The sequence below is a fragment of the Schistocerca gregaria genome, chromosome 3, assembly GCF_023897955.1.
Source record: "Schistocerca gregaria isolate iqSchGreg1 chromosome 3, iqSchGreg1.2, whole genome shotgun sequence".
NCBI lineage: Eukaryota > Metazoa > Arthropoda > Insecta > Orthoptera > Acrididae > Schistocerca > Schistocerca gregaria.
In genome coordinates, this window is record NC_064922.1 from 640,663,835 (window position 1) to 640,735,923 (window position 72,089).

The following is a 72,089-nucleotide window of genomic DNA, read 5'->3' on the forward strand; positions in this document are numbered from 1 at the left end:
AACATTTAAAATTATAAATATTTCACCTACCTAAATTACAAAAATTAATTTGAGAAGATTGAGTGAAATAAGGTAAACAAACACTAGTTGCAGCTTGACAATTGTTATACCATGAACCAGTTTACAATTACATACATATCTTCTTGCATTCTTCTTTCAACTATCTACAACTTTTATTATATTCCGCCCAGAACAAACAAATAATTATTTACAGTTACCCACACCTTTGACTAGTCGGTTCTCAAATCACTCATGTCACCTTCGTCTGGCCTCAACTCCAGGAGGGTACATACACTCCTGGAAATGAAAAAAAGAACACATTGACACCGGTGTGTCAGACCCACCATACTTGCTCCGGACACTGCGAGAGGGCTGTACAAGCAATGATCACACGCACGGCACAGCGGACACACCAGGAACCGCAGTGTTGGCCGTCGAATGGCGCTAGCTGCGCAGCATTTGTGCACCGCCGCCGTCAGTGTCAGCCAGTTTGCCGTGGCATACGGAGCTCCATCGCAGTCTTTAACACTGGTAGCATGCCGCGACAGCGTAGACGTGAACCGTATGTGCAGTTGACGGGCTTTGAGCGAGGGCGTATAGTGGGCATGCGGGAGGCCGGGTGGACGTACCCCCGAATTGCTCAACACGTGGGGCGTGAGGTCTCCACAGTACATTGATGTTGTCGCCAGTGGCCGGCGGAAGGTGCACGTGCCCGTCGACCTGGGACCGGACCGCAGCGACGCACGGATGCACGCCAAGACCGTAGGGGACCTCACCGCCACTTCCCAGCAAATTAGGGACACTGTTGCTCCTGGGGTATCGGCGAGGACCATTCGCAACCGTCTCCATGAAGCTGGGCTACGGTCCCGCACACCGTTAGGCCGTCTTCCGCTCACGCCCCAACATCGTGCAGCCCGCCTCCAGTGGTGTCGCGACAGGCGTGAATGGAGGGACGAATGGAGTCGTGTCGTCTTCAACGATGAGAGTCGCTTCTGCCTTGGTGCCAATGATGGTCGTATGCGTGTTTGGCGCCGTGCAGGTGAGCGCCACAATCAGGACTGCATACGACCGAGGCACACAGGGCCAACACCCGGCATCATGGTGTGGGGAGCGATCTCCTACACTGGCCGTACATATCTGGTGATCGTCGAGGGGACACTGAATAGTGCACGGTACATCCAAACCGTCATCGAACCCATCGTTCTACCATTCCTAGACCGGCAAGGGAACTTCCAACAGGACAATGCACGTCCGCATGTATTCCATGCCACCCAACGTGCTCTAGAAGGTGTAAGTCAACTACCCTGGCCAGCAAGATCTCCGGACGTGTCCCCCATTGAGCATGTTTGGGACTGGATGAAGCGTCGTCTCACGCGGTCTGCACGTCCAGCACGAACGCTGGTCCAACTGAGGCGCCAGGTGGAAATGGCATGGCAAGCCGTTCCACAGGACTGCATCCAGCATCTCTACGATCGTCTCCATGGGAGAATAGCAGCCTGCATTGCTGCGAAAGGTAGATATACACTGTACTAGTGCCGACATTGTGCATGCTCTGTTGCCTGTGTCTATGTGCCTGTGGTTCTGTCAGTGTGATCATGTGATGTATCTGACCCCAGGAATGTGTCAATAAAGTTTCCCCTTTCCTGGGACAATGAATTCACGGTGTTCTTATTTCAATTTCCAGGAGTGTATATCAATATCGCTCAAGTTATAATCGCAAAGTGTTATCGGGTTGAAAGTAATACAAATGATCACACTGGTTACTTGAAACACTTTTTTGCAAGAGCCTTTAGGTCCACGGCCTTTCTCGTTATCATGTCATGCTTCCAACAGAAACATGCTCATAGCTCTGTTCTACTGCGCTTTTCCAACATGACCACTTCCTTTGAATGAACCTAAACTCGGAACCATCTGCTCGTATGGTAACAACGATTCAAAAGTTTCAGAGGTCGACGTACCGTACACCAGCCAAATGTAGTTAGCAACCATTCCGGTTCTCTTCAACCACAATGGCGGCCCTCGATCAGTATGCCTTTCTTGTCACATCATGGACCTATGTCGGCACCTGCGCAGAGTCCAAACACTGTCTCGTTTTGTCCACCTCGCCTGTAGGCAACCCTCACTTAGCTTGTTACACGTGAAACTAACCAGACTGACCTCTCTCCTCATTCGAGCATCAATACAGCGATTATATTCCGCACTTCACAGTGAATGCCCTATGGAGAACGTGTTGTACGTGCATCAGAAATGATAAAAAATAATCGACCATGTAACATAGTTTAAAACGATGCAGTTTTTAAGATCTCTAGTATCACAGCTAGTAAAGTGCAGAATAAAGGAGGAAACTAAGAAAGACAAACTCATCGAGCGTAAAATCCGTTTCATTGATTATAAACCCAAAGAAGTTGTTGTTAAATGAAAAAATACAACTTACAATTAACAAACTGGTATAGAATGAAGAAACTGTACCAAAGTATGACAAACAGTGCTAACAAAAAGTTTCGGTTCGAATGCCACACTAATCCCTTGCCTACATGTCCATGCTTATATACCCACATCGGAGTTACCCTGGGTTGCCTACACGCTGGGATAATTCTCTGAAACTGAGACGTTTTGATCGCCCTTATACTATCCTGGAAACAGCTGGAAACGTAAGAGCAAAGAAGAGCTAACAAAACAAATTTTTAGTCAGCACAATGCAACTAATGAGAAGCAGAAAGGAAATAGGAGTAATTGATACCACAAGTCAGAAAGAAATAGCTAAACGCAACAAATCTATTCAGAACAGTTTATGAGAAGACGTCGGAAAGTTCAATGTGAAATTTTCAAGACGTCAGCTGAGGGCAACCAAAGTACCGTGTGGTTATAAAGTGCAGCTACTCAGTGTGTTCTGTAATTATCGTACGGCGACGAAACGTGGTAGATATACTAAAGTGTTAATGCGGAACCGATTTACGCTGGAAAATAATTAGTTTCAGTTTTGGCCACCAGGTGTATATCTGGCACTGTAAGCATCTAGTCGACATCTGTGGTGCTTATATTGAACAAATTATTAAGTGGTGGTTAATAATAAAATCAACATTATGCTTTTCTCATTTGTTTTACCTTTTATGACCGCGTCCCGTTCCTAATACATTACATGGGGGAACATATTTGCCTTTCCTGCATTTACAGCGCCAGGTTTACACCTGATGGCCAAAACTAGAACTAATATTTTTCCAGCGTAAATAAGTTCCACATTAACGGATTACAATATCTGCCAAATTTCACTGCCATTCGATACATGCAGCCCAAACTGGACCTCTCTGACGAGCTGCACTTTTATTATAACCATGAGGTATAAAGAAAACAAAGCAGGCAACTTGTACTGGGTAGGCATGTCAGAACATCACTTGGTGCTGTTGAAACGTCCCCTTTGAAAAATTATACATAACTGTGCTTAAACTGACACACAATATTTTTTATCGCAACGCAATCTGAATTTCGATAATCCCTGCAAGAGAATGGCCCTGACTAAATTAACCTATACGTTTCACAAATCACTTACCTCACAAAAATCTTCGTTACTCGAACTACTGCAATACAGAGAGCGCCACTACTGCCAGCTAAATAAAAGATTCAAACTACGAAAGTCACTAACTACTGATAGGCACAGTTAGCAAATGAAAGATTTTAATAGAGAACAAACAATCTATTTACCTTAATAGTCATTATATATATATATATATTCAGTTCATGACATCCATTCTTATAAATTTCAAAACTCCGCTATCTCTCTCCCCACGTCCACCACTGCTGGCGGCTCACCTCCAACTGCGCAACGCTACGCGCTGTTAACATCCAGCCACCCAACACTACAATGGCGAGTATTACAACAATGCCAACCAGCCACTGACTGCACACAGCACAGCCAGTGATTTTTCATACAGAGCGCTAAGTGGCGTTACCAATAAAAAAATCTAAACAGCCTACTTACATAGCCCCCATGCTCCCCACAAAAAAAATTACAAATTGTTTTGGGCACTGGCCAATAATGATTTGATAAAATTTTTCATAGTTACAATAACAAAGATATCAAATGCACACATTTATTGATACAATGTTGGTCAAAAATTAAAATTTTCTCACAGTCCATAAAGACAGTCCTGATCGTTCATCACAGTAAAATTTCAGTGTTTTTCTCAAAGTCTGAGCAATAAAAGAAATTGCAGTTGGAAGTAGTGGGTTTCTAAGCAGTCTTGTCCTTCCAATGGAAAGACTCTTGACATGCATACAGGTAATGAGCCACAGCAGAGTCAGTCGACGTTGAAGACTATCGGTAGGTAGGTCATCACGTGGGCCACCAAAGGTGCTGACCCACTTCAGTCCTTGTAGAAATAATGGTATTGGTGGGTTATCAAAGGTGCAGACTCACTGTAGTCCTTGTAGAGACGGCCAGCAGCCATCTGTTGCAACTGTGAAGGTGCACAATCACCATTGAAGAGTCTTGCAGAGAATACAGCAAGTCCATAAACCACCACTTGTCCACTCACAAAGAATTTGTTTGAAAAGCCCTTAGAACCAGCAATGCTGTTATCAGTCCCTTGATGAATTATTAACACACGTGCAAACGCTATCAGTTCTTCTTCTCACATATTGTCCATATACTATGACCAACAGAAACGTGTGCAGTGAAATGTAATTTACAAGTTACTTAATTTGTTGAACTGGTGTCAATTACAATTTTATAACATAAGAATACAATAACAAAGGTACAAAATACACTATTAAAACATAATAATACAGATAACATTTGTAGTAAAACAGAGTTGACAATAGAATAGAAATAAACATGCACATCAGTGTTACAAAAATTATGAATAAGTACATGCATAAAGATCAGAATTACTTTTGAAACATCAACTTCATATATGAGCAGCAAAACAGAACAGATAAATAATGTCTAAACATGTTTACAAAGTGAATAACATATTATCAGAAAAATTCTACAACGTAGCTCGTATCAGCTAAACACACAAAGACATGTAAAAAAAAAATCAAATTCACATAGCGTAATAACACAAAATACGGGGCAGGGTTTGTTTTCAATGGGACATTTGGTACTGCAGTCCAACCCAAAACTTCATTCTATAGATCTTTCGTCGTATCTCAACATTTGTTTCTACCAAAAATACCCTATCCAAGCATGCTTTCTGTATTTTGTTCACATCCTCTTTCAAAAATAGTTTTTCTCCACAGTACACTACTTTTTCTTTGGCCAGATCATTTTCTTATAACTTCTCAATGCATTTTTTCCAATTCCTCATAGTTAGATTCTTATATAGTCTACCCCCTCTTAAGCTAACTTAAACCTACTGAGCTCAGATGATTAACTAAGGGACGACGCAATGCAGCAGCACAAAACAATTAATACAAACAGCAATGAAAAAAATGGAAGTTGTCAAAGGAAGCAGCAATATTACAACTAATATGATCCAATGTGCAGCAACAAGAAAAATAAATCAGTAATAAAATTGGCTTAACCTAGTAATACAAAGTGACATTCAGTAGCACTATGCATGGCAACAGCAGCAGCAAATGCTATAACTTATACCTAAACATGACAAAGCTCAAGCAGAAAAAATATTACGCTAAAGACAACAGTGCAGATAAGGACAATGTCTATTCACATCTTAATGTCTTTGTAATTAAAGTGCTGCACCACAAAAACTTATTGTAAAAAAAATTATTACCATGTACTTGAAAAGAAAATTCTGTATGCAATTCCTGTGAAGGGAAATGTCTTTTTGAGCTCCTTCGTTTTTTTTTTAAAGTAGATCATAAAGTTATTATTTACTGGATCTGTAGGCATAAAATATTTATATTAGTACATCCATTAAATTTTATAGTAACCAATGCTGCAGTGCAGCTAGAAACTAGGTATTAAACAAAATAGGCAAAGCAAGGCGTGAAACGTCATTCACTAGCCATATGGCGTTTCATAATGCAGTAAACAATCTTTCAACTAGCAAGACAATAGACGTGAAATGTTTCTCATTATTTCATTTGAGTAAATATCATAAATTAAGAGCTCCACAGTGTAACCATATGTTTTCAAGTTTGGGCGTGTCGTATTTGCGATGCTTTCTACAAAGGAATGTCAATAGCAAGGTTAATGGCCTCCTTCTTTCTCCACCTGTGCCTCTGAAAGGCACACACTAATGACTTTTTCTCAAGGTGGCTGGCACATCTGGCCGCTCACAACGCATTACGTCACGGTCACTTACCTTTCTTACCGAAATATTTACGACAGTTTCCGCTACAGTGGCAGTCTCATATAAAAAAATTCACAGGTGAAGAATTTGCGTTACAAATCTGTAGAAACAAAATCCTTTAAATATAACAGCGTCCAAAAAATTTTCGTCGGCATTGTAATACATTCAAGCATTTACATACATTTCATAACTCTTAAAGTACGATTCTTGGTTTCCAACCACCTTTTTCACAAACCAGAGTCCCTAACCACTACTCATTATTCCTTACCTTATTCGTCGACACTTCTTCAATATTTCATCATAACAGATACGTAGCATAATCAAATAACTCAACTACGGTAGCATCATCTTATTGATCATAAATATACCGCAACAGCATAATACACATAGTTATCGTAATAATAACATCATAAAGCCTCAGACAAATCTCAAAATCGTCGTAGCTTCCTCCAATAATTTCAAAACCTCAAAAAAATTCTCTGCTCATGTCGAAAGTGTCATCTGCCTCAAACGTACTTCAAAAGTCATGATCCCATACCAAATACATCATTCAAAGCTCTCATAGTATCACAATGGTTCCGAAAAAATATGAACAGTTCACAAAATACAGACACAATTTCGTATGTGTGAAGTTATCCAACTGTGTAATTACGTAAACATCTGTAACTGATGTTGTAAAATAAATATTTGTCTCTCTCAGTTAAATGATCAGATAGCTGTGTAATTCTGTGTTAGAGAAATATGGTACCGATGTGTAAAGTTGTATAAGCAAATACCATATTAGCTAGGGCTCATTGTGCTTGCTACACATATGGTACGCAAATTGGTAAGCGTGTACCCCCCCTGAGGATTAATGTAATTATATCCTCAGGTGTTACAGATTACAGCAATGGAATGAAATGTATCACGGAAAACCTTTGTATCATTGTACTTCAAATATCTTTAAAAATAAATGTTTGAAGTACAAAATTAGTCACTCAAATACGCGTACAGTAGCGCTAAACTGTGCGTCGTATTGTAAGATAATCTCTGTGGAAGTATCGTAGTTATCGTCCTCCGAAAGCTAAGTTCTGCAGAAGTCAATGTACTTACCTCATGATAAACAAAAGTGAAATGCTTTGCGTATAGATATAGTAGTTACTACTCTTATTGCCGTGATGAAGTAAGTGCTGTACTGTAACGTATTGTTGTGCTACAGAAAAGGCTGTCTCGCTGTAAACTACACCACAAAAGTTACTACTAAAACATGTTTTCCTTTCCAGAAGAATTCAGAAAAACTTTGCAGATATAAAACAGATATACCGGAAAAGCACAAGCATTACTAATGTGTGACAACATTAGTAGCGTCGTGATATAATCGTGTAGCTATCAAAGAAACCAAATGCTAAATCATCTTTAATCTCACAGAAAGTACTTCAAATAAAAAATGTCTTTTCAACTAAACCAAAATGTTGCATTAAAATCTCATTAACAGTATATGTTCTAAGTATGTAAGCCTTATAGTCGTTATGTAATCGTGCAACTAACAAGCAAGAATGTACAAATAACAACAATGTGTCGTCTGTTCACTATAACAATGCATTCGTAATTTCTGTTTAAAAATGTTCCCTAGGTTCTAGATTGGATAGTTAACTTCAAAACATTGTTGCATGTTAACAGTTTCTCAATGTGACAAAGCATACTAGAGATGTGAAGTGAAATGTTTTATGGCAAAGACAAAGTTAAAAAGCAGATTATCTTTCAATAAACGGTTTTACATGTGAAATGTGGTGTAAACCTTTACTCTTCCTAGTACGCAGAGTTTCAACTTCAACGCAATTATCATGTGGTATACGTCGGATTCTGTAAGGTCCATTGTAAACTACTCGTAGAAAGAATTTATGACTCAAGTGTTTCTTCTTATGTGACAATGAATGAGCTTTAATGAGAACTTTCTGACCAATATATAATTTCTTTGCATTTGCTTTACCGTGTAATTTTCTCCTTTTGTCTGCAGCAGAATTTATATTTTTAATAGCCAAGTCAATTATGTCTTTGTGTCGAAGTTTACTCGTATTCGGAAAAGATACAAGCTCTCTGATTCTGTTCGGTGGTTCTTTATTCTTCAGTGCAAGAACAGGTGGTAAAGCAGTGGAGTCATGGGGCATTTCATTCAGCACGTTTTGAAATAAGTGTAAATATCTGTCCCAATGCTGATGCTTTCTGTGACAATAAAGTCGGCAAAGCTTATTGATTTCTTTCATAATCTGTTCAGACGGATTAGAATGTGGTGAGTACAATGAAATAAAAACAGATTTGATTTTATGGATACGAAGCATGCGTGACCAAACAGCAGATCTGAAATGCGGTCCGTAGCGTTGCGCAGTTGGAGGTGAGCCGCCAGCAGTGGTGGACGTGGGGAGAGAGATGGCGGAGTTTTGAAATTTGTAAGAATGGATTAAGGTAAATACATTGTTGGTTCTCTATTAAAATCTTTCGTTTGCTAACTGTGCCTGTCAGTAGTTAGTGACTTCCGTAGTTTGAATCTTTTATTTAGCTGGCAGTAGTGGCGCTCTCTGTATTGCAGTAGTTTGAGTAACGAAGATTTTTGTGAGGTAAGTGATTTGTGAAACGTATAGGTTAATTTAGTCAGGGCCATTCTCTTATTGAAAGTCAGATTGCGTTGCGCTAAAAAATATTGTGTGTCAGTTTAAGCACAGTCTTGTATAATTGTTCAAAGGGGACGTTTCATAATCTCCGAGGTGCCCTGTGTTATTATTTTGTGGCAATTCCGTATTTTTATGTCCCTCTTCCCGTATTGGAGTGCGAGTGTTACAACAATGCCAACCAGCCACTGACTGAACACAGCACAGCCAGTGATTTTTCAAACAGAGCGCAATGTGGCGTTACCAATAAAAAAAATCTAAACAGCCTACTTACACTGTTACGACGACTGTGTGATCATACTAAAGAACTTTCACGATTTCTTCAAAAACCTACACAGTGCAACTGAAAATACCAACACTCAAACAAGATATTGTGAGAATGAGTGAAGTACCAGAAAGAGTAGAAAAACAAACTGGGGAAAAGGAACAAAGCCATAATTGCCGTAATCCACAAGACGAAATGTTTATAGCATACAAAGAGCCACCTCTCTTGTAGCACGTGGCCTTCGATGTAGGATATGTGTTAAGCACCATGAAGTTTTTACTATATTTTGACAGCGTACTCTTTTCTAGAAACTAAGAAACGGTTACATGGAGGACAGATATGAAAAAGGTACGTGGGAAAGCGTACCCAAGGCCCAGTGCAGAGGCTAGGTCGTGCTGCGGGAGGCTCTTAATGTGCTGCGTGCTTGGGCGGCGGAGCGTCTTGCCTGCCGCGTGGAGGGGGAGGTACTTAATGCTGGGGGGCGGACGCGCCGACGACACCTTGGTCTCGCGGCGTCTGGAGACGGCAATCCTGCGGGTGAAGACAGAGCCACGTCAGATTCCCCATCTGATAACGGGCGGTGAGTAAACAACGAAAGTGATCAGTTTCCGCCGACTCACTCCGTTAACTGTCCACCGTAGGATCTACCGTCCCAGGATAATAGGGCAATTAAGAGGATACGTTCTGAGAACGTGCACACAATATACGGGTTATCGCTTTTTTAGATGAATAATTCATTTTCTCAAACGAACGCCTCACACAAGTGATGATTGTCAAAGCTAAAATTCTAACGACTGAACAAATAAGATCATTTTTTTTAATAAAACAATCTCGATTTCAAACTTGTATTTATTAATAAGAATTACCCGTTTTACCTTTTGTAAGACATCATCAGATTGTGTAAAAATGTGATAGTATTAGCTTCATCCGTCAACTGCCGCTGAAGGGCATTAAATAAGAGTAAGAAGCGACTGGATATAATACCCGATCCTCAATCACCATGTAAGATCCTTTACGGATTTGATGAGACATTTGACGGCCGGATGTTATATCCAGGGCTTCTGATACTTATTTAATGCTCTTCGGCAAAAGTTGACGGATGAAGCTTATCCTACTACATTTTTAAATAATCTTGATGGCTTACAAGGGCGAAACGCGTAACTCTTATTAATAAATAAAGTATTTGCGACTGAAACAGTTCTTTATTCCAAAAATATCCATAGCCGGTTGCTGTATTGGACGCCCGAACTAGATAAGAACCCTGATATGATCGTATATTTCACAAATTATATTAATAAATTAACGCGATTAAAAAAGTGTTTATTTGCTACTCTATGTGTAACGTCTTGTTGGTTATCTATTCGGCTCAGATAGACACAGCTCGAGCACATAGGTTATAGTAACTCGCACTAAGGCAAATCAGCCAGTGATTGTGAATAGCAAGACACAAATCTAAATTCTTTTTCAATATTTGCAACTAAACTCCTGTGTGCTATGGTGTGCTGTGAGATTGGATTGAAATTAATTTTATTTTTGTAGATAATGTTTTACGTAGGGCCTAATTATTCTGTAACTGCCACACTAGAGATTTTTTTGCTTCCACTAGCGTCTTATGCATCTATTTATGTAATGCCTCAACTCGTGCTCTAGTGGTTAGCAACCTTGCCTCTGGTTCGCATATTCCCGGTTTCGATTTCCAGCCGGGATTGAGAGTTTCTTCAATCGCGAACTGAATGTCTGTGTTGTCCTCATCACTCCATGTCTTCTTCATCGTCACCCATGTCGCCTAATTGGCATCAAACAGAAAGACTTGCAGCAGGCGCCACAATGGCAGAATATTCTCAGACAGGATGTCCCTACGAGGAATGCCATGCTCTTTAAAATGTTCTGAGGAATCATGTCGGGTAGTAATCCCTACTAATCAAGACCAAGCACAGAAATCTTGAAATAACTTGTAGTGCTTTCCAACTACAATAAAGACCATTTACATGTTGACAACAAGCTGTTGTTACATGTACTATAATTTTAAAAGGTTCCTATGCTACAACTTCTTTGCAGAATTCAACATGATATCACAAAGGGGTTGTACTGTCTTTAGTAGTCTTGTTCAGGAGGCTTTTATCCTTTTCTGATGAGTGTATGTGTGTGTGTTTTATGTATCGCAAGTAGGGCGCCCACTGCAAATTGATTTCGGCGACACATATGGTGTGTGTCAGCTTATGAATTTGCTGATTAAAAATTATCCAGACACCACTATGTAATGCTGAATTGACCACTAGATGTCAGGAGAGGTAGGATCGCCAGTATAGAAGAAAGCATTGTCAGCAGAGAAGCAACGACAGCAGACTGGGTCAGTCATAAGAGCTCATTGACTTCGAATGCGAATTAGTCATCGGATATCACCTGACTAACATATCTATCAGCGATTTTGCAACCCTCCTAAATCTACAAACTCAACTGCTGGTGCAATACTGTGGTGTGGAAACGCGAAGAAACAACCACAGGTAAATCAAGACCATGCATACCTCTTGTACTGTCGGACACGGAGCGTGGAATATTTCTTTTAGTCAACAAACTGTTAAGATTTTTTAAACAAGTGAAAATTGACAATCTCAAATGAAAGCAATTCTTTAGAAGCGCAAAGAAACAACAATTAATATTTAGTATTGCAGATTTAATCGATATTAATTTCAGATATGAAATCGTATTTTTACGTAGAGCTTCACCTAACTCAGATGGTTCCGTCTCAAAATAAATTCAATAAAACGCAGTATGATTGCTGGTTTTAGTAGAACAAGGAGAAAACATTCAGTTACAATGTTCCACTATAATACATCCAGCATCAATAACCTCTTAGTTAACATATTAACACTTGTAAGCACACCAGATCACAAAACCCAGTCAAAGCTAGGAGTGGTTGTTTCCTCAAAGAGCCCGAGACTCGGAACAAAATACCTGAACATGGAATTATGTAGATAAATATCTCAGCCAACTGAGAATGTCATCTTCGGTATTAAGAAACTCTTCAGTTGTATTCAGGCCTTTATTATTGTATCACTACCGATTTCGTGGCACTAAAAGTCATACCTTCAAACTACAAGGTTTTTAGAAACTGAGAACGTACCAACGTGTGCAGCTTGATTTTAAGTTGTGATAACTCAGGCGAGTTCCATTAATCAATGTATAAATAAAATTTAAACAACAACCCCTAAATGGCTTGAACTAAATAAGAGGTAATAAAACTGAACTTCCATTGATCCTGAGTACAAAATAAATAACATACAAGAAGCACAAATAGTATTAATGAATTACCAAGAGAGCTCAAATCCGATAAACAGGGACTAAACAACCCAATCCGAATAACTATGGCATAAACAATTTTAGCGTTTTATGTTAATCAAGTTGTAGCCGGTAAACGCTTTAAATAAAATCGGGGTAAACTCAAACTTAAAACAATTAACACCCATGGTACAAAGCACCCCACAGCACAGTAAGCAAATCTGAATAGCTGTCCATACAGTCCGCATACTAACATGCTCTCCAATTACATTGAACAAGTGCCGGTGGTTACAGCTAACTAACGCCACTTTGCACCTGAATTCTGTGGACACAAACAGCGGAAAAAGTTCCTGGACCGTTTTCACAAAATCCGCGCGACATTCTTCTTGGGCACGTAAACTGGTTGAACACAAAATCCTCGACAATACCTCGTAGCATCTACGTGTCATGTGACTGACAACACTTCTCCTTTGACAGCGATCCTGCTGTTATCGCTAGTAAATCACTCTGAGCAGCCTCATATCAACGCCATTAACATGCTGTGAAGTCGGTGGCGGAGAGCGTGCATGCCACCTGGCGGGATAAAAACGGGGAGGTTGCCTAGCTATGCAGGCAAAGAGATTATACCATGCTTTCGAGGTCTTATCGAAGCATCGCATGAGATAAATTGAATGGGAGGAAAAGGCCAACAAAAACAACATTTATTAGAACGAGCTATCTGCAGCCTTCAGCAGAATAATAATAGGGGTGGATGATCGAGTGGAACACAGACATACTTTCCGGTTGTGTTTAAACATGGTCCGACCTCACGTCCTCTACCTGTTGACAGGTACCTGCCCTTATCTAGTCTGCAGTCATTATTACTTTTTTTGGGTCATCAGTCACTCGTGACAACCTGTTCATGTCAGAGTAGCACTTGCAACCTACGTCCTCAATTATTTGCTGACTGTATTCCAATCTCTGTCTTTCTTTACAGTTTTTGCCCTCTACAGATCCCTCTAGTATCATGGAAGTCGTTCCTTCATGTCTTAACAGATGTCCTGTCCCTTCTCCTTATCAGTGTTTGCCACATTCTGCTTTTCACCTCCGATTCTGCGTAGAATCTCCTCATTCCTCACCTTATCAGTCTTATCAATTTTCAACATTCGTCTGTAGCACCACATCTCAAATGCTTCGATTCTCTTCTGTTCCGGTTTTCCCGCAATCCATGTTTCACTACCATACAATGCTATACTTCAGACGTACACTGTCAGGAATTTCTTCCTCAAATTAAGACCGACATTTGATGTTAGTAAATATCTCTTGGCCAGGAATGCCCTTTTTTGCCATAGCTAATCTGCTTTTTATGTTCTCCTTGCTCCGTCCGGCAGTGGTTATTTTACTGCCTAGGTAGCAGAATATCTTAACTTCATCTACTTCATGACCATCAATCCTGATGTTAAGTTTCTCGTTGTTCTCATTTCTACTACTTCTCATTACCTTTGTCTTTCTTCGATTTACTCTCAGTCCATACTGTGTACTGATTAGATTGTTCATTCCGTTCAGCACATCACGTAATTCTTCTTCACTTCCACTCAGGATAGCAAGGTCATCAGCGAATCGTGTCATTGATAGCCTTTCACCTTGAATTTTAATTCCACTCCTGAACCTTTCTTTTATTTCCATCATTTCCTGAGCAGAATCAGAGAGGAAACGAATATGTGCAAAAGACTGACAAGGAAAAGGGACAGGATGATAGGACATCTGTTAAGACATCATTGAACGACTTCCGTGGTATTAGGGGGAGCTGTAGAAGGCAAAAACTGTAAAGAAAGACAGAGATTGGAATACGGCCAGCAAATAATTGAGGATGTAGGTTGCAAGTACTATTCTGACATGAACGGGTTGTCACGGGAGAGGGATTCTTGGTGGGCTGCATCAAACCAGTCAGAAGACAGATGACTCAACAAAAAAAAAAGTTGTGCATTTGTGTACACTGATAATGTTAAGGAACTTAGTGGATATCTTTCTCTTGAGATACTGATTTCCAAGTGGCCCCAGACACGGCTGAGGATTTGTGACGTATGTCGGACAAGGCAAATAGTGTGACGTCATACGCTCGTTGTGTAGCCTGTATTTCCCATTGTCCTCAAGAGTAGGACTGTTGACATGAGACGCCCAGGGTAGCATGTGCGTTAGCTCGTTGTGGTTCTATAATTCAGAGCAAGAGGAATCAGCAAATGCAGAAGTGTTCTGTGGATCTCTTAGTGGAGGACAGTCTCAAACGTTGGAGCACATTCTGCGAGAGGAGCGTGGAGCGACAATTTGCCTGCCCAAGTATAGGAATTTGGGAGGTCACCATCCCGGCCGTAAATTGCTGCCCTCCAAGATGCCAGTGTAGATGAAGCGAGCCCGAGGTCGCTCATGAACTGGAAGGCACCAAATTCCTGGGGATGGACATAGTCTCTGTTTTCGGCTCGTCCGTGATGGAGCTCAAGTGTCGTGGTGGCAGCTTGCAACAACATGTCTCCCCGTCATGCAGCGTGGATCGTCATAGGTGCTGCCAGTCTGTGCATACTTTAGCTAGAAATGATGGGGATTTTAACTGTTTAAGTTCTCACTTTTTGGACCGATCTGCCGGCCTTCACCCATACGCCGAAGCAACGCGGTGGCCAGTAGGTGTGGCAACTATCTCGCCTTTGCTAGTTCGGGGATACTGCGAGAGATGGCCACTATCCGGTCGGTGGTATTGCTGCGTCTAATGCAACGGTGTTTTGTGTCGCCTGGCGTAGCGCCCGCAGTCCATTTTCAACAGCTGTAAGAGTACTTATTATTCATTAGCATCAAAAATAGCGGCATCGCTACATAAACCAACCATAAGTGTTAAATATCATTCGTTTTCCACTTTCTAAAATAACTACTCCAAGTTGTGCACCTATGAGACTGCAGATGTACTAATGGATTTTCAGAAGAATATTAACTGCACACTCCCGCAGATTTTAAGGGACGATGAAACCACCAAAGACGCAGTTCTCAGGGTGCATTTGTTACTGGAATGACGACTTGAGGAAAACCTCGCTGCTTTTATTATATTTCTTGGCGTAGAAAAAGTTTTATTTGAGGTAAAATGGTGCAAAATATTTGAAATCCTTAGTGTAACGTATAGCGAAAGACGGTTAGAATACAATCCACTGCGAATCTAAGAGGGAACAACAAGAATGGAAAAACAAAAGAGAGGTACTCGGATTGAGAGAGGAGTAAGAGTAAGGCAGTGGTACTTCAAAGAAGCATTGGAGAAAAACAAAAGAAAGGTTTAGAACTGGAAATCCAGGATAGAAAGGAATATGTGGGGTTCGAACCAAAAAGAAACATGCCAGAAGAAGCAAGGAGGACACAAGAAGCAAGCTAGAACAGGAAATGAGAGCATTCTAGGCAAAATATACGTACTACTGTTTCATACAGGGTTTAATTTGAGAAAAAAAGTTTCTGACACTGTATCTCTGGAGTACAGCGCTGAATGGAAGTTGATGGGGGACTCTAAGATAAACAGGAAAAGAAGAGAACCAAAATATCGGAGATGTGCTGAAAATTAAGTTTTCTGATAAAGTAAGAAATGAAGAGGTTCTCAGCAGAAATGGCAAAGAAACAACACTGACTTGAAGAAAACATCCTTGGGACAACAAGTCGTCCTTAACTTTTATCCAGAGGATATCAGTTGGACAACATGTGGATGATGTAAATAGTATACAGCTTGCTGAGACTAATGATAAAAGAAACATGCCTTCACGGCATGAAAGTTGAATTTCAACACCGAAGTTTCCTCTATGCGTGTGTGTAGTGAGCGAGAAGGTTAACTGCTTCTAAGCTTATGTAGGTAGAGAGCAATGCCTTACAAACAGAAAACTAGGCTTTGGTAAAATGTACTATATTTCGTTAAGTAAAGAAAACGAAACACCACTGTTTATTTCAAAAGACTTGTTTCGGCGCAACACTTATGCTATCTTCCACCACAAACGAGAAGAGTAGTATCATTACTTAGTCCATTTACTGTTGAACCCATATAGGGTCCTGAATTTCATACATCAGGAGTGTGTTCTCTATAACATCACTACTGACAGTGACTGAGCACAGAATGCGGCTGGCAACACGTTACAGTGTATAGCCTCCCAATGTAAACAATCCACAACAACCAATATTATATCAATTCTACCATATATGCGGCGAGTGATGAAAGTTTTGGTTTATAGTGGACCAGAATATAGTGTTATTGATGCGCCGAAACTAGTCGTCTGAAACAAATTTCTTTGATGATATGGTGTACTGGATCGTTTTCCTTATTTATGCTATCAACTGCGGTCTAGTGTTCATAAGAACGAAGCTTAGTTATATTGGTCCCAACTTCAGCCGTTGTTTTTTTTTAAGTCATCAGTATTCTGACTGGTTGAATGCAGCCCGGCAGAAATTCCTTTCCTGTGCTAAACTCTTCATCTCAGTGTAGCACTTGCAACCTACGTCCTCAATTATTTCCTTGACGTATTCCAATCTCTGTCTTCCTCTACAGTTTTTGCCCTCTAGTACCATGGAAGTCATTCCCTCATGTCTTAGCAGATGTCCTATCATCCTGTCCCTTCTCCTTATCAGTGTTTTCCACATATTCCTTTCCTCTCTGATTCTGCACAGAACCTCCTCATCCCTTACTTTATCAGTCCACCCAATTTTCATCATTTGTTGGTAGCATCACATGTCAAATGTTTCCATTCTCTTCTGTTCCAGTTTTCCAGCAGTCCATGTTGCACTAAGCTCCGAACGTACGTTCTCAGAAATTTCTTCCTTAAATTATGGCCTATCTTTGTTACTACTACACTTCTCCTGTCTAGGAATGCCCTTTTTGCAAGTGCTAATCTGCCTTCGATGTCCTCCTTAGCCCGTCCGTCACTGATAATTTTACTCCCTAGGTAGCAGGATGCCTTAACTTCATCTACTTCGTGACCATCAGTCCTGATGTTAAGTTTCTGGCTGCTCACATTTCTCCTATTTCTCATTACTTTCATATTTATTTGATTTACTATAAATCCATAATCTATACTCATTAGACTGTTCATTCCATTCAGCCTTCATTTTCAGTCAGGATAGGAATATCATCAGCGAATCATACAATTGATTTCCTTTCACTCTGAATTCTAATTCCCCCCCTGAATCTTTCTTTTATTTCCATCACTGCTTCTTCGACGTACAGTTTGAACAGGAGAGGCGAACGATTACATCTCTGTCTTACACCTTTCTTAATCTGAGCACTTCATTCTTGGTCGTCCATTTTTATTATTCCCTCTTGTCTCTTGCACATATTGTATATTAGCCGTCTTTCCCTATAGCTTACCTTGACTTTTCTCAGAATTTCGAACATCATGCACCATTGTACATTGTCTATCGCTTTTTCCAGATCGACAAAGCCTATCAATCTGTCTTGATTTTTCTTTAGTCCTGCATTCATTTTCAACCGCAACGTCAGAACTGCCTCTCTAGTGCCTTTACCTTTCCAAAACCCAAACTGATAGTTATCTAACACATCCACAATTTTCTTTTCCATTCTTAGGTATATTATTCTTGTCAAAAAATGGCTCTGAGCACTATGGGACTCAACTGCTGTGGTCATTAGTCCCCTAGAACTTAGAACTACTTAAACCTAACTAACCTAAGGACATCACACACATCCATGCCCGAAGCAGGATTCGAACCTGCGACCGTAGCAGTCTCACGTATTCTTGTCATCAACTTGAATAACTGAATGTGCGACAATTCTCACCTTTATCAACTCTTGCGTCTTCGTAATTGTGTGGATGATATTTTTCCGAATGTCAGATGGTATGCCGCTATACTCACAAAGTCTACATACCAGGCTGAATAGTAGTTTTGCTGCCACTCCCCCCGCCCCCAACGACTTCATAAATTCTGGTGGAATGTGATCTACCCCTTCTGCTTTATTTGAATTTGTGTCCTCCAGTGTTCTCTTATATTCTGATTCTAATAATGGATCCCCCATCTCTTGTAAATCGACTCCTGTTTTTCCTTCTATCACATCAATCTTCTCCTCAAAGACGCCGTCAATATGCTCTTTCCATCTGTCCGCTTTCTCCTCTACATTTAACAGTGCAATTCTCGTTGCACTCTTAATACTAGCACCATTTCTTTTAATTTCACCGAAGGTTGTTTTGGCTTTCCTTTTGACTTTTCCTTTCCGACAATCATTTCTTTACACTGAAGAGCGAAAGAAGCTGGTACACCTGCCTAGTATCGTGTAGGGCACCCACGGGCAGGGAAAGTGCCACATCACGACGTAGCATGCACTCAACTAATGTCTGAAGTAGTGCTGGAGGGAATTGACACCATAAATTCTGCAGGGCTGTCCATAAATCCGTAAGAGAACAAGGGGGTGGAAATCTCTTCTGAACAGAACGTTGCAGGGCATCCCAGATACGCTCAATAATGTTCATGTCTAGGGAGTTTTGTGGCCAGCGGAAGCGTTTAAGCTCAAAAGTGTGTTTCTGGAGACACTCTGTAGCAATTTTGGGCGTGTGGAGTGTCGCACTGTCCTGCTGGAATTATCCAAGTCCGTCGGAATGCACAATGGGCATGAATGGATGCAGGTGATCAAACAGGATGCTTACGTTCGTGTCACCTGTCACAGTCGTATCTAGACGTATCAGGAGTCCCATATCACTCCAACTGCACACGCCCCACACCATTACAGAGCCACCACCAGCTGAACAGTCCCCTGCTGACATGCAGGATCCATGTGTTCATGACGCTGTCTCCTTCCCTGTACACGTCCATCCTCTCGATACAATTTTAAACGACCACGCAACGTGTTTTCAGTCATCAACAGTCCGATATAGGTGTTGACGGGCCCAGACGAGGAGTAAAGCTTTGTGTCAGGTAGTCATCAAGCGCACATGAGTGTGCCTTTGGCTACGAAAACCCATATCGTCGATGTTTCGTTTAACGGTTCGCATGTGGCACTTGCTGATGTCCCAGCACTGAAATCTGTAGAAATTTGAGGAAGGGCGCACTTAAATCACGTTGGACGATTCTCTTCAGTCGTCATTGGTTTCGTTCTTGCTGGATCTTTTTCTGGTAACAGCCATGTCCGAGATTTGATGTATTACCGGATTCCTGATATTCACGGTACACTCGAGAAATGGTGGTACAGGAAAATACTCACTTCATCGCTACATCGGAGATGCTCTGTCCCATTGCTCATGCACCGACTATAACACCAGATTCAAACACACTTAAATCTTGATAACCTGCCATTGTAGCAGCAGTAGCCGATATAAGAACTGACAAGACACTTGTTGTCTTATACAGGCGTTGCCGACAGCAGCGCCGTTTTCTGCCTGTTTTCATATCTCTGTATTTGAATATGCATACCTATAGCAGTTTCTTTGGCGTTTCAGTGTATTTCGTTCTTCAGCGACTTGTTTTTCTGTATTCCTGCATTTCCTTGAACATGTTAAACTTCCTTCTTTCGTCGTTTAACTGAAGTAGTCCTTGTGATACCCATGGTTTCCTTGGAGTTACCTTTTCTGTACCTATACAGGGTGAAAAGTATTTATACCGACAAACTCGGGGACGTTGTAAGGGACATCAAAACAAATATTTTTACCTAATGTCATTTTTTCCTATGAGGATTATTTAAACCGGTGGAGGCCGTATCACGCTCTTCAGTTGTTACAGGCGGTATTATGATCTTCAGTTGTTAGAGGGCGTATTACGCTCTTCAGTTGTAGGCAACTGCTGTCCACCAGTGCTGTAGTGTTTTGTCTCTGTTTACTAATGTAGCGATACACCTGGAGTGAGTACACTGATATGGTTGGTGCGTACTACGTGGCGCACCACAACTGACGAGTTGCACAGCGGGTTTATCAACAACAATATCCTAAACGCCGTATCCCGCATCCCGTAGCAGTCGCACGGTTCCGGACTGCGCGCCTAGAACCGCGAGACCACCGTGGCCGGCCAACATCATAATACCTCTGCTGCTGTGTACCAACGTCTGCATGAGACCGGGTAATTTTGCAGATTATCTGGACAGGGACGCCGACGCACGGTATGAATGCTGCACGTTGAGGAAGCTGTCTTGCAGCATGTGGAGCGGGATCCTTCAATCAGCACTCGTGCAACTGGACGTAACATGGGGACGAATCAGACGAATGTAAGAACAGTCCTTCGAGAGCAATTGTCACGTTCATTTCACTTACAGCATGTCCACAACCTGGCACCAGTTGATTATCCATACAGACCACAGTTTTCGCAGTGGTATCTGGAAGAGTATGAAATGCATCCAACATTTCCATCCTCTGTGTTGTTTACCGATGAAGCAACGTTCGGGGGTGATGGAGTCTTTAACATGCGCAATTCGCATGTTTTGAGTGGGAATAACCCACACGCCGCAGTTACTAGCGCTCATAAAGTGCGGTTCTTCGTTGATGTGTGGGTTGGTGTTGTTGGGGACTGTTTAATTGGGCCGTAACTGCTACCTAGTTGTTGTCTCTTGGTCATAAAAAAAAGGAAAAGTGTTTGTTGGTTTAATTAATTTCCCGCCAGAGAAATCTTCCTCTACCGGTTTAAATACTCCTCATAGGAAAAAATGACTTTAGGGAAAAATATTTGTTTTGATGTCTCCTACAACCTCCCAGAGTTTGTCGGTTTAAATACTTCTCACCTTGTATACTTTAGCTTAATGCAGATTAAATTAATACACTTGTGCTTAGTCTTAGCAAAACATATTTCATTCAAATTATGTATGAATTACTTGTTTGCTTGACTTTAATTGTAGAGATATTCCGATTTTTGTAAAGTTATTCCACACTCTGCTGGCAATTAACGTCCTGAAAATTTTGATACGCCGTACGTTACAGCTGGTTTAATTACCAAGACCCCAGCTATATGCATGAGGTTTCTTACACATTATTTATTACCAGGCATTCCGAGGAGGGAACACTCTAGTCGTACACCACTAACGGGCGAGATGCGCACAGTGGGCCCCGCGGCACTGCTGCGGCTGTGTTTGGCAGCGTGGTGCGCGCAGCCACTGCTGGCAGCCGACGAGCAGGCGGCGCTGTTCCACCGCGGCCTGGGCGCGCACCTGCTGTCACACTGCCTGCGGGAGGACCTGTGGGCGTGCGTCGCGCTGCAGCTGCACGCGCAACACTTTCCCGCCGCCGCCCGCAGCGACGACGTCTCCGCCCACCTCGAGGTCGACGCGGTGCTCCTGCGCGCCGCCGTGCAGTACCTCTCCTCCTCTAACACCACCGACACTGGTGGGTGACGCTTAATGTCTACAATGCCTAATCAAAAATATACCGACACCACTCTGTATTGGGGAATTGATAATTAGACGTCACAAGAGGTGAACACCCAGGACGTAAGGGAACGCGATGAGGGAGACGTTCCAGCAGCAGAACGGATCTGTCAGGAGAGCTCACTGTCTTCGAACGTGGACTACTCAAGGACATTTCAGCCCTTCTAAAACTGCGTAAGTCGACAATTGGTGATGTGAAAACAAGAAGAAAGGAGCACAACTGAACGATGGCCAGGTAGACTTCATATACTGATGCGCAGGAACGATATTGTGGAAAGTGATTGTAAGAAGTGGCCTGTAATCATTGGAATCACTCGTGATTTCCAAAGTGGTACCAGCAGTCCTGCTAGGGCGACGACTGTGCGTAGGGAAACTGGTCCAGTTCGTAGTAATTGACGGAAGTCATCGAGTAAAACGGAAGTGATTCCTGGCGTTCACCAAGATAGTGTTCCGCATCTATACAAACGATTTCGGAGACAATCCGAGTAGCTGTCTTAGGCTGTTTTCAGATGACGCTGTCGTTTATCGACTAGCAAAGTCATCGGAAGATCAAAACAAATTGCAAAACTATTTAGAAAAGATATCTGTGTCGTTCTAAAATTGGCACCTGACCCTAAATGGCGAAAAATGTGAGGTCATCCATATTCGGCTACACGATAAATCAGTCATATATGAAGGCCGTAATTCAACTAAATACCTAAGAATGAGAGATGAGATGTTCAGATGTGTGTGAAATCTTATGGGACTTAATTGCTAAGGTCATAATTCCCTAAGCTTACACACTACTTAACCTAAATTATCCTATCGACAAACACAGACACCCATGCTCGAGGGAGGACTCGAACCTCCGCCGTGATCAGCCGCACAGTCCATGACTGCAGCGCGCCTTAGTCCCCTCGGCTATTCCCGCGCGGCAAAGAATTACAATTACGAGCAACTTAAACTGAAGGAGCACATAGAAAATGTGGGAAAGGTTAACCAAAGACTGCATTTTATCGGCAGGACACTTAGAAAATGTAACCGATCTACTGAAGAGACTGCCTACAGAACGCTTGTCGTCCTCTTTTAGAATACTGCTGCGCGGTGTTGAATCCTCACCAGATAGGGTTGGCGGAGTGCACGGAAAAAGTTCAAAGGGAAGCACGTTTTGTATTATCGCGAAATAGGGCAGAGAATGTCACTGAAAAGATGCAGGATTTGGAGTGGACATCATTGAAACAAAGGCTTTTTTTATTTTTTTCAGTCACCAACTTTCTCCTCCGAATGCGAAAATATTTTGTTGACGCAGACCTACATAGGGAGAAACGATCACCATAATAAAGTAAGGGAAATCAGAGCTCACACGTAAAGGTATAGGTGTTCTTTCCGCGCGATATACGAGATTGTAATGATAGAGTATTGTGAAGGTGGTTCGATGAACCCTCTGCCAAGCATTATTTGCAGAGTTTCCATGTAAATGTAGAAAAAGAATGAGATACAACTGCCAAGCTTCTCCTCGTGAGCCAGTATTTTATTATGGTTGAGATGGTATAAAGAACGAAGACACTGCACAGTGAATGACTGGAAACGAGTGATTCTGAGTGATGAATTACGCAATACTTTGTGACAGTCCAATGGAAGGATTTGGTTCAGCGAATTCCTGGAGAACATTACCTGACACCTTGAGTAGTACCAACAGCGAGTTAAGGAGGAGTAATGTTATATATGGGAGTGATTTTCTTGGGCTCCTTATTGAGTCTAACAAAATGCTAAATACTGGAAGTGGGAATATATTTTACAGCATTGCAGTGGTGGAACAGCTGGGAGACGATGGCTATTTGCCTCGACATGACAATGCACCATCTGTGAGGCGATGGTTTGTGAATAATGATATCATTGAAAAGCACTGGCCTGCCCAGAGAGATGACCTGAGCCCTGTGGAAAACTTCTGGGATGAGTTAGAACGTCAACATTGCTCCATACCACAACGTCCAACATCATTATTTTCTCTGCTTTGGCTCTTAACAAAGAATGGGCTGGCACTCCTCCACAGACATTGCGACACCCCTTGGAAGTGTCTTCAAAAGAGTAGAAGCCGTCATACATGTGAAGGATGAACACATCCCATATTAACGTCTGCGTCTAGTAACAGGTGTCCGGATACATTTTGTCAGTTAGTGTACTTCATCAAAAAGTCGTTGTAGAGGTCTTCATCAGTATCAGGATCTACATCAGTTTGGCATGAGATAAGGGGTAAAAGAAATTTAGAAACTAGTCGCTAGAACTGGAACATGTTATTCAGCTAGTCATAGAATACTAGGAAGTAAAATCTTGTCTTCCTAAAAAAAAAACGACTGATTAGAGTTGGAATGGACAACGACGATATTCGCTTCCAAGAAACTGTGTGTTCTGCATATAATTACACTGCAAATGTCTAAAATTATTATTGTACAACGAATGAATATTGTAAGTTATAGCTCTGCTTGTCATTACAAGGAGATTCGAGAAACTAAACTCTGATTTTTCAGATAAATTTCAAAACCCGGATAGCAGTATCTCATGAAATGATGACTTGTACCAGTATGGACGTTGTTCGTACTCAGGCCTTGAAGAATCTCACAGAAGTCAGAAATGAATTACCTGTTGTTTGGAATTGTGGTGCATTGTTGGAATAAAAACGTAAAACCTTTCCTGGGTCACAGCTATTTTTGCTGCGACTATGTCGCAACTCGTGAATTGTTATTAGATGACCATTCATCAGATACGAAAGTTACCGCGACAGTCTTCCTATAGCCACACGGGAGGAATAGACTGTATTTCTGCACTAGATTTCATCCTGTCTCTTTTTTGGGAACAGCAGTAACACAACACTACCCTCTACCCGCACGTACTCTCATATCGTGTAGTTACGACACAGTATGGAAGTAATGAAGGAAATATACTATAAGCGCTAAAGAGGAACTTATTTACAAATAAATAACTGACCGCAGCGAAGGATACCACAGCAGCCTTTGTCCTCTACCTTATCGCCTTGAAAGTCGGTGAGCTGAAGGTAACTACGACCAAAAATGAACACTCTCTGGACTTCTGTAAGTTAAATTTCGTTTTGACTAAAACATCTTCTAAGGAAATTTGGAAATTTGTGGTAAGGTCTTATGGGACGAAACTGCTGAGGTCATCAGCCCCTAAGCCTACACACTACTTACTCTAACTTAAACTGACTTACGCTATGAATCACACACACAGTCATGCCCGAGGGAGGACTCGAATCTCCGTCGGGGGGAGCTGCACGGACCGTGGCAAGGCGCCTAAGACCGCGCGGCTACCCCGCGCGGCCATCTGTTAAGAAAGTACTATTATAGTAAACGTCGATGCAGTTGCTGTTATGTGTCTTAGAAATCAGTGATGGGGACTGCTACGATCTGATCTCCATTATAACATTTAGGAATTCATAAATTCAGAACGTTTAAAAATTAAATTCTAACCATATAAACCCTTGTGTGAATTACATCACGTTTAATTACTGACATTTTCAAAATATTACTTTACCTCTGTTTCGCATTGTTCAGCTATCACAAAAGAATGTCTTCTTCACTTAACATTTGTTTTGTAGCAGAAAAAAATGGTTCAAATGGCTCTGAGCACTATGGGACTCAACTGCTGTGGTCATCAGTCCCCTAGAACTTAGAACTACTTAAACCTAAGTAACCTAAGGACATCACACCCATCCATGCCTGAGGCAGGATTCGAACCTGCGACCGTAGCAGTCGCACGGTTTCGGACTGCGCGCCTAGAACCGCGAGACCACCGCGGCCGGCTTTTGTAGCAGAAACACAGATCAATATACAGCTGTGGAATTACATCGTTGGTCATTAAACTTTTACCACCTTGAGGGGTAACAAAATGGGAGCTAAAATTTAGTAATCACTGCCACCACAATTGGTAGCAACAGTAGCTTAAACTTATCAGAGAGTCGAGTGGATTTGACCCTGCATGACAGATAAGGGTATGTCACCCCTGTGCCAGAGTTGAACGATCATGGCCCCTGGCGAGTGGAGGTGTACTGGACTTTCAGCAACCAAACGTCTGAATTTTTCAGTGGGTGAGAAAGCTGCAGAATACGCTGGCTAAATATAACAGTCGTACTCCTTCTGTATCAAAATAAGTCAGGACAGCATCTTGCATTACTCTGTCGAAACATACCGTCACGCAGACATTTGTCATAATACACCAGAAATCCAAATTACTAGCCAGGTGCTGGGCCAATATAACTGTGACGAATGTCATCTGGCATGTTCGTTCTCCTCGTCGTTTCCTTGCTCGGATGTGTCCACTGTGATGTTGTACACAAAAGCGGATCTCGTATGAAAAGACGATGTGGTATCGCTCCTGTGTCCAGTATTGCGTAGGACCGTTGAGATCCAGCATGGAGCTGAGTACAGCGTTCCTGACCCATGTGTTCCATATTCTCGTAAGAGTCTTGGCATCCAGACCAATACAAGCACCAATATTACAGGCCGATAAACCGCAATCTAGACAGTCGATGGTCCTGTCACTTTTGAATTCGACAAGTGTTGGTGCAGATTTTCCTTCTTACATGAGGCGTAACTTGATCTTCTCACAAGCAAATAACATTCAAATTCGAGTTATGAATGAGGAATAGGCCTTCCTGATGCTTGATGTGGTTGCGCTGAAATCATAACGATATGCAAATACAAACATTTACTTACAATTTTAATGGCCAACAGTGTATGTTGTGCATATACACAGAATATACGTCGAATATCAGAGAAAAAAGAACTGTGCAGTAACCAAGTCCCTGAACAACCTTGTTACCTTCTACGTTAATGACGACTGAAAACTGATGAAAGGTCTTTAGAATTTTGTTTGAACGGTGAACGAGAAAGCGTGCATGATGCAGCCCGTACTAAACACCAAAGAGGACTTAGCTGTCATAACGAGGGATACAGTACAGCGATCATCACACAGGGCTTGCATTTCGAAAGAGTGGCATTAGACCCCTTTCTGTCTATGCTGATGTAGGCTTCCCATGATTTTTTTAAACTGATTAAAAAAAAAAAAGAGATATTCTTTTCTTTGAGAAGGATTTCCCCTTCCTTACCTTATCACAACTTATCCTGCGGCCCTAATTACCTCACTTCTGATGAAACTTTACACCGCAGTTTTCGTTGCAATTCAGAGAATGTGGTGAGGTCTTCTCCAGAGTGGACGACGACCTACAATCCATCGAGGATACCAGTACTAAAGGACACATTGTTTTTAAGATACATATGCGTTTCGAACACACTGCCCTCAGTGAGCGATGTAGCTAGGCCCTATTGATAGTTTCTCTCGACTGAAATGTAGCCCTGTAGAATAGAGAGAGTAGAATAGTTTTTGAAAATAGTCAGGCGTGACCAATAGAGTGTACACCATCTTCGTTAAATCATGGACCCCTCTTCAGCGCATCTTCAAATAAGAATATGAGACACAGTTTATGGTGATCCAGTCACATGATGACATCAAAGTATGGCGAATTTGTGAATACTAGAGAACTTATTTCACCTCACTTGTTTACATCTCCATAACTGACGGAGATCCGAAATGTGAAATGATTTGGGTGAACGTCACGATTAAAGCAGGCTCAGACATGGTAATTGGATGTCTCTATAGGCCCCCGGGCTCAGCAGCTGTTGTGGCTGAGCACCTGAAGGATAATTTGGAAAATGTTTCGAGTAGATTTCCCCACCACGTTATATAGTTCTGGGTGGAGATTTTAATTTGCCGGATATAGACTGGGAGACTCAAACGTTCATAACGGGGGGCAGGGACAAAGAATCTAGTGAAATTTTTATAAGTGCTTTTTCTGAAAACTACCTTGAACAGTTAAACAGAGAAGCGACCCGTGGCGATAACATACTAGACCTTCTGGTGACAAACAGACCCGAACTATTTGAAACAGTTAACGCAGAACAGGGAATCAGCGATCATAAAGGAATTACTGCATCGATGATTTCAGCCGTAAATAGAAATATTAAAAAAGGTAGGAAGCTTTATCTGTTTAGCAAAAGTGACAAAAAGCAGATTACAGTGTACCTCACGGCTCAACACAAAAGTTTTGTGTCAAGTACAGATAGTGTTGAGGATCAGTGGACAAAGTTCAAAACCATCGTACAATACGCATTAGATGAGTATGTGGGATCACGACCGTCAGAGATGGAAAAGAGCCACCGTGGTACAACAACCGAGTTAGAAAACTGCTGCGGAAGCAAAGGGAACTTCACAGCAAACATAAACATAGCCTAAGCCTTGCAGACAAACAAAATTTACCCGATGCGAAATGTACTGTGAGGAGGGCTTTGCGAGAGGCGTTCAATGAATTCGAAAATAAAGTTCTATGTACTGAGTTGGCAGAAACTCCTTTTTGGTCTTATGTCAAAGCGGTAGGTGGATCAAAACAAAATGTCCAGACACTCTTTGACCAAAATAGTACTGAAACAGAGAATGACAGACTAAAGGCCGAAATACTAAATGTCTTTTTCCAAAGCTGTTTCACAGAGGAAGACTGCACTGTAGTTCCTTCTCTAGATTGTCGCACAGATGACCAAATGGTAGATATCGAAATAGACGACAGAGGGATAGAGAAACAATTAAAATCGCTCAAAAGAGGAAAGGCCGCTGGACCTGATGGGATACCAGTTCGATTTTACACAGAATACGCGAAGGAACTTGTCCCCCTTTTTGCAGCGGTGTACCGTAGGTCTCTAGAAGAGCGTAGCGTTCCAAAGGATTGGAAAAGGGCACAGGTCATCCCCGTTTTCAAGAAGGGACGTCGAACACATCTGCACAACTATAGACCTATATCTCTAACGTCTATCAGTCGTAGAATTTTGGAACACGAATTATGTTCGAGTATAATGACTTTTATGGAGACTAGAAATCTACACTGTAGGAATCAGCATGGGCTTCGGAAAAGACGATCGTGTGAAACCCAGCTCGCGCTATTCGTCCACGAGACTCAGAGGGCCATAGACACGGGTTCACAGGTAGATGCCGTGTTTCTTGACTTCCCCAAGGCGCTCGATACTGTTCCCCACAATCGTTTAGTGAACAAAGTAAGAGCATATGGACTATCAGACCAATTGTGTGATTGGATTGAGGAGTTCCTAGATAACAGAACGCAGCATGTCATTCTCAATGGAGAGAAGTCTTCCGAAGTAAGAGTGATTTCAGGAGTGTCATAGGACCGTTGCTATTCAAAAATGACCTGGTGGATGACATCGGAAGTTCACTGAGACTTTTTGCAGGTGATGCTATGGTGTATCGAGAGGTTGTAACAATGGAAAATTGTACTGAAATGCAGGAGGATCTTCAGCGAATTGACGCATGGTTCAGGGAATGGCAATTGAATCTCAATGTAGACAAGTGTAATGTGCTGCGAATACATAGAAAGATAGATCCCTTATCATTTAGCTACAAAATAACAGGTCAGCAACTGGAAGAAGTTAATTCCATAAATTATCTGGCAGTACGCATTAGGAGTGATTTAAAATGGAATGATCTTATAAAGTTGATCGTAGGTAAAGCAGATGCCAGACTGAGATTCATTGGAAGAATCCTAAGGAAATGCAGTCCGAAAGCATAGGAAGTAGTTTACGGTACGCTTGTTCGCCCACTGCTTGATGCTGCTCAGCAGTGTGGGATCCGTACCAGATAGGGTTGATAGAAGAGATAGAGAAGATCCAACGGAGAGCAGCGCGCTTCGTTACAGGATCATTTAATAATCGCGAAAGCGTTACGGAGATGATAGATAAACTCCAGTGGAAGACTCTGCAGGAGAGACGCTCAGTAGCTCGGTACGGGCTTTTGTTAAAGTTTCGAGAACATACCTTCACCGAAGAGTCAAGCAGTATATTGCTCCTTCCTACGTATATCTCGCGAAGAGACCATGAGGATAAAATCAGAGAGATTAGAGCCCACACAGAAGCTCGTAATATATATGTGTACTGACTGTGTTAGATCTTGGAACCACTGTGAAATTCTAACTGGAACCCCTGAACAGTCATCTGTAAGTAGCAAGCCAGACAGAATTTTCTCACAAACAGAGCTCACTCTTAACATCTCATTAGATCGCTACTAACACGAATCTACTTGTCAGGAATTTTCTGTTAACGTGTTTCGGGCGTGGCCAATAATCAGAATATCAGATAAAGACGTAATACAATGTATTGTATATAGTGGTGTCTTTTATAACATAGGTGAAGCGACTGCGAGGCTTCATGTCACAAGTAAAAATAAAATTTTCTAACGAAGCTACGTTGACCAACACGGTTATTGCATCTTACACTGGTTGTTGGGTAGAAGGCAGAATTATATAAGCGAGATTATGCAGATAGGCAGAGAGTCTGGGAAAGAAAGAAGGTAAATAAGTGATTATTGTTATTATTATTGTTGTTATTACCTGACATGATCATTCAGTACTGGAGGCGACCTGCGATTTTTCACAATTAAATTTTTGTGTGTGTTGAAGTCTTCTTTTGAAAACCAATTTATTTGCCAACAAATTGCCTTTGTGTGTGTTGAAGTCTTCTTTTGAAACCCAATTTATTTGCCAAAACATTGACTTTCGCTATTAATTTATGTGTGATTTTGATCTCGGACTGGCTAGGTTGGTTATATCTTTGGTATTGTTTAGATTTATGTGACTTGCGCATTTATAGCTGCGAGAAAAGCCAAGTATATCTGCCTGCGAGAATACAGCATGAATTTGTCCCTGTTTTATAATCTTTCCAGAAAGTACAAACTGATTAAATCCTGAACTTTACTATTAATCTCTTTACTGAAACAAAGTGGACACTGCGTTAATGATCTGCGTAATAATGCTATTCATGAAATGGTCCCTCTGCACTGATAATTTTCGTAGGAAACTGATCCTGAGATGAAAATATCTTACTTCTTAATGTAATTGCTTCAAAACGCGGTGTTTGCTGCTCTCTGTGCACCAGCTGCAAATTTATAACCACTTTTGCTCAGAGCTTATTGCAATGCTCTACACAATAAGTAAGTTATTTTATAGACATCACTGAGCGAGACACTCTTTAAAAAAATGACTTGGCTCGACGATGCGGACAGTGCTCTTAGGTGAAATATTTGTTTAACAAATATTTTTTTACAATTATCTGATATATTATTAGGTACATGAAATTCACGTTACAACACTCATTAACATTCACAAAGGGGAACACTGATATTAAGCTCTTACTCTCTCAAATGTTAGACAAATAATTAATACATATGAAATATACATTATAGAGAAAATTACTCAATCCTTAACGAAAAATCTGAAGTTCCTCGATGTGGGTGTCTAATTCAACAATGGTTCTAAACTACGCGTGACTGTAATGAAACTAAATAAAAAACATTACCTCCATTTCTCTTCATAGGCTTTTGTAATCTCATCACATCTCATTTCAGTCTATATCACTAATCGAATCTTTCTCGTACGTTTCACAATGTCCAAACACAAATCGTTTCACTGAAACACAGATGCACTTAACTTTACGTCTACATTTCTAAGAGTCCTCGGCGTCCGTCTCACAACTCGTCTAACGACAGAACTCCAGCGCTCCTCGCTGCCAAGCAGCGATGACAAAACAAGCTGATCTTCCAGTGGCACAACTACTCTGACCACAGACTGCGTGCGAAGTAACAGGCAATTCAGAATTGTCGCTTAGGGCATGAGACAGTCAAAGAAATTCCAGAAAGGCAAATAACAAACACCCAAGAAGTCTGTTTCACTAGTAACCCAGTAATTGTGTTAACATAGCGATCGGCCGGCTCATATGGCCGAGCGGTTCTAGGCGCTTCAGTCTGGAACCGCGCGACCGCCATGATCGCAGGTTCGAATCCTGCCTCGGGTATGGATGTGTGTGATGTCCTTAGGTTACTTAGGATTAAGTAGTTCTAAGTTCTAGGGGACTGATGACCAAAGATGTTAAGTCCCATAGTGCTCAGAGCCATTTGAACATAGCGATCTTGGCAAATAAATTGGTGTTTATAGAAGACTGCACATTGTTATTATTGTTCATAGTGGCAGAAGCAGAAGCAGTAGTGCAAGTACAGCCAGTATTAACTTTATTAATTCCCAATCAGTAATATTTACTCACAACGACACCAGACACACTTGAACCATTTTAATACTGTTGACCATATTAAAATAATTATTTCTTGGCTAACTATGGTATCAAAAAGGGTACTGAAAAACTTGTCCGATGGAAGAGAGGGCACGATCGCCCTAATCAGATTAGTTTAATAAATATTTAATATCTCCGAGCTCCATCACATTTAATGGTATGAAAGTCATATGAGCAATATGGAGCAACCAGAAGGGAATATAAGCAGATCAACAGAATGATTACAAGGTAATACCCCTGAAAAACATAGCAACTGAGAATTACCATTAATTTCTAGATTCTAATATCGCAGATTTACAAGTGAAAATATACATTCAGTACGTCGAACTAAGGCCACGAAAATAATTCACAACATTGAGTACTCGTAAAACAAATAGTAGATGCTACATTAAGACTCACTGGATGAATCTTCAGCAAATATAATTTCGCCATGAAAGAAAATGCTTACTAAAAACTCGTTTGATCGATTCTTCACTGCTGTTCATCAGTCAGGGACCCTTTATATCTTACGACGCATTAGTCTCTTATCTACCAGGGTGTAGAACAATTTTAATTCTTATTGCAATTGAATAAAGTTTTCTCATTCTGTCACCCGTTTTAAAAATGCATATAATGAACGGTTGATGCCATTTTATTTATGCAACTTCCCCTCCCCCCTTTTTACCTGTATTTCACAAGATTATGGGTTAGGACCTGGTTTGCCCTTGATGATGCTTTTATACTTTTAACATCAATTTATATCTTAGGCTTAGTCTGGTTGTTTTTAACACGAATGCATGTATTTGCATGACGTTCAGTACTGATACTGCTCAACGCATATGCACCAGCTTTTGCGTTTTGAACGATGCGAAGGTATTTGTTATCCACAACCGAAACTAGTCATAATGTTTTAATTGTCTAATGTAACCAGCGATGTAGGAAATAAAAAAAATCAATTTTAACATATTACGTTGAGGTCGCTAATGATACCAAGGTCAACAAGTAGGTGGCCAAGCGGTTAAAGGCGCTTCAGTCTGGAACCGCGCGACCGATACGGTCGCAGGTTCGAATCCTGCCTCGGGCATGGCTGTGTGTGATGTCCTTAGGTTAGTTAGGTTTAAGTTGTTCTAAGTTCTAGGGGACTGATGACCAAAGATGTTTAAGTCCCATAGTGCTCAGAGGCATTTTTTTGTCAACAAGTAGTATTAAAAGAACACGTAAAGGATATCCAACGAAGAACGGAGCGTTTGCTCGGTGAAAAAGGCTTACACAGATAGTGAACACTCTTCAATGGCAGACGCTACAAGAGAGGCGTTGTACAGCACAGGGAAGTTTACTATAGAACGTTTGGTAGCTTATGTTCCAAGAAGAGTCAGGCGACATGTTACTTACTGGCAGATATGTCTCACGAGAAAATTAGAAAAATTAGATGTCACACAGAGCTACAGTGACAGTCGTTTTTCCCACGCATCATTCATAAAGGGAACAGAAAAAGGGGAAAAATAGTGATATGAGAAGTATCCTCCATCGCAAACCACAAGTTGGTAGGCGGAGGATTGATGGAGTACAGTGAAGTACTTGCCAGAAGACACAGCCGCTTGGATACAGGAGAAAGCTGTTTCGCTCAACTTCTGACCTAGCTATTTGGATTTGTCTGGATTCTTGGCTGTGAAAGCCACTACAGCTGGGCTTCAAAAACCCACTGTCTCACGGGAGGATACGTTTGCACAGGTAGCTTGTGTTTTTAATGCTTATACGAAATCAGTTAATTTGCAGTGTAATGGTGCATTTAGAAAACATCAGACAGATCCACTGTTACATATAAACAGTTCGGCTGCCTGTGCTTGTTGAGCTCGAAAGCCAAAGATGTCTTTACAACCTGGGAGCATGTGTCTAACATGAAACGTCATGCACAGAAACATGCCTTTTGACCACGATGTAATGCCCTTGTACTAATATTACCAAGGGAAATTGTTAGTTCGTGTTGCAGTACGGCGATTGTTGCAACCTTTCGGGAGAAGTGGCTTCACCCACCGAACTTGCTTTTCGCTCTTCAATTTGTGCCGAAATTACGCTGATTAAAGATGATAACGCTTGCGAAATTAGTCACAGAATAAAGTGAAGTTGTATTGCAGCTTCGCAGCCCCATGTCTTCGTTTTTCAAATTTTGTCGTTTTTTCTTGTGAAACCAGCAGGCCGCGGCCACGACGACAAGTTGTTGCTGCCGCTGATGGTGGCCATCCTGATGAAGACGCTGGGCCTGATCCCGCTGGCGCTGGGTAACCTCACGTTCCTCGGCCTCAACTCGGTGATCGCCAGCAAAGTGTCGTTGGGCCTGGTGGCGCTTCTGCTGCTCAAGAAGTGGCTCAACAGCGACGGCAGCCTCCTGCGGCAGCATACGTTCGGCGACCTACTGGAATCCGCCGGGCTGGCGCTGCCTCAGTTCCACCAGCCGGCCCTGGCTCTGGGCCCTAACCTGCCGCAGTACCACCAGCCGGCTCTGGGTTTGGGCCCAACCTTGCCACCGTACCACCAGCAGCTCCCTGTCAGTCTCCATCCGCAAGAGAACGAGGCGGCGCCCGCCATCGGCCGCAGGAGGAAGATTGTGCTCCGGCGCCGCAATGGTAGACACCTCGGCGCTCCAACGGCAGCTGCTGACGTTACTGGTGCAGCGGCGCACGGTGGAGGCACCACTGTCCCACATGTGGACACACAAAGAGCGCTGAATACTGTGTGGAATTTGAATGCTACAGTGGACAGGAACCTAACGGACAATGTGCCACCTGCCTATGGCTAAGTCATCCTTATACTGAAAATCTGCAAGTTGGTAGAGTTTCCCACGGTTTCGTAGATCAATCTCAGGAATAACTGACCAAAAATGGTCCCGTAAACACTGCATATCCATGAGGTGTCTCTCTTTCAAGTCATTAGGCGGCTTTCTTTATGCTGCTCTTGTAGAAATTTTCGATTTCAGTATTGCAATCTTTGGGCGGAATAAGTACAAACTAAGACTGTTGTTAGGATGGTTTATTTCATAAACAGCATTGACGGAAAGCGATATTTTTTCCTTATTACAGTGTTGTTTGGAGTGTAATGGGGTTATGGGTCAAATCATCAGAGCATTCTCAAACTTAACTCATGCCTTATTCGGTCCAAGGACACTAGTCAGTTTTTCCCAGGTGCTGTCATGTGGGATTGCCACGTGATGGTACACTGTGAAGCCGTATCACACAACCGTGTCCCTCAACTGTCACCCAAAATACAGACCAATCTTGGCCTTTTGCTGTCGTTTGTAAGTATTACTGAACTGAAGACCATTCTGGCCCGAGTATCAGCACTCGAGTATAAGTAACACGCTTACTTTTGAGGTGGAGGGGGGAGGGGTAAGAGAGAAACTTAGGTGGAGAAAAAACTGTCCACTGTGAAATTTTTTATCTAGTAATGTAGACGAATCACGAAGAAATATCATCTTTCTTATCATAGCCTTCACTGATAAAGGACATAATTTCACTACCGACTTTAGTTTAATCATTGCCAACGTTTTAGTCACGCTTCTCTCTAACATCCAGGGCAATGAACATGCAGCATTTCTTGAATCCATTGATGATATAATCTGGTGATATTGTGCTCCTTAGGTGTGAGGTGACCTTTGGAAGACATCCAAGACTAGCATAGCTCCTAGTGTATCGTGAACACCAGAAATAAGCATTCAAGGTTTTCTTTTACTCAAAGGAAATAAGTCATTAGAAGCATTGCTGGGTGGGTAGTTAGGTGTAGACTAGCTCTGTTGGTGTTTATTTTAGATATCAACAACGAACAACGGCACAACGACGCAAATGTAACGATAAGATAGTTAAAAGTACGCCAAAAAAATGCGCAGATATCATTGTGCTACAACTTCTTTTTGCTACAAGTCCATTAATTTATTCTAATAATTTATTTAAGTTATGAATAATTTATGTCAGCTGGAGAGCATACATCCTTTGTCTGTTCTCGTGATTGTCAATTAGCATTTAAAACTTATAGAATATGACCTTAATAATAATACGTCAGAAAGCGCAAATGTTTCTTGTTAACTATTAATTTTTATTATTATAGTGATGCAAAGACTCATGTACCTGTAATAAAGAAGCTTTTACTCAAAATGTTCACTGGTTAGCTCAGTTTTGAGGTACTTAATTTAGAGAGACCCGCTTCAGTTATAAAAATTATTCATTCAAACCACGACTGGTTACGGGATTTTAAAATCCCATTTTCAGGTATATGAAGGTATTGCATTCGGCAAAACGTAACATGCGGTCGGACCAGTCAGAGCTCCAGTCACTGCATGCTATTGGGAACTGTGCTGTTACATATTTTGTTCTTACTGTCACTGCATAGTTTTCATATGTTTTGTAAGTACTAAATTAGTGAACAAAAAGTTCTGTTATTTTGATGGTCTTTGATTGCAAGTAATATTCTTAGGTATTTTTACAGCCCTATGAGCTATCCGTATTTTCTGTACTCAGAAAATATTAACCTTCGGTGTATATGGAAGTGCGCTGTAGTGATCCCGAGAATTGGAAACATAACAGCATTCCCTTGTACCCTTGTATCTGTATTCCTAGGGATGAACGCAGTTGTTTACAGGTATTGTGCGAGTTCCAGTGTAATGTCTCGCAACGTCACTCATAGCCTCTTGAAGATCAGTGACAAGAAACAACTCACATTCCTGTTGTAACGTCAGGGCAGGTATATGTTAAGTACTGCTAAGTTGCTTCAGATATTCAGTTGTTATATTTGCTTGAGGAAACATACAGTCATTTAAATGTATTAACTTCACTACAAAAACACGTGTGGAATGATTTACAAATCAGCTGATCTTGGCTTTTATTTCCTTTCTAAGGCTTCATCCATTGCTGCTTACTTAATCGGACAGATTCACTTACAAAAAATAGAAAGTTCTTTCATCGCGGTGTCTCGCTAAACGTTCGCAGTGTTTCTGGTAATGACAATGCAAATGTAAATTTCTGTATGAATGGATGAATTTAACTTGTGGCACACAACAACGCAGTTACATACACGAAATAATGTAAATACTTTGAGCACAATTAAAATGAACAATGTGTGTATGTGTCTGTGTGTGTGTGTGTGTGTGTGTGTTTACGTGTGTGTGTGTGTGTCGACAGCTATCGACAGCACAGATTCCCGTGGGTAAAAAAAAATTGAATTGAACTCAATAAAACAGTTTGTACAGACGTAAGCCTTATTTCGAATGGCTCCCGAGATAAACTTTTGAAAATATTAAGTAACATTATACAGCGTTCTTAATATTTTAATATTTATTTGTGAAATTATAAATTTGTGACATGATAATACAGGCTACAAAAATATGCACTACGAAGGAAATATTCGAATGGAACGGAAATGTGTTGTACATTTATAGACACAAAAATGATTACAATTTTAGAAGAACTGGATGATATATTAATGAAAAAGGGTTTCTCCAATTAAGTAAGCCAATAATGCGTTGGTTCACCGCTGCCCCTTATGCAACCAGTTATGCGACTTGGCACAGCTTAACAAGAATTATTGTATCTTTTCTTCAGGGATATCGTTCCAAATTCTGTTCAACTGGCCGCATGAGACAGTCAAAATCATGAGCTGGTTGGAAGCCTCTGCTCGTAATTTAATTATGCATATCACCGTTGTCCGATGCTTCTCAGGACACGCCTGCGCTTGTCATCTGGGCTCAATTACAAGCGAAACTCATCACTGATGATAATTCTACTCCAGTCATTGAGATTCCAGGCCGACGACTTGTGTGGAGACACCGCAGACAGGGGTGAGTACCAACCTGACCGTCGGCGATGGCCGCCACCAGTGCATGCGTCGACAACATCTGCGACACCGTGACGTATTCGCCGTCCAATCACAAGCCGTCCTGGGGCTACATAAGGTCCACCACAGCTGCTGTTTAGCCAGTCAGTTTCCTGACGATGACGATGGTGGTGAATATCGTCGAAAGCTCGAATTTTTACCAAGATTTGACGCGGCAAGAATTCCGAGAATATTTTATTCAACAGTGCCGTCGCGAAAGACTTCGTTCTCTTTGGTTGTCGTCCGTGCCAGCCTTACAACACAGGAGTACACCGCCGATATCTTAGGCCCATTCTGTTGCTCTTCATTGCAAGCCATTGCCCTTAGGATAATTTAGGTTAAGTAGTGTGCAAGCTTAGGGACTGATGACCATAGCAGTTAAGTCCCATAAGATTTCACACACATTTGAACATTTTATGCTCGTTGTTTCCGGTCTCGTTGATTTCTTCCTTCTTTCTTGCTGTAAAGCGGAATGCGTTACTCTAGTTTTCCAGCTGAGTATAGCCATTTACAGGTACCGTTAAATCTCTTTAGTGAGATACCTGTTTAGTAGTTTAATTAAACCTTGAATCACTTCGTGTGACCATCATTCTTAACATCTCCACGAGACTCATCTCAAAATCAAATTCTTATGACCCACTCGTACAATCATTCACTCCGTCCGATCGCCGACGGCTCTGCTGACCGACGTTTACTGTTCTCAACGCTAGACGCAGAGCGAAATCTACCCTTTGCTGTGGTCAGAGATCCAGTTCTACTCACTCTCACCACCCGTTGACGCTATTGGTCCCTAGTCTCGTATGCACATACCGATATCCGAATGAGATGTGTGAATAGTGACCTTATAAGCGCAACGCAATCTAGCTATTTGATTTACTTATTTTCAGACAAAAAGAGAAAAGTTATTGCGCTCCCTCTCTCTCCCCACCAAAAAGGACGGAACCCACAAGCATATCGGCTGTCATTCAGCATCACACATTGATAGAGTGATAAAGTACGGAACATTTGTATTCACTGTTCCGTGATAATCTAGTACAACAAAATTTTTTTGGATTATCCTTTAAATGCGGCGTCATAAGTGAATACACTAAAAGAAAATGCACCACGATTACTATTTCTCTTGTGAGAGAACTCATGCAACTCAGCAGTGTGTAACGTGTAAATGTTTCACACACTTTAAAATGGACGTAAGAGATGGAAATGTCTGTGCAACCTGGAAACTGTACTATGAGAGCTGCAGGACTACCCTGTACGATGTTCAAAACGGCATGTTGTTCCTGTACATTTTGTCGAAGACCTCTTTTAGATAATAATATCCATTGTACAGATCACTTTTTTCAGCCTACGTGCAAACAGGTGGCTGGGGACTATAAGAGGGACGTTGTCATTATATTAATGTGTGGAAAGTCCTACATAAAAATATTTGTACACCCTGACAAAATTTAATGCATGTCTCTATTTTCTTACAATTTCTAGTCAGGATGCATTACATCAACACGACATGAAGGTGTGAGATAATAGCAGACAAAGTCTGAAGATTATTTTAGCATTTGTGGTGAATGTTAACTGTATAAAACATTACTAAGAGAGATGGTTTCTTTCATGTTGTTCACAAACTCTATTTGGAGGAATTTCTCTATTATTAGGGCGCAGAATGGAAAGCGAATTGAAGATCTATTGGGAAACATAAAGCCTCTAAAGAGTCATTTCTGACATTAGGCTGCTAATGGAAGCAAAATTTAAACTCAAACCTCATTCGTAGCACTTGCCGATATACGAGGGCTTGCTTTAAAGTGAAAACTTTAAATTTTCTAGACTGTTTTCAATACCGGTTGAGTTATTACATGTCATGCATATTACTTGGTCGACTTTCTCTAGTGCAAGCTGAAACCCACTGCCGCTAGAGGTCGTTGAATTGTAGCGTGTAAAATGACGGTATGTGAAGGATGCCAATTTGAACTATTTGAAATAAAATCGTGGTAACTTCTGAACGGTTTGTCTCTGGACGTTCAGACTACATGGTTGGCCGCGGGGTACGATGGTAATTAGTATGCGAATGCATGGTTTGGTTTGGCAACAAAGACCGCTTTCATTTGGATGGGTTCGTCAATAAGCAAAATTGGCTTATTTCGGGGACTGAGGATCCTCATTTCGCGACCGACAAGTCTCTCCAGCCTCAACGGGTGACTGCGTGGTGTGCATTGTCCAGTCACGGAATAATCGATGTGATATTCCTTGATAGCACAGTGACTACCGATCGGTATGTGAAGGTTTTGAACGATGACTTCATCCCCATTATCCAAAGTGACCCTGATTTAGACAAGATGTGGTTCATGCAAGACGGAACTCGCACCCATCGATGATAATGATAATGATGTTTGGTTTGTGGGACGCTGAACTGGGTGGTTATCAGCGCCCGTTCAAATTCCCAACCTTTGCTTAGTTCAAACTTCCCACCTTCATGAATGATGATGAAATGATGAGGACAACACACACACCCAGCCATCTCGAGGCAGGTGAAAATCCCTACCCCGCTGGGAATCGAACCCACACCCATCGAAGCAGGAGAGTGTCTAATGTCCTCCAGGAGCACTTTGGGGCCCACACTCTGGCTCTAGGGTACTCAGAGGCCACTGGCATGGGCCTCATTTGGCAGCCATATTCTCCGGGTATGAAAACATGTAACTATATTAAAGACAAGGTGTACATCAATAGCCCCAAAACTGATGCTGAGCTAAAAACAGTCGTTCAGGAGGTCATCAACATCATCGGTGTTCCTACACTTTAGCTGGTCATGCAGAATTTCGCTACTAGTCTGCACCACATCATCGGCAAAGATGGAAGGCATATCGAACATATCATAACCTAAATCCGAATATCTGTAGTGACGTTTACATGTTGAACAAACTGTGCGCACACCGTAGTTTGTAACTTATTTCCTTTTTTTTCATATAGTTCAATAATTGTCCCCCCACCCCCCACTCCATAACATGCGATCGAAGGGTAGTCTACTTTCGACAGCGGTGAGGCGAGAACGCCTTGTTTGTGTCTCGCCTGTTGTTCTGTTTGCGAGCGAGCGCGTGTTTCGTTCCTTCCGCGTAGTGGCTTGTCTCAGTGTCCGAATTCACTGACCATCATGGCGTTTCCCTATTGCCAAGCTACGATTGAATTAATGTTTTCTTTGGGTCATGAATGACCAAAATCGTATGAAGGATAACGGTTTATACAGGAGGAAGTGCGCAAGATGTTATCAGAAGCCCAGCAGTAATGAAGGAGAGATAACCACTTGTAAAAAATGGTAGTTTTCAAATACCTTGATCACAGATCAAAGCCGTGGTATCCACGCTCTCCACTCTCCCTCAGTCGGCATGTTGCTACTTACATGGTCTGTTATTCTAAGTGATTGTTTTTACTTATGTGACTTGGGGGCCTTAATTTTTACATACGAACATACAGACCGTTGCCGATAAATGTCATGTGGAGACAGCTTTTACTGAGGGCATTGCTAATTTGAAGTTTGTCTGTCCTTTTGAAGCAGACGGCTTTAGATCCGTCGAAAGAGTGGTCAAGGTTATTATAAAACCACAATTTTTTGCAACTGGTTGGCTGCCTTAAATCCTGCTGTTCTGTAACCGTTACTGTAGAGCAGCTATGTTCAAAATATTATCAGAAATCAGTTTTTGATCCTTAGTACCATTGTGTACATAAAGCTGACGAATGGAGAGCTGGTTGATGACGCTAGCTTTGACCTCCGAACGTTGAGGGTTTTCGAACTTCCGTTTGAGGTGCCGCCGGGCGTTGTATGCGTCTTTCAAGCTTGCGGTAAGATCGTCAGTCACGTTACTGAAACGTGGAAGGCGTTCGAAGTATACCATGCCCTCTGTGATGTCCGTCAGATAGAAATTGAACAGAGGAAACACGTGCCTTCCTACTTCTTAAATGCCAGCAGCATATACACACCTGGGAATTGAAATAAGAACACCGTGAATTCATTGTCCCAGGAAGGGGAAACTTTATTGACACATTCCTGGGGTCAGATACATCACATGATCACACTGACAGAACCACAGGCACATAGACACAGGCAACAGAGCATGCACAATGTCGGCACTAGTACAGTGTATATCCACCTTTCGCAGCAATGCAGGCTGCTATTCTCCCATGGAGACGATCGTAGAGATGCTGGATGTAGTCCTGTGGAACGGCTTGCCATGCCATTTCCACCTGGCGCCTCAGTTGGACCAGTGTTCGTGCTGGACGTGCAGACCACGTGAGACGACGCTTCATCCAGTCCCAAACATGCTCAATGGGGGACAGATCCGGAGATCTTGCTGGCCAGGGTAGTTGACTTACACCTTCTAGAGCACGTTGGGTGGCACGGGATACATGCGGACGTGCATTGTCCTGTTGGAACAGCAAGTTCCCTTTCCGGCTAGGAATGGTAGAACGATGGGTTCGATGACGGTTTGGATGTACCGTGCACTATTCAGTGTCCCCTCGACGATCACCAGAGGTGTACGGCCAGTGTAGGAGATCGCTCCCCACACCATGATGCCGGGTGTTGGCCCTGTGTGCCTCGGTCGTATGCAGTCCTGATTGTGGCGCTCACCTGCACGGCGCCAAACACGCATACGACCATCATTGGCACCAAGGCAGAAGCGACTCTCATCGCTGAAGACGACACGTCTCCACTCGTCCCTCCATTCACGCCTGTCGCGACACCACTGGAAGCGGGATGCACGATGTTGGGGCGTGAGCGGAAGACGGCCTAACGGTGTGCGGGACCGTAGCCCAGCTTCATGGAGACGGTTGCGAATGATCCTCGCCGATACCCCAGGAGCAACAGTGTCCCTAATTTGCTGGGAAGTGGCGGTGCGGTCCCCTACGGCACTGCGTAGGATCCTACGGTCTTGGCGTGCATCCGTGCGTCGCTGCGGTCCGGTCCCAAGTCGACGGGCACGTGTTGAGCAATTCGGCGGTACGTCCACCCGGCCTCCCGCATGCCCACTATACGCCCTCGCTCAAAGTCCGTCAACTGCACATACGGTTCACGTCCACGCTGTCGCGGCATGCTACCAGTGTTAAAGACTGCGATGGAGCTCCGTATGCCACGGCAAACTGGCTGACACTGACGGCGGCGGTGCACAAATGCTGCGCAGCTAGCGCCATTCGACGGCCAACACCGCGGTTCCTGGTGTGTCCGCTGTGCCGTGCGTGTGATCATTGCTTGTACAGCCCTCTCGCAGTGTCCGGAGCAAGTATGGTGGGTCTGACACACCGGTGTCAATGTGTTCTTTTTTCCATTTCCAGGAGTGTATGATGGCCAGCAGCACACTTGCTCAGGTTGTGGCTAGGAAGTCCAAGTCATTTCTGAATATCATGTACGTAGACAGGGTCAGACGCCGATCGTAGACGTCACTTCCCCTGCGGCGCCCACAGTGTTAACCTCTGTTTTACGCGTCCGTGGCGGTTCTGCCTGCTGCGCCTACTCTCAATCAGACTTCTCTCGGCGGCGGGATGGACGTGTGGGCTGTCTCGCGTACATTGCTCCAGGAGGCAGGAGCAACGGATTATGGCTGTCGGCGGACACAAACATGGTTGTTGATCCTGGATGTGTACTGATCTCCGCTTTTCTGCCGTCCGGTCGGATGTCGAACGGCAGCTACCCGCAGTCCGACACGGAACAACGTTAGAAAACTACGGTTCCTAAGGAAACGGAAATACAACGCCATGCCCTCTGATGACAGCCTTCATCGAATGTCTGCACAGGATGGGGACCCTCCTACTGATACTTGGTTTAGTAAACGTAGTTTCACTTGTTTGGTGAATTACGTTTTGGAAACTTGTGTGAGGTCTTATGGGACCAAACTGCTGAGTTCATAGGTCCCTAAGCTTACACACTACTTAATCTAACTTAAACTAACTTACGCCAAGGACTACACACACACACACACACACACACACACACACACACACACCCATGCCCGAGGGAGGACTCGAACCTCCGATGGGGGGAGCCGCGTGGACCGCGACAAGACCGCGCCGCTACCCCGCTTGGCAATTACATTTCACCTCTTCCGTGTCGTTAAAACTATTTCTTTGTAAATCACATTTCACTGTATGAAACAGGAAAACGTCACAGGCTGAAGATCGGTCCAGCAAGTAGTCATTCTGTTCAGAAAGCAAGTACTGCCATACATGAAACACTGTAAATTGGAAAACGTGCTCTACAAAAGCGACTCCGCCTCTGCTGCGTGCAGTGTGCGCCGGGCCTAAGACCGGAAACATTGGCTTGGCGGAAGAGCTAGCGAGCCATATGACAGCCACACCGCGTCCTTAGTTTTTTCCATGGTAGTTTAGCACATAAAGTAATTGTTCATACCAAATGTGGGACTTGAAGATACAAAATGAAGGACAGCAATCCTCTTCAAAACTAACCGTTACAGTGTTCGCCTACTATGGTTCTCACGGGATACATGTTTTTCCGTGCTGTTTTGAGTTTCTTTCATAGCGTTTCGTTGGCACCCGGTACTTCTAGCGTTTTCCACAAAGGTCGTATGGCCGCGAAATTTTTTTGGGACACTGTATGTTCTGTCACGTATGCAACAGCAAAATTGCCAATCACATTATGTGGTGTTTAGAAAAAAAGCACTACAGTCTATATGGGACCTTCTATAAGATAAAGACTAGTTCAGTGATTCGGAAGAGAGTGTAGTGGAGGGACATAGCAGACAAACGTGTCCGTTCAACTCACCAGCCTGCTGAAAAGGAAAACAGTTACTCTGGAGCCGCAGCTAATAAGCTGCTTCAACGACTCCATCGCATCATTATTAAAGCTACAATTTTCCAACAAGACGAGAATTCTTCTGTCGTATTTCAGTTGAATTGCTCGATCGTATTCTCTATACTGTATGATGTGGCTGTAATTCTTATATCGACACAGTGATTGATTTACCAAGAACAATAACTTTTTTCGTTTTGGTCTAACGTAGACACTGCAGTAGCTTTTTGTATGGCAGTCGCATTAATTATGCAGCTGTCGACAAGACAACGAGGTAATTTAGAGGGTATGGCTTCAACGCTTGCAATAATGGTGAGTGTTACAATCATTCTATGGCAGGAACTTGATATTTCTAGCTTTGTGCATGCCGAAGAATGAAGTATGAACCTGCAGCTTCGACGCAACATCCTAATCGTGCCCCTGGATCATTTCGTTTCGTAATTTGGACATATAAAATCAAATGTATCCTTACCTGAAAAGTCAACTCGAAGAAATGCCACATTTTTATTTGTAGTTAGCGTAAAATCATTCCCAAGCCGTAAACGGTAACATACGTCGAACTTACACAAATGTGAGGCATTGTGCAGTCAACACGGACCGACATTATGGCTCATACTGCAAGGGTTAAGATGAAAATTTGACGACTTCAAAGCGTGTCTTATGTAGAGAAGTAAGTTTTGTGCCTTTGCGAAGAGAGTTGCTTTCGGTGCACGATTCAGAATCGTTTTGCTATCAGTATCTCCGAATATCACACACTCCAAGCCAATGTAGTTTATCCATTATTGTTAGAGATATCCATTCTCTTTCGTTTTGTTTGAACTTTTCATGTGTTGTGATCTCTTGTACCACGTGTCCAAGCACTAACGTATGCGTGTATGCGATCGTGGCAATGATACATTTTGAACGTAATTACATGTTGTTCTCACATATTTTCTAAATCTATTAAATTTTGTTGCCATCACTTTTCTATTCAGACGAATTAATGAGGAGTTACACTTAGCAGTTACCAAAATTGTCGTCATCAGGAATAACTTCTGATATCTTAAGTTGTTTCTACAGACAATCTCCAGCTCTTTATCATCCATGGCTAACATTTCGTATCGTAACTAGACGCACTGTTTTTCAGATTACAAGGTAAGAGTGACAAAGCCGACGAAGGTAACAGATATACAGTTCATAATTTCACATAAAATGTGTTTGTGTTACGTCTCGAGTTTGGGTGTGCCATGCCCATTGCACGCAATAACGCTATGAGTACCGTCGTATACACTTTCTTCAAGTAAATTTTTTGTTGTTCCCTAACCAATCAGGCTCACACAAATCAGTTAAATGTAATATATCCTGTGCCCATTATGAAACCACACCACAAAGTAAGCCCTTCCTGTTCAAGGTCATATTTCTTCAGCACTGCAGTCTGATCGCTTTTCTTCATAAATTGTGAGGTTCTAAGTTTCTGCTGAGTGAACTTAAAAAAAAGAGAGATAAGTCTGATTGGACGAGCAGTATAATATTGAGCTGTTACTAATGTTACAACGAGAGCTAATTATGGGTAACACACTGGCTTACAATCTCTCTGGCTGCCATATTTCCAAGAAAGGAGCGGGGCTTGGGAAAGGGAGGAGGTGGTGTGACTTATGCATAGGGTAGGCGTTGGCAAGTTAGTGGGAGGGTAGGGTGGAGGGCAGGATTAATGTTGTGATGGGAGGGAGAGGGGTGGGGTAACTACAGAAGGGGGTATGAGGATCAGGAGAGGGTGGGGGGAAAGGGGATGGTAGAGGTGTGGTGGGGGGAGGGCAGAATGGGACATGTTATTATGGATGGGGATTGGGAAGTGAGACGGGGCGCTCAAGGTCAAATTGTGATACAAAGCCGCCACTGAATTCTTGTATTCGTACTACTAGCTCTTCATATAATGTCACGAAATTCCACATTGAGTTCCAATTTTATTTCTGTCATTGTGGCGGGGTTTGCTTCGATGCTATAATGCATCTTTACTTTCAACTATTGTAGTTCACAAACCTTCAGCATAATTAAACGTAAAAAATTATATGCAGAAAAAAAAGGAAAAATACTTGGATGATTTCGAAATGTCCTTGTGCAGGAAATTGCCAAGACAGGAGACGGAAAAAAACTAAAGGGAATTATAAAAATGAGGGAACATTTTGCGTGATGCATATTCTGCGAAGTAGTTGCCCCTACGGATCAGTCATGGAAGAAAATATTGCTGGGAAGAGAGGGAGAGGTATAAACAGAAGACCTGGGAAGCTGCAATGAAAGGATGAAGTTAGAACGGTTTAAGGAAGAAGAAACAAAGGCAGAGGCAAGTGGAGAGCTCCCTATCTTTAAGACAGATATACCTAAGAAGTTGAGGCATATGACCAGTATACATTAATAATAATAATAATAATAATAATAATAATAATAGACATAATAATGAAAGTACGATGTTTGTCTCATTGACACCCTATTAAACAATTTTCTCATCATGTTCTTGTCAATTGTGGGCACTGACACCTGACAGCATCATGGCAGTATAACAGCAGTAGAGAAGGAATCAGATGTGGAGAAGTAGCTCATTGCTCATGGGAAGAGCAAGAAATAATAGGGTTGAACTTCGATATCGTGCTAATTCTGCAAATTTTACACAAAGAAGTTTTCGTTCTTGTTGTATCTCAAAAACTGATTACTAACTTGATGTATTTTAAATAATTTTAATATGTGCTCACTCATGAAACTCGAGCAATCAGTACAATAGGCACAACAATTATCCTGAATTATATGAATGCTTGGTGTCTATTCTTTCGGACTTAGGGTTCCCGGGTTTGAATTGCCGCTGATTCTGCGTAATGTCCCGATGCAGCTGGGATCAATAATCCCTTCTCTTTCTTTTCTGCCCGCCTCCCTCCACCTTCAATTTAAATATAGTTATCCTGAATCACGGTAAGGAAAAATAATTTGTAATTTAGCAAACTGATATGAGTCTCTGAAACGATATTTTTATGCTCTTTGAAATATAACTAAAATAAATGATACTGGAACGTCACCGAAGAGAAAGATTTTTCGTGTTAAAAACGTATACAATCTGTTCTAAAAGGAAGTAATGGACGGATAATAGACCCATCAGAAACATTACACAAGTTTCAAACACTGTTTTGCAAATTCATCGCTCTATGAATCCGAAGAGAATTACGACACTGAGAATCAGGAGTGTAGTTTCCAAATTACGATCACTAGGCGAAGAGCAGAAAATTATTGTTCTGTCATATCTGTATATCTAGTTTATTTGTTGATGAGGTAACGCGAAATCACAGAATCGACACGAAAACAGTACACACTTTTTTGCCATATTAGAGTGCTAATAATGTGCTACCTTAAATACTAGTTACTCGGTATTCACCAGGTCACTTCTCAACCTGAAGACTGCCACAGCAGATAACTTATTCTTAATCGCATATGACAATCTTCTGCTCGTAGAGTCCACTGCAGTCGTGTAGAGTAGAATATTTGGGTCTACCGTTCATATAAGCGATGCGTGATTTGTGTGCTGCAACTTATTCATTTATTTTAAGAACAAGTAATGAATCGTATCATCAATATTTCCTCACGATACTGAAATACACTGCAGTGTAGGTTGTCAACTTGACTTTAGTTAAGGTTGACAGCACGTCTATTCCGGCATGGAACTGTTTACATCTTTCTTAACCGTTTTTTGAAACAGTGGGTCAGTACCAGGGTACATGCCCTAGGTTCTATCCCTAGTCGATGCTACATATTTCTGTCACCTTTCGCTAATTTCACGCTAATGTAAAAATTTGTGTTTGGAGGTCTCCTTCAGTGAAACATGTCTGAGAAATAGGAAAAATTGTGTTTTGCTCAAGGCGGACCCCTCCAAAAACAAATCGAGTGAATAATTACATTTGGTTCTTCAGTGAACAGGTTCAACACTAGGGGACAGCTTTGACGCACAAAAAGACGATCACATGAAAATAGCATAGGGAAAAGCGGATGAAAGATATGTTGTAAGGGTTCTGGGAAAATATCATGTACTGTCCAGAAAATAAAATAGAAAACATTAGTATGGTCAGTTCCCGAGGCCTGTTTGGAGTGCCTATGAAGTATGATAACACATGTCGAAATAAATCAGAGACGCCTTGCTTGGATCACACACGCTGATCAGCCAGATCATTGTGACCATCGAACGTACTACCGACGTAAATCCATACAGGTGATAGCAGCGTCACCTGGCGAGGAATGACGCAAGGTCGGTGCATGTAGAATCAGTGAGCGCACTGTCCGTGTTTAGAATGGGGAAGGCTCGCGATCTATCTGAGTTTAACCGAGAGCAAATTGTAGTGACTTGGAGGCACGAGCACTTCGGCAATGCACGAGTTGTCGGGTGTCCGAAGACTGCGGTGGCGAGTGTCTTCTACGTGTGGCGAAACCAAGATGAAACGACGTCCAGGCGTCGTGCCGTTGGGCGGCTTCCCCTCATTATGGATGTCGGACGTCGTAGAATGCGGAGATAAAACAGGACAGGCGGCGAACTGTGGCGAAACTAACGCTAGATTTTAATTCGTGCTGAGAACAAGTGTGTCTGAACGTGCAGTGCACCGATCACTTATAATGATGGGCCTCCACCTCCGAAGACCGTTGCATGTGCCAATGTTAAAATCACAACATCGTCACTGTGAGTCGTAGCGCCGTATAACGATCCTGCCTTGGAGCCAGTTCAGTGGGAGATGTGTCTCAGAGCTGGATAGTGACAGATGGTGACTGTATGCGCACGTAGTTTATGTATCAGCCGATAGAGGACAATATTGGATAGGGGACTGATTTAGTTTCGATTGTGCTCAGTAGAGTGCACTAAAGTAATAGAATGTTTTTCATAAGCTGTTATAGTAGTAAGTTTTATTATGTCTTTTTGTGTATGTAAAATGTTATAAATGTGTTTTAACACTATGAATGATGCGTGAGTGTGGATTAATGTTAATATGAAGATAATTGTTTAACGAGTTATGTAGTAGGATTTAGTGTGGGAACATTTCGAAGAAGTATGGATATGAACAAAAGGGATTTTTGTAGAATAGATTTGTAAAGTAAGTTTATGGTAAAGGGAAAGTTAATTCAGGTATAAATAACAATAGTAAATAACTTTCTGCATAAACAGAACTTCAGCATACTAGATAATTACGTCGGTAAAAGGTGCAGTCATTAGGTTTACTATTTTGCGATTGCTTATCGATGAAAAGCGCGGACTGACGGGGGAGAATGTTGTTTTGCTATTGGCTGTGGAGTAAACTGACCAATATAAAGCAATATTCTTGGCGTGCCTTTCTCTGCAGGTAGAGAAGGCTTAGAGTGTTCTAGAGAAGAATAGAAGCCTAGCAATGAAAGAGATCGGACGTGTGCAGTAGTAGTAGTTCCGATGGAAATGATAAGTTGCCGGATCTAGCAGTGTTTCATACATCAGAAGTGTGTTAAAGTGACGACACAATTATTCAAGCGGGCGTATAGAAATTTTGGAATGTTTAAGTGAATTTTGTGACGACAAAAGACATATATTCTGCGTGGCGTATTGAGCAGGTCGGTGGCTAAAAACTGTGACTGCATTTGATACCAACAGACTTAATATTTGGCGATCATTATCAATCAAAAACAATCAGTATTTTAGTAGCTATTACGTTTTCGGGAAATGCAACACCATAAACTTGCTATCGTGAGTGAAAGGGATTGTGAGTGACTGTGTTAAGACTAGCACGGGCTGGGCAGTGATACTTGTTCACCTAAGTTTCGGAATATATTAATTGAGGACAAAATTTCCCACCTTTCATTTCGTGTTTCTCCCAAAACGTAGATTAGTGACTTTAATTGGAGCCTGGTTCACGTCGAAGTACAGTATGTTTCACTCGGCTTTCCTACTGATGATCTGCTGACACAATGTTCACAGGTAGGTGCAGGTACCTCGTAAAGAGACGGAAAGAACCGCGCCGCCGCAAATGGACGTTTGCGGTGGCAAAGTGTTGCATATTCTCATGAATCCCGATATCCTCTTCAACATGCCAATGGGAGGGCGCAAAGCCGTCGCCTTCCAGGGGAACACCTCCTTGACACCTGTACTTCGGGACGGAGACAAACCGGTAGCGACTCCATTTGCTCTGGAGCACATTCACGTGGGCATACAAGGGTCTATTGGAGCTCGTGCAAGGCATCATAATGACGAAGGAGTATTGCATACTGGTTGCAGAGTACGTACACCCCTTCATGAGGATCATGTTTCCCACAGCTGTGACATTTTTCAATAAGATAATGCGCCATGTCACAAGGCTTGGAGTGTGATGGAATGTCTCAAGAAACACAGTGGCGAGTTCCAGTTGATGAGCTAACCCCCCAACTCGACAGATCTGAACCCAGTCGAAAACATGATGGATGTGATTGAACGCGCCGTTAAAGCTCATTGCCCTCCTCGAAATTTGCGGGAATTAGGTGACTTCTGCGTGGGCGGATGTAGTGCCAACTCCCTCCAGCGACCTAGAACGATCTCACTGCTTCCATGCAACGAAACGTCGCCACTGTCATCCGTGCTAAAAGTATCCACCTTTGGTTATTAGGTAGGTGGTCATAATGTCTAACATTCATGGTGGTATCTGCTTGTTCTATAACGTGTCTCCCTACCACTTTCGCGCAACGACGCTCTGAGCGTGTTTTTTAGGTAATTGACTAGTTTGAACCTGGGACCTGTTGCTGGTAAGGAGACGCCAGACCACACATGACATGTAGAAGAATTCAGAAGAGTTCAGTGAGACTAGCGATGATATAACCAAATACTTAATGATTTCAGCGTCAGCTTCACTGCACTCCCTATAAAAGAATCTTAATACTAACTAAATTTAGCGGAAGGGGTTCAAGGCTTTCCTATTTTTAGTTAGCTGGTAAAATAACGTCGAAAAAGCAGTTAAGTTTACCATTCGAAATTTTATTCTACTCACAAAACATCGTTTATAAATTGCAATATAGATAAAAGGAAATGTTTTAATACAGGATGGTAAAAACCAACGGCGTTCAACAAAAATGTGAACGAATATTCCCTGAATGGGTTTCCAAGTTCTACAATGGATCGAAGGATGACCTATGCCATATCACATCTATAATCTAGGTTTAAATTAAGTTTCACATAAGAGAAAACTATTAAAATGGTCTACAGTGACCCTCAATTATCTTTAATTACTTATCTAACTTGTCGTAAATTACAGTGGCTGATGTGGCTTCTCAATAACTATATAACAGAAAAATCATCGCGTTTCAGATTTTTACTTCAAGTGGCAAATGTGAACACCACGAGCTTTAATTGACGATCGACACTAGTATTACGCAAAAAGGTGGTGTAACAGATGAGACTTCTGCAGTTCTGAGTGAAGCTTTATGCGGCATCGTGTGCGTTCATTACCTTGTTGGTGTTCGTCAGGGGGCGGCGGCCGGCGCAGCAGCCATCCAGCTCGCCGTCTCGGAACTAACTTACTTCTACTAACTTCTCCTTACTACCATTTACCGAAGTTGGTTTAAAAAAAACTATGTGGCTGTGTTTTCATCTGACCAATCAGGGTCTCAATGTTAACCTTAAGCTCTGCCTACAAAATTCTGTCTATCCAATGAGAAACGTTATACTTTTAGTGGGTGGGCAATGTTTTTAAAGTTTGCAAATTAACAGAGACGCGAAAAAGTCTCACGCTAAAACTTGCGGGTGGTGTGGCCCTTTTTGTGTTATCGTAAGATCTATACTGTTTTTCTGGAGGACTGTAGCTTTTAACATGGGCTGGGGGTGGTCCTTGACGTAACAGAGACGCAAAAAAGTCTCACACTAAAACTTGCAGCTGGCGTTGTCCTAGTGGTTAGCTGGCGACGTGGGTGTCCAGTCCGTACCTTATTGTAGGGCCTTCTAGCTTAACACGGCTCTACTCTCGGCTTCCGTTCTCGATTCTCCCCTCGGAACTGCGTCTGTCTCGCGGTGGGAAGGTATGACATGCATTTAGGCATTCTTGTGTTAGTCTGTGGTATTCCATTTGCTCACGCGTTACTCGTATTACTCTGGTTAAATTCAATGTCACGATTTATTTGGAGCTATGTGACATACTACTGGATTTGCTTATCATGTCAGGGTTTTCATGGAAGGTGTTGGATTTGCCTGACACCTTACAAATGTTCTGGCTGATCAGTTAATAGCCCAGGAGAAAGCGTAACGCTAGAAACAGATTTGACGCGAAATTGACTGATTTAGGTACAACTTTTATTGATTTCAGCATAATAATGACATAAAAATTCAATGATTTTCCGTGTGCAGTAGGAAGAAGAAGTATCACTCTCAACCGATTGGTTACGGCCAAAAAATCGTTCAAGAAATCAGTAGCGCTGGACTGCTGCCGTACGCTGCTGTGAGTTCTCTTCAGATCCACAGAGTCGTCGCAAACTGGGCGAAATGCCTTCAGCCATTCGGCCAGGCAGCGGATAGTGGTCGGAATCGCTGGTCCGTTCCCAACTACACAGTTACTTCGCTCATCCAACATAAAGCTACTGGGTCTTGCATGTATAACTGTTGACTGCTTTTCGTGTTGGATGCTAGATACAATTATGAGTTAATATGTGAGTCGGCAACCCTTGTGTTCGAAGGAGTCAGAGATTACGTCCTTTCAGTTAATGTATGGAAGGCGGTCAAAGGATCTGTCGCCGTTAAGTATCTACGTCTACACCGTGACTCCGCAATCCACCGTACGGCGCGTGGCAGAGGTACGCCCTACCGCTGCTAGCCATTTCCTTCCCCATTGCACTCGCAAATAAAACGACTGAGAAGCGACTGTCTATATGCCTCCGTATGAGCCCGAATTTCTCGTATCTTTGTAGTCTTTACGTGCAGTGTGTGTTGGGGGCAGTACAATTGTTCTGCAGTCAGCTTCAAATGCCGGCTCTCTAAATTCTCTCAATAGTGCTCCCCGAAAAGTGCTCCCTCCAGGGATTCCCATTGGAGTTCCCGAAGGACATCGGTAACACTTGAGTTTTGTTCGAACCTACCTTAACAAATCTAGGAAATTGCCTGTGAATTGCTTCGATACCTTCCTCTAATCCGACATGGTACGGGTCCCAAACTCTCGAGTACTAGCGTTCTATATGCGATCTCCTTTACGGATGAACCACAGTTCATTACAATTCTTCCAATAAACCTAAGTTGACCGTTCATCTTACCTACCACAGTCCTCAAATGCTTGTTCATATCATTTGGAAAGTTACGCCTGGATATTTAGACGACTTGACAGTGCCACGCAGGACCCTATTAACGTTGTTTCAAAACATAACGGGTTTGTTTTCCTAGTCATCCACATTAACTCATATTTTCCTACATTCATAGCTAGTTAACATTCATCACACGAACTAGAAATTTTGTCTAAGTCGTCTTGTATCCTCCTACATTTACTCAACTTCGACATTTTCCCGTACACCACAGCATCATCATAAAATATCCGCCGACTGCTGCCCACACTATCCGCCAAATCATTTATGTGTATGTTATCTAAAACCATGCTTATTCGTGGAGATAAGATTCTCTGTCTCAAGAAAATTTATTATATTCGAACTGAGAATGTGTTCAAGGATTCTGTAGGAAGCCGATGTTAGGGATTTTGGTCTTTAAGTTTGCCTGTCCGTTCTTTTACTCTTCTTATTTACAGGAGTCACTTGCCTTTTTTTTTTCTAGTCGCTTGGGACTTCGTGCTGAGCGAGATATTCTCGATAAATGAAAGCTCTGTGAGGGGCGGATACTGTAAAGTACTCTTCGAATAATCGAACTGAGATTCCGTACGGACCGGGTAATTTATTTGTTTTCAACTCTTTCAGTTGTTTCTCTACATGAGGTATGCTAATTACTATGTTGTTCATACGGGGATCTGTTCGATGGTCAGACGACGGTATGTCTATACTATTCTCATTCACGAAGTGTTTCTTAAACGAGAAATTTGAAACTTCAGCTTTCGTTTTGCTATTGTCAACTGCCATACCAGACTGTTCAAGAAGCGACTGGATGGACCCATCTAGCGATTTTACATAAGACCAAAATTTTCTCGTGTTCTCTCCCAGATCTTTTTCCTAAGTATAATTGGTGTAGTTGTTGTATGCTTCACGCACAGGTCTTTTCGCAGACCCACGAATCTCTGTTAAACTTTGCTTGTCGTCATTTGTGCGTCTCATTTTTAACTTACAGTGCCACAGCATCTATTTCCACTGAATTTCGTTTATAACCCGTGGTTAGTCTCCTCCGTCCTTAATCCACTTACTACGCACATAATTCTCCAGACCACAACTTACAGTCAGCTTAAACTTTGCCCATAAAAGGGGACGTCCATCTTACTGGAACTTAGTGATGTCTATCGACTAAGTGAGATGCTAACAACTGCTTATCTGCTCTTTCTAGAAGAAACACTCTCCTAGCCTTCTTAACTGATATATTAACTTTAGTAATCATAGTTGCTTTAACGGTATCATGATCGCTAATCCTCGTTTCTATACTGACGTTGTCGATAAGGACCGGTATATTTGTAGCTACAAGTTCAAAGATATTTCCATTGCGTGTAGGCTGCCGAAGTAGCTGCTCAAGATAGTTTTCAAAAAACGTGTTCAAAAGTACTTCTCATAACTGTATCTGGAACCGTTACAGCAGAATCGGGTGGCCGATAAAAACATCCAGCAATTGACTTTGTTTCACCTACACCTGTTATACGCGACCAGATAACTTCACTGTTACTCTCAACTTCGACCTCAGTAGAGAATACTTTTGTCAACTGCAATGAACGCTCCCTGTCTTACGGCCTCTAACCCGTCTTTCCGATATACGTTCAATGACTTGCTAAATATCCCAGAGCTTTCCACTTCGGGTTTCGGGACAGGTAAACAAGAGATTAGTTGATTCAAGAGTACTTTAAATTAATATAATTTACTCAGATTGTATGAAAGAGCTGCTGCATTGTTTATAACTTGTGGTAAACGTGGTTAGGTGAAAGCAGAGCACCAACATGGGCGTGCCTCTTATGTACACTAAATGTTTGCCAGTAAAGCTAACTATCAACAACTAGGTGAAGCGTACCAACTAGCGACACGGAAGTAAACTCGACTGGAAGTAATCTTGAACTAGGAGACTTGTGCCCAGGTGTCCACCGCTTATAGCACTGACCTGACGATTTTAATTTGTCGACGGCCCGCAGATTCTTCATTGGTGTCTATGTTCAAAGCTCGGCTCGCGCCACACACAGGAATCTTCAAGGCACCGCCTTCGGAAGTATCGATAGGCTACGATTCTACACTACGTTACACACCATTGGTCTAGTTCAGTGCACGTATTTATGTCATTTTTTGATAGTGGTTTACCTACTTGTCATTTCGTATAAAGGTGTTTTGCTCTACTACGCTTGATAAATGTCTAGTTTTCACATAAGTTAAGCATAAGTGTGCTGCTTACTTACTAACTGTACTTGTGGCAAGGTCCTTATCGATGATACGCTTGCTCTATGAGCCTCTTTCTTTTCTCTTTGTCCACTACGTGTTGATATTCATCCTAGCAGTGTCCTCCCAAATCTTATCTCGCGACCTAATTCTCGGTCTTCCTCTTCCTCTCGTCCATCTACTATCCTGTCAAATGTTATTCTAAATTGTCTATTTTCCATCATTCTTGTTACATGGACTGTCCAGTACAACCTTCTCCTCAATAAAACATCGACCATATTACGTTGTTTGCACAGCTCTCTTAGATATTCATTGTTTCTAATCCTCCATTCCATGTTGTTTTCATCATACGCCCATTCAAAAATTTCCCTTTGTATTTTTCTTTGGAATGTTAACAGTTCTACTTCACCTTCCTTTCTGAGTTTAAATGCTTCACTTCTGTAGAAATTTACTGTTGTAATAGTACAGAAGTGGATTTTGAAGTTACTACTTTTTTTAATATTTTGATAAAACTGATTGCTAGATGGGCATCTATTTCTATTTCCGTCTTACTGTTGTTACTAAAGAGGCTCCCTATGTACTTTAAACAGTCAGCTATCTTGAAACTGAATCCAGGTACGGCCAAAGGTGCATCAATTTGGATTTTCTCTCTAGATATTCGGCCTCTTCTTCATTTACTCTTAATCCTATCTTCTCAACGATTTTGAAATAATGTTGCATCATTATGGTTAATTCTATTTTTGAACTGCTTATTAATGCTATATAGTCTGTGTAAGCAAGTCTAGTAATATTTACCTCCCGCTGTTGGGTCCCTTGTGGATTATTTTTACTAAATTCTTCAACAATCTTCTGTAAAACGAGGTTAAATAAAGGATGTGGTATGGCTTATTGGCTCAGTCCAGTGCACTCCTCAAAGTTTTCAGTTCCGCCTAGAAGTATCTTTATAAGACATAAAGTTTCGTCTCAACATATTTTAACTAATCTGATTATCTTTGATGTTATTTCAGATTCTCTCACTATTTTTAGGAGTGTGTGTCGGTGTATACTATTGTAAGCCTTTTTTAAATCTAGAAATAATATGTCGACATACGCATTGAATTCCCATGCCCTCTCAGTTATCTGTCTCATTGTGAATAAATGATCTACTGTGGATCTGTTTCTGCGAAAACCGCATCGATAGCCACCAGTTAGTTCTTCAGTTACTGGGATCAGTCTGTTTAATGGTTTCATCAATAGGATATCATGAGTGACATCCAGTGAAGCAATTACTCTGTAGTTGTCGCACGCAAGGTGATCATTATTTTTAAATACTGAGCATGTATTTGCGGTTTTCTAGGCTATAGGCATGCTTTTTCTCTCAAATTATTTCTGTTCAAGACTGTAGTTCCTGTTCCAGCTGCGTCCTCCACTATTTAATAACTCAGAATATGTCTGGTCATCACCACAACCCTTGTTATTCTTAGATTTCTTTATTGTTTGCTGTAATTAACTTACATCTGCTGTGCAGCTAGTATTTTTCAAATTTTCCTACCATTTTAACATAGGCAGCAATGTTACAGCAGTTACGGGAATGAATGCAGTGCCACCACAAACGACATAACAGTGGTGGAAATCGGAACAAGTATCTTGGATTTTAGAATTTACTGCAATTTTTGACGCATAGTGGTGTGCTCTCCTTCGTTGTAGAAGACCGCAGTCTGCATTTCTCGTCAGACAGCCAAGTAGCATCAATCACGGTATACAGAGGCCCGGCACGGTGAGGCAAGTTTGAAACACAGCGGTGCTAGAGAGCACTGCAGATGTGGATGAGTGTGTCACCGGTCTGTTGGTGTCAGGAGGTCAGGCCCAGATTGAAGCGGTCAGTGGTGCACTACCTCACTGAACCTCAGGAACGTTGCACAGTGCGGTGTTTGTTTAATGAATACGCAATTGTCTCCGTCCAGCCCAGCAGTGTTGGCAGTTGCTTAAGCATTAAATACGAGAGTGGAACACGTGTGCTGTAACAGCATGGAAGTGGGGAAAATCAACTTTTTTATGTGAACTGAGGCTGAAAAGAGGTAAACTGCTGAATGCACTTGCGTTCCAGAAAATATGCAGGGACACCTATGTTGTACCAAAATTTCTACGGCTGACGTCCCACATAAAATCGAACAAGACCAGGAATATCTGTATACAAGCCAGCAAAGCTTCGTTGAGGAAAGGATCCGCCACATTCGTGGTAGTCTCGACGTGAAAAATATAAAAATGTGTGAACTGTACCTCTTACTGAGTGGAAGACTGGATGAGTATGACTGGGAGAAGCTCGACACGTTAACCTTCCAACAAGTCACAAGGTCAAGTGAAAGTATCACCAGCCGTCAGATGACGAAGTTCGACAAACTGCAACGGAAAACAACGGATGAAGGACCGATTCTGGGCACGCGAACAACAGTGGTGAACCTTTCCAGACACACCTTGAGCGATGCAATCACACAAATTCTGCCTAAACTAGTACCGAAAGACGACATTATCAAATCAGTGGAGGCTTCGGTTCGTCATCTAGCACTATCACAGGTAGAGAGAAGATCCGGCAAGAAACAGTACTAGTCTTGATCACACAAAGCCTCCAAGGTAAAGCATCAGTGAGGAAGAACGTCATGCCATCAAGGAGCTGAAAAACATCTCTCATATAGTGGTAATTCAAATGGACAAGGGTAACGCTACCGTAGTGTTGGAAACAGTAGATTACGGCAAAGGGATGGAGGTTTTTGTGAGTGAACCCATTTTCCATAAATTTAAGGGAGATCCGAGGACCAAGATAATGAAATCGACGCAAGCGCTGCTGAAGCAAACGAGGATGAATTTTGACACGGCCCGAAGACTCATTCCACAAGTGTCACAGGCTCCAAGAATATATGGTGTACCAAAGGTCCACAAAGAAGCCTTTCCTTTGGAGCCGATAGTGCATAGTATTAAGTCACCTACCTACAAAGTACAGAAGAATTGGCTCCGAAGCTTAGACGTCTAGTGAGCCACACAGATTGATACGTCAAGGACTCCACCCATTGTGTAGTACTTTTTCATGAAAAGCGTTCCTCGGGTACGGATCTGATGATCAATTTTGGTGTCAAGTCTTTATTCACTAATGTACCCGTGAAGGAACCATGAACGTCTTAGAGGAACGCCTGCCACCTGATATCTGCGAGCTATTGCGCCACTGGTGACAACCAACTATTTCATCTACATCTACATCCATACTCCGCAAGCCACTTGACGGTGTGTGGCGGAGGGTACCCTGAGTACCACTATCGGTTCTCCCTTCTATTCCAGTCTCGTATTGTACGTGGAAAGAAGGATTGTCGGTATGCTTCTGTGTGGGCTGTAATCTCTCTGATTTTATCCTGATGGTCTCTTCGCGAGATATACGTAGGAGGGAGCAATATATTGCTTGACTCTTTGGTGAAGGTATGTTCTCGAAACTTTAACAAAAGCCCGTACCGAGCTACTGAGCGTCTCTCCTGCAGAGTCTTCCACTGGAGTTTATCAATCATCTCCGTAAGGCTTTCGCGATTACTAAATGATCCTGTAACGAAGCGCGCTGCTCTCCGTTGGATCTTCTCTATCTCTTCTATCAACCCTATCTGGTGCGGATCCCACACTGCTGAGCAGTATTCAAGCAGTGGGCGAACAAGCGTACTGTAACCTACTTCCTTTGTTGTCAGATTGCATTTCCTTAGGATTCTTCCAATGAATCTCAGTCTGGCATCTGCTTTACCGACGATCAACTTTATATGATCATTCCATTTCCGACATTGAATTTCAGGTGGAAAGGGGATTTCTATGAGCAGACGAACGGTGTAGCTATGTATTCCTCCCTATCGCCTGTCGCAGCAGACATTTTTATGAAAGCGTTCCAAAAAATAGTAGTCCAGTTCACACCATTACGCCCAGAATGTTGGCTACGATACGTTGACGACACCTTTGTCATCTGGCCACACGGAGAAGAGGTGCTTCAGAACTTCCACCAATATCTCAATCAGCAGAACAGCAAAATTCGCTTTACCATGGACATTGAAAAGAACAGGATATTGCCTTTTCTTGACTTGGAAGTTTATCGTACACCAATCGGGAAGCTTGGACACAGAGTTCATAGGAAGCCCACCAACATTGACAGGTAACTGCATGCATCCTCCCACCACCATTCTATGCAAAAGTAGCCGTCCCTGCAAACCTTAACTAAGAGAGCCTATAGGATCACCGATGAACACAATCTCAAAGCTAAACTGCAGAACCTCAGGTCCATTTTTGGAGCTAATGGCTACGATATAAGGATGATACATAAAACTTTGGCGCCGAAGGAGGATGGCAACAGGGAATTGCAGAACGAAACACAGAACACCGTCCTGCTACGTACAAGGAGTTACTGAACGTCTGGGCAAAATCCTCCGTCGGGCAAGTGTTAAGCCCATTTTTCGTAGCAACAACAAAATAAAAGACGTTCTGGGCTCGACGAAAGATACAATTGACAAGTTTGATGCCGCTGGAGTTTATGAAACCGGGTGAGAATGTGGACTGGTGTATGTAGGTGAGACTGGGCGTCCAATAAGAACAAGGCTATCTGAACACGAGAGATATTTCCAAAACAACAACGACTCCGAGGTGACAGAACACCAGAACATTGCAGGATGAAGATCAAATTTCGAGAGGCCCACGTACTGGCCAAACAGCCGTTTATTTCAAGGAGGAAGAATAGAGAGGCGATAGAAATAGCCAAGCTACAAGACAACATGAATAGAGAAGGCGGGTACCGACTTCCAACGTATTGGCTGCCAGCAGTGACAGCTTTGCGGAAGGACAGCTCTCGCAAAGCAACAGGCGCGCGGTAGGCCATGGTGGCGGAAGGTACACAGAGCGCTGACGCGCCCTAGTCGATACTAGGCAGTTCGTAAACAACACTTCGCTGCAGTCGCCGCTCAGTTGCCTATTCACCAATTTCTGACATTGGCAAGCTATAAAGGAAACTCCAGTTTGAAACACCTACTTCCGCCAATGGCAATACGCAATGCAAAGACCAATAAATGAACACCTGATATCCTTCCTCCTCACCCTCATATCCAATGACAGCACTCCTCCACAGTATACACGTATCCAAACCACTGCTCATTCAGCAGTCAGCAATACACCCACAGGAAGGCATCTTGCAATAGTTGCCGAAACGTTGGAATTTTATAGTTGACAATGCGGCCTGAAACCCAGAAGACTTTTATTGACTTTTTTTTAAATTTCGGGCTGTTATTCACTTAGAATAGGATTATAAACTTATAACATACGAAATGTGTACAATGCACGCTGAGCCCATATTACCTGGTCTTCCATCTTGGATTCTGATGTCGTACAGACGGTGGGAACACAGCGGCCATACTGGATCGCCACCTAGGGATCTGACTTCATAAGGTTGAGAAAATCTGACAACCAACATTGGATACTGACGTCATAGGGCTACCAGTGACCGTCTTGAACGCCATCTTGTTTTCACTAACCTATACTACACTTTTGATTGAGCTCATTCACCAGGTCAGCTCTTTTGGATTTTTTATTTAGCCCGAGAGAGATGACAACCACGCAATCTGCGCCTGTATAGCTGGGTCTGCCGTCATGGATTTTTGAATTTCACATCAGCAGGATAATTGCTCATCTTGAATATTTGAATTATCCGTCATTTTATACTTAGCCCAATTACCTCACTGCTACAGTGACGTCATATGAGTGGTGGAACCCTGTAGCAGAAAAGGCCTATTTTGAGTGTTTCACCGATTTTAGAAATTCACTCAGTTTGATATGTAGGGAAATTGACCTTTCACGTCAGAGGGGGAGGAGGGAACTCTAGTGACAGTGCAGAGATAGATCGAACTTATCGAGCCCCACTAAAGTCGCCGTGCACCATTCGTCAGAGACTAGTTTTGGTGTCATTGAGAGATTCGCTAGCACTCGCCCCAGTTGTACAGCCGACTTTGCTAGCGATGGTTCACTGTCTACATACGCTCTCATTTGCCGAGACGACAATTTAGCGTAGCCTTCAGCTACGTCATTTGCTACGACCTAGCAAGGCGCCATATTCAGTTACTATAACTCTGAACAGACAATATTGTGAATCATGTACCGTCAAGAGCGACGTCTATCATTAATGGATTAAAGTTAAGTATGAAACTAATTACGTCCGCTTTCTGAATTCTAATTCCTTGTCATGATGCAAACCTCACGTCAGTATAGTTCTTCCCTCCTCATGCCGGCCTACGTGAGCTAAAACGCGGCTATTTCGGCCTCCTCTAGTAACACGGTGTTGGCTCTTCTGTCAACACTACACTAACAACAACCAGACTAGGGAATTATCGTTCCGCGGGTATGCTGTCGTTGGCATCACGACACAAACGACTCCATTTGAAGCAATGAACAGAAATGATAAATTACTGATAATGTCGTCGCATCGTGTTCGGCAGTTCTGGAGAACCATAGCGGCATTACTCTCTGGTGTCATGATGTGGTGAGCCACTGGCTATGACTAAATATCATGGCTGATATTTATTGAAGGAACACGAACTACACAATGTTACATCATGAACATCCTTTGTCGTTATGTGTTATCTCTCATGAGACAATGCCGTGGTAACATTTTTCTAGAGTACAATGCCCGTCTGCACAAATCACGTTTTTATACGAACTGCCTACAAGAATTTGAGGTACTCCAATGGTCAGGAAGAGCCCCATATCTGTCCCTGGTCGAACAGACGTCGGACCTGCTCGAATGTCAGCTCCATCCAGGTGGTAGAACGTAGGATATCAGTGAACAGTTGGATTAGTTATGGGCCAGCTTGCTACACGAAAGGAAATGAATCAATAATAGCATCCAAGCCTGACGGCTGCAAATAGTGCTAAGTGATTTCATACATCCAAGTTCTTCATAAATTTAACACTGTTGTAATCACGTACAGTCTCAAAACCGTGAAGTTTAATTTGGTCTCCTCCTCCTCTTCTGGGCGCTTCACTACTTTTTGTCAGACAGTGTGTTTCCAGCTTCGAAAGTACTAACACCAGTTCTATGTTCATAAAAATAAAAACAATATTTAGGCACTGAGAATACCCATATTTTCTCCTTATATGAGTTGATTATCATCACCTTGAGGTTAACATGGGTATGAAGTTATTAAAATATTCTGTTATTAGTTTGTCTCCTCCGTCCAGCATCGACTTCAGGTTTAACCACGGGTGTGGAGTTATTAAAATATTCTGTTATTAGTTCGTCTCCCCTGTCCCTTTCCTCCTCTACCCACTCCCTTGCACTGTCCATCTCTTCCACCCCATCTGTCTGTCTAACTCCTCCACCCCTCGCTGCTCATTTCCTGCTCTATCCGTCGATTTTCTGATCTGTCCCCTCCCTGTCCACCTCCTCCTCTTCATCATCTCTGTCCATTTCCTCCTTCCCCCTCTTTGTCCTTCTCTTCCTCCCCCTCTCTCCGTCCATGTTCTCCTACTCCCTATCTGTGTCCACTTCCCCTCTCTGTCTGTCCATCCCCTTCTCCCCCTTCTCTCACCATGTTATCAGCTCCACACAAGTAGGAGGCTGATGGTCTTACCCCCACATTTTTGTTTCCAGATCGTACCTGCACTACTGGCCATTACAATTGCTACACCAAGAAGAAATGCAGATGATAGTCGGGAATTCATAGGACAAATATATTATACTAGAACTGACATGTCATTACATTTTCACGCAATATGGGTGCATAGATCCTGAGAAATCAGTACCCAGAAAAAACCCCTCTGGCCGTAATAACGGCCTTGATACGCCTGGGCATTGAGTCAAACAGAGCTTGGATGGCGTGTACAGGTACAGCTGCCCATGCAGCTTCAACGGATACCACAGTTAATTAAGAGTAGTGACTGGCGTATTGCGACGAGACAGTTGCTCGGCCACCATTGACCAGACGTTTTCAATTGGTTAGAGATCTGGAGAATGTGCTGGCCAGGGCAGCAGTCGAACATTTTCTGTATCCAGAAAGGCCCGTACAGGACCTGCAACATGCGGTCTTACATTACCCTGCTGAAATACAGGGTTTCGCAGGGATCGAATGAAGGGTAGAGCCATGGGTCGTAACACTTCTGAAATGTAACGTCCACTGTTCAAAGTGCCGTCAATGGGAACAAGAGGTGACCGAGACGTGTAACCAATGGCACCCCATACCACCACGCCGGGTGATACGCCAGTATGGCGATGACGAATACAAGCTTCCAATACGCGTTCACCGCGATGTCGCCAAACACGGATGCGACCATGATGATTCTGTAAACAGAACTTGGATTCATCCGGAAAAATGACGTTTTGCCATTCGTGCTCCCAGGTTCGTTGTCGAGTACACCATCGCTGGCGCTCCTGTCTGTGATGAAGCGTCAAGGGTAACTGCAGACGTGGTCTCCGAACTGATAGTCCATGCTGCTGCAAACGTAGTCGAACTGTTCGTGCAGATGGTTGTTGTCTTGCAAACGTCCCCATCTGTTGACGCAGGGATCGAGACGTAGCTCCACGATCAAATTAAAAATAGAGATGCATTATTGAATTCTTAATAACAGTTACGTCCAGTCACAGTTCCACTTTAAATCATCGCAGATCTATGGGAGTGACAAATCAGCAAACAAAAATATCTAGTGTATTTTAGTTCAATAATATCGATAGAATAATGATCTGGTGTAACTCATCTTTAAAAAAGAATGTTCTAATAATTCAAAAACGTTCTGTGTGATTGACATGTGGTGTTTGCTCGTGACCATATTGTAGACACCTGTTTATGAACCAGTAGTCAGTCATTTTGAATAGAGCTTAACAGTATATTTATCCAGTGTATTGCAAACTACACACTACAGTACGAGAAGTAAAAATTGCATTTATTATTTCACGCTGAGGGTATCTTTAATACAAAAAGGGGTGCACAATGTTGCCATCAATAAATTTGATCACTTACGCGGTGGTGTAACGTGTCAGATAGCAAACGTAAATTTGAAAACAAACTGAAAATGTTTCGGCTTGAGAACTACCTCTGTTTCCCAGAAGAATTTTTACCCGTGTAATATTGAAACGTAATGGTTAGGAATTACTAATTAACAGGTGTAATCAAAATTAAAAAGAAAACCTTGCAAATGGTCAGCTTGTAGCCGTACACCGAGGTGACAAAAGTCATGGGGCACCTCGTAGTATCGTGTCGGATGTCCTGTTGCCCGGCGTAGTGGAGCAGCTCGACTTGGCTAGGTATCAACAAGTTGGAAGCCCCCTGCAGAAATATTGAGCTATGCTGCCTCTCTATCCGTCCCTAAATGAGAACGTGTTGTTAGTGTAGGAATTTATGAAAAAACTGACCTCTGGATTATGTACCATAAATGTTCATAGTATTCATGTAGGCCGGCCTAGTGGCCGAGCGGTTCTAGGCGCTAGAGTCTGGAACCGCGTGACCGCTACGGTCGCAGGTTTGAATCCTGCCTCGGGCAAGGATGTGTGTGATGTCCTTAGGTTAGTTAGGTTTAACTAGTTCTACGTTCTAGGGGACTGGTGATCTAAGAAGTTAAGTCCCATAGTGCTCAGAGCCATTTGAACCATTTGCTTCATGTAGGGCGATCTGGGTGGCAAAATCATTCTCTCGATTTGTCCAGAAGGTTCTTCAACCCAATCGCGAAAAATCATGGCCCGATGACATGTCAGCCATAAAAATTCCACCGTTAAATGGCTCTGAGCACCATGGGACTTAACTTCTAAGGTTATCAGCCCCCTAGAACTTAGAACTACTTAAACCTAACTAACCTAAGGACATCACACACATCCATGCGCGAGGCAGGATTCGAACCTGCGACCGTAGCGGTCGCACGGTTCCAGACTGTAGCGCCTACAACCGCTCGGCCACCCCACCGTTATTTCGGAACATAATGGCTATGAAGGGTGCAAATAGTCTCCCAGTAGCCGAACATAACCACAACCCAGTCCATTCCATGTAAACATACATGACGGAGCCACCACCAGCTTGCACAGTGCGTTGTTGACAAATTAGGTCAGTGGTTTCATGGGGTCTGCGCCACACTCAAAACCACTCAGCCCTTAATGAAATCGGGACTCATGTGATCAGGTCGCGGTTTTCTAGTCGTCAAGAGTCCAACCGATATTGTCACGAGCCCAGGAGAGGCGCTGCAGACAATGTCGTGCCGGTAGCAAAGGCACTCACGTCGGACGTCTGCCGCCGTAGGATACTGACGACATATTTCACCGTACAACAGACAGAACCTTCGTTTTACGTCCCACATTGATTTCTGCGGTCCTTGTCTGCTATCACTGACAACTCTACACAAACGCCGCTGGTCTCGTTCGTTAAGCGACGCCGCCGGGAACAACGTTGTCTGTGGTGAGAGGTAATGCCTGAAATTTGGTATTCTCGACACGCTCTCTACTCTGTGGACCTCGGAGTACAGGATTTCCTAACGATTTCTAAAATGGAATGTCTCACGTGTTTAGCGCCAACTACCAATCTGCGTTCAAAGTCTGTTAATTCCCATCGTATTCGAGAATCACGTCGGAAACCTTTTCTCATGAATCACCTGAGTACAAGTAACAGCTTCGTCAGTATGCTGCCCTTTTACTCCTTATGTTCGCAATACCACTGCGATATGCGTAAGTGGGTATCGCTATCACTTAACTTTTATCACAGTGTATGTGAATATGTAATGTGAATGTGGAATGACTCGTTCAACATCATTATGATTAATGATAGAAATGATCCAGGCAACATAAACTAGCGAACTGTGTATCTGGATCAGAGAAGAAACGCCATCAGCATCGAGCAAACGAGCAGTCGCCCTCTGCCCTAGAATCAGCCACAAAGTGGGTCTACGGCCACGGAACTGCGTTGGGCACAAGAAGTGCTGTCTGGCGCTCAGTTCGCTGCCTTTCTTAGGCGCTGTTGATGTTTAGGAACGCAGCAGAAAGTCGTGAGCTTTCCGAGAAAGGCACTCGGGAAAGCGTTACCCGCAGAGCCTTACTAAAAACTTCGATTGTTTAGCCGGCGCCTGTCATAGTCTGAATGAGTCTGTGCCTTCCCAAGTGGAAATATTGCAAGAAACTCGAACGTGATATTTCAAAACAAATAAGGTGGACGAGAGATTTCATCTCGACACAAAATATTATGTTGTGTATGAATACTGACCGCTCAGGCCGTAGATAATTTTTCTCGTGTGTATTATCATTATAATTGTAATATAAGATACTCAACAGACCGTCGATTGCAAAGAGTAAAAGGTCCGCATTAATTAACAATGGACAACTTAGGTAAAGAAGAACTGTATTCATTTGTCTTTGTTGTATCTGTTCATTCTCTCTCTTGTCTGCCATGTGAGAAGTCGGGTATATGGGTACGCTGCTGTTGAATGTAAGCTCAGTTTTACTATTAATCTGATAATATATTAGTTTAATGTTATTATCACTTTTATTTGTAAGAGGTGAGCCCTATCTCACGTCCGCTTCCTTTAAATACGAAGATTTTGAGTAATTTTCAGCGCAATAATTGCATCCGCGGATGCAGTCCTAGACGCCATTACGTGGCAATCGTAATTCATAAACTTCGCGGAAGCGAAGAATTCGCACGCTACAGCAGCAACAGACGTAGTTTTAAGATTGTCATTTTCATTTCTTGGCCGAGATCCAGAGCCACGACTACAACTAATTGTTAAAATTGGTAATAAATAATTCTCTCCGCGTGTGTGGGCAATTTCAAGTAATAATCAAAGATCTCATGCTCGAGAATAAATATTTAGCCGCGCCAAAATTCCGAAAGATTATTTCAGTTGGCAACTTAAATGTAATGTATTTCAAGATTAGCTCGTGAACTATAAGTTTGCTCAGGATTAATCTTTATTAACCAAACAACGTTAAAAAAAATTAGTTTAAATTCAAATCTCAACCATTTCAAAGAGCCCATCACATCAAAGAATTAATTATTTTATACATATTTTTAATGTTACGCGAGAAGTTTCAGCTAATACGGTGGCGTGGACAGATACGTGCGATAAAAACAAGCTGGCCTATGCATGAAATGGCTCATAAGAACTGTGTCCAAATCTATGAACTGTTTTTTTCGGAGCCTAAATGGTTTAAATGGCTCTGTGCGCTATGGGACTTAACTGCTAAGGTCATCAGTCTCCTAGAACATAGAACTACCTAAACCTAACTAACCTAAGGACATCACACACATCCATGCCCGAGGCAGGATTCGAATCTGCGACCCTGCAGTCGTCGACTGTGCAGCTGGTCCCGGCGGAGGTTCGAGTCCACCCTCAGGCATGGGTGTGTGTGTTTGTCCTTAGGATAATTTAGGTTAAGTAGTGTCTAAGCTTAGGGCCTGATGACCTTAACAGTTAAGTCCCATAAGATTTCACCCTCTCTCAGTCTGGAGCCGCGCGACTGCTACGGTCGCAGGTTCGAATCCTGCCTCGGGCATGGATGTGTGTGATGTCCTTAGGTTAGTTAGGTTTAAGTAGTTCTACGTTCTAGGGGACTGATGATCACAGACGTTAAATCCCATAGTGCTCAGAGCCATTTGAACCATTTTTTTTTTCTATTCGCCCATTGCATAGCTGTGACAGAGGGAAACTGTGACGAAGCACCTGACCACTGACTGCATCCAGTATGCGTTCTAGTCGGTCATCCTCTTCCACCTTCCATTTTCCTTCCTGTAACTAGGACTATACGGTCATACTTTTGTTCCATGAAAAGGATTCGATATTCTTGCGTGTTATCACCAGTATTGATAATCTGCCGAACAAAGCCATTCAAACGTTTGTCTAAGTGCATAATTTTACAGTACCTAGGTTTCTCACTCTGTGTGTGGTCTGGAACAATAACTGTTACCAAAACAGAACTCCCAAAACGAAATAGAATCCCAAAACGGAACAAAGTACAGAAACATCTCTTGGAACATTGTCCCTGGGCAACAGCGATCAAAAAATAGAAATAAACTTTTAAATAAGAACCAGTCTAGGCTCGCAGTGTTTATCATTGCTACACAGCGGGCTGCTCCTCTACACTCTTTCCGGGGGTGGCTTAGTCTGCTTGAGACGGCGGTCTTTTTATGTGTGAGTTGCCTTTTCGTGACTGTGTGTGTGTGGTGTGTGTGTGTGTGTGTGTGTGTATGTCAGTCCTCTATTTTCGACAAATGCCTTATTGGACGAAAGCTCATTTTGTGACGTTATGGTTGTGCCTCCCTGCGACACAGCATCTCCTCTATATTGTGAGTAGCAAGCATATTTTCCTTTTTTCTTTTTTTGGGTTATCAGTCTTCTGACTGGCTGGTTTCATGCGGCCCGACAACAACTCCTCCCCTGTGCCAACCTCTTCATCTCAGAGTAGGACTTGCAACCTACGTCCTCAATTATCAATTATTTGTTGTATATTTTCCAATCTCTGCTTCCTCTACGGCTTTTGCCCTCTAAAACCGTCTCTAGTAAACTGGAAGTCATTCCCTGATATCTTAACAGATGTCCTATCTGTCTGTCCCTTCTTCTTGTAAGTGTTTTCCTATCCTATTCTGCGTAGAACCTCCTCATCCCTTACCTTATCAGTCCAACTAATTTTCAACATTGGTCTGCAGCACCACATCTGAAATGCTTCAATTCTCTTCTGCTCCGGTTTTCCCACAGTCCATGTTTCACTACCATACAATGTTGTGCTCGAAAGGTACATTTTCAGAAATTTCTTCCTCAAATTGAGGCCTATGTTTGATACTAGTACACTTCTCTTAGAATTCTCTTGGCCACGTGTGTCCTTTTTGCCAGACCTAGTCTGCTTTTGATGTCCTTGTTGTTCCTTCTGTCATTGGTTACTTTGCTGCCTAAGAAGTAGAATTCCTTAATTTCATCCAGTTCGTCACCATGAATGCTGAGGTTAAGTTTCTCGCTGTTCTTCTTTCTGATACTTCTCATTTTATTTCGCCTTTCTTCAATTTACCCTCAGTCTATACTCTGTACCCATCAGACAGGACAAGAGAGTGCCCTGGAGTAGCAACTATCATTTTCATAATATTGTTACGTTCCATCCTGGTTTTTTCCATTTTTTGTTATAGTTTAACAACTTACAGGCGACCCTATACTGTTTCCATTTAAAAACTTTTAAGTCATGAAAATTCCGTGCAGCCTGCCATAGAAGCCAGCCTCACTAACGGTAGTGCAATACTTTCTGAATACATAATGAAATCGCAAGAAGTGGATAGAAAATTGCAGTCGTTCATCAGAGAAAAAACATAAAAAAAGAAAAGATGTTTTGGAGAAATTTAAAATCATCATAACTTGAGAAATCATTCTAGAATACAAGGAATTATATTATTAATAGATACCAATGAAATAATTTCCACCTCTACAGATACATCATGAATAATACTTGTTTCATAGTAAATAATAATAGAAATGATATTAATACCTGACAAGGACTTGAAAACAGTTGTTGCACGGCTATCAAAGTCGTTAATTCTTGTGGTATACAGTCTGAGGACTTATTTGGTCAGTCCTCGACACATGTCTATATTTGTAGTCCTTTCCGTGGAACACCGACTTCTCGAAGCACTGACCATCCGGGCGAAGCGGTTTGCTGTTGGCGTAAAGCTGTGAGCTATGACGGCTGTAGCACAGCTGTTGGCACGGATTCCCATGGTAGACAAGCCTCAGTGGATGAACCAGACGAAAGGTGTCCCATAACTCCACATATCTCCCAGATCCATTCCCACAGTCCTCCCCCAGTTTCTCAGCTGCCTAACGGAAGGTGGGATGCGACCTACGTTGAGGGGCGTATCCCACAAGGGAAGATGTGCCATGCAAGGAGCATCAGGGACACCGAGCGACTTCACTGAATAATTATCCTTGCACCGTGTGGGGCTACGTGGTGTCGATTTAATGAAGTACCAGTTCTCGAGGGACCACACTGGAGAATACAGATAAAAAAAATGTAGGAAGTTAATGAAACGTCAAACACTCAAGCATTGCGGCTGAAACAGGTACAAGCAGTTTCTACAGCTACGAGTACATACGGCAATAGACCAATCCAAGAAGTGGAAACCGTCATTTAGAAGTTCATCTAGCTCACTATCAGTCCCTTGCCTGAGGCTCAGAGGAAAAAACTGCTCAAAGAAGGGAAAGAAAACAAGAGAGGAGTCTAATACTCCCGCTTCTCTGAATAACTGCATCCAGAAAAAGCCGAGACATGAAAAGGGGAAACAGGTATGGAATGCTATGGACTTGGTTTTCATGATGGCGGTTATGCAGCACGGTTGTCCATTGATCAACATCACTTTCAGCTGGTTTTCTTTGAGAAAACTGGGAGGGATGCAAGTCCAGGTCCCAAATGCAGGAGGTTGCAACTTAACTGGACAATGGTGTTGTCAGGCACTTAAGTGTAATTTGCGTTGTATCCATGTAGATGCAGATGTAATCTTTGGCTGTTAGGAGATGTGATCGGTGGATTGGATTAAGGAGATGGGACGCAAGTCCAGGTCTCAAATCCAGGAGTATTTAACTGGTCAAGGATGCTACAACCTTTGTCTGTTTGTCGGTGAGAGGATGCGAACAGTGGATTCGCTTAAGGAGGTGCCCAACATATCTTCGTGGCAGGAGGAGAAGCTGCTGGTCAAGATAGCAGCTGAACTCTTCAAATGAGCAAAGGTATCAATTTGAGTGTCAAAACTTCTTTAGGAATCTCCTCCAAAGAATCTGTTCAAGAAAGTGAGGGCACTGTGCAAACAGATCTCGACAGAGTACTGGAGAGTAATCAATCGAAATGTTGTATTTGACGGTGAAACGCTTGTCGTGGAAGCGGGTGAGGAATTCCTTAGGCCAATGTGAGAACAGGACCAAAAACTGTACTTAGGGTTCTCGCAGGTTACAGCCAGGAGAGTCAAAGACAGTGGAAGGGACCATGGCAGCAAGTTGCTGCAGATAAACCTGCAACACAATAGGGGTACAACTGCTGCTGAGTCATCTTCTAGAAG

General features: G+C 42.5%; 1 protein-coding gene across 1 annotated transcript; it reads left to right on the forward strand.

The window, feature by feature from the left end:
• The first annotated feature begins 9,678 nt into the window (after nucleotides 1-9,678).
• Nucleotides 9,679-36,011, forward strand: LOC126354313 (uncharacterized). The gene is made up of 3 exons (XM_050003867.1): nucleotides 9,679-9,744; nucleotides 21,404-21,742; nucleotides 34,130-36,011. Exons 2-3 carry the CDS (start codon nucleotides 21,451-21,453, stop codon nucleotides 34,729-34,731), a joined length of 894 nt encoding a protein of 297 aa, XP_049859824.1. The 5' UTR covers nucleotides 9,679-9,744; nucleotides 21,404-21,450; the 3' UTR covers nucleotides 34,732-36,011.
• Nucleotides 36,012-72,089: the final 36,078 nt, after the last annotated feature.

What these genes read in the sequence shown, in the direction of transcription:
- LOC126354313 (XM_050003867.1), top strand. Translation starts at nt 21,451, where the DNA reads ATGCGCACAGTGGGCCCCGCGGCACTGCTGCGGCTGTGTTTGGCAGCG. An exon ending in CTCTAACACCACCGACACTG is followed by an intron (nt 21,743 to 34,129) that starts GTGGGTGACGCT and finishes TGAAACCAGCAG; the next exon opens with GCCGCGGCCACGACGACAAG.